Raw genomic sequence first — 72089 nt, forward strand, 5'->3', positions numbered from 1 at the left:
TGTGAAAGATATAGAAGACAACGCAGTCTGAGGGTGCGCCATTCTGTACGTCGTCTTTCTGCTGTAAGCGTGTGCTGTTCACAACGTGCAAGTGTGCTGTGGACAACATGGTTTATTCCTTAGAACAGAGGATTTTTCTGGTGTTGGAATTCCACCGCCTAGAACACAGTGTTGTTGCAACAAGATGAAGTTTTCAACGGAGGTTTAATGTAACCAAAGGACCGAAAAGCGATACAATAAAGGATCTGTTTGAAAAATTTCAACGGACTGGGAACGTGACGGATGAACGTGCTGGAAAGGTAGGGCGACCGCGTACGGCAACCACAGAGGGCAACGCGCAGCTAGTGCAGCAGGTGATCCAACAGCGGCCTCGGGTTTCCGTTCGCCGTGTTGCAGCTGCGGTCCAAATGACGCCAACGTCCACGTATCGTCTCATGTGCCAGAGCTTACACCTCTATCCATACAAAATTCAAACGCGGCAACCCCTCAGCGCCGCTACCATTGCTGCACGAGAGACATTCGCTAACGATATAGTGCACAGGATTGATGACGGCGATATGCATGTGGGCAGCATTTGTTTTACTGACGAAGCTTATTTTTACCTGGACGGCTTCGTCAATAAACAGAACTGGCGCATATGGGGAACCGAAAAGCCCCATGTTGCAGTCCCATCGTCCCTGCATCCTCAAAAAGTACTGGTCTGGGCCGCCATTTCTTCCAAAGGATTCATTGGCCCATTTTTCAGATCCGAAACGATTACTGCATCACGCTATCTGGACATTCTTCGTGAATTTGTGGCGGTAAAAACTGCCTTAGATGACACTGCGAGCACCTCGTGGTTTATGCAAGATGGTGCCCGGCCACATCGCACGGCCGACGTCTTTAATTTCCTGAATGAATATTTCGATGATCGTGTGATTGCTTTGGGCTATCCGAAACATACAGGAGGCGGCGTGGATTGGCCTCCCTATTCGCCAGACATGAACCCCTGTGACTTCTTTCTGTGGGGACACTTGAAAGACCAGGTGTACCGCCAGAATCCAGAAACAATTGAACAGCTGAAGCAGTACATCTCATCTGCATGTGAAACCATTCCGCCAGACACGTTGTCAAAGGTTTCGGGTAATTTCATTCAGAGACTACGCCATATTATTGCTACGCATGGTGGATATGTGGAAAATATCGTACTATAGAATTTCCCAGACCGCAGCGCCATCTGTTGTTGACAATTGTAACTAGTGTAATTTCGAAAGTTTGTCTGCCTGAAAATGTACTGTTGTCCCAAGAATATTGCAACAAACGGTGTATTTCTATCGCTGCTCGTTTAGTTTGTATTGCCGTTTCAAATATACCGGTCATTTTTGAAACACTCTGTACATATTTGATTGTGGATAATTACGTCCATATCATTTTGGTGTTTGAGTTCTCATGTACCGATTGGTGGCAAGCAAGTTCTTTTGTTGGTCGGTCCATGGCTGTCCCTTGGTTGAGTTACCGTAGGATCAAGTGTAGTTGGGCTCACCACCTGTCTCACCTAAGTGAACGAGGGCAGACCAACCCCCTGTAGGCTTCTGAGTGCTGTTGTTCAAAATTTTAAAATGTGTGTGAAATCTTAAGGGACTTAACTGCTGAGGTCATCAGTCCCTAAAATTACACACTACGTAACGTAAATTATCGTAAGGACGAACACAAACACCCATGCCCGAGGGAGGACTCGAACCTCCACCGGAACCAGCCGCACAATCCATGACTGCAGCGCCTTACACCGCTCGGCTGAGTGCTGTTGTCTTTACTGTCTTTCTCGTGGGTGTTTAATTCCCTGTTTATACTCTTAGCCAATGGTTTAAGAAATTCTTGGTTTTATTGTGTTTTATGTATATTAAAGGAATTCAGCCGCGTACAGTGTGTGATTTGCAGGGGGGGATGGGGGGGGATTTCCCCCCCTCTGCATCAGACCATCCCCTCCTCTGGCTTTAGTTTATGCATCCCAACCTGGGATGTTTATTTCCCACGCACTGGAGTAAACTTTACATATAATTTAAATTTGTGGAGCCGAACACTGAAAGTTTTTAATACAGTCTTACTATTAATACTATTAATATGTTTGCTTATTAATTTTGAAAAAGTGTTATGTAGTAGTTAAGCATTTCAAAACATTTAGAACTAAATCATCATTCTCATGCTGTCGTTGTTGCTTTCGTCTAAGGTCCGTTATCCGTTTACTTGCGAGCTTGCGAGGGAAGTAGTGTGGCAGTCATACCGCAGCAGTCGTACCGCAGAGTTGGGTGAGCTGGTGGCTGAAATTCCCACCCCGGGCCCTGAGACAGGGTGGTGACCGGCCCGGTGTCTGTACGAACATTTACCGTTAGGCCACCTTTTGGCTACGGTATGGCGCGGACTAACACGCCTGGGACGAAAGCACACATTACTAAATAACGCACCATCGTCTGCTTCTAGTTCCTAGGATACTATTTCGTGGACCTTCTCTAAATACTCTTCTCTTCCACCATCATTTTCTTTTCCTTTGGTTTTCATTTCCGTTGTTAGCTGCATGTGCAAGTACCAAGTAGGCCGCCGCTGCGATACTTTATCATCCTTTATACTGCAAGACAGACACACGTGTGGCACAAATTCTGTTGCTTTGGTATAAATTAAGTAGACAACATTCCATTAGAACTACTGATGGCCTTGGGAGAGCCAGTCATGACAAAACTCTACCATCTGGTGAGCAAGATGTATGAGACAGGCGAAATACCCACAGACTTCAAGAAGAATATAATAATTCCAATCCCAAAGAAGGCAGGTGTTGACAGATGTGAAAATTACCGAACTATCAGTTTAATAAGTCACAGCTGCAAAATACTAACGCGAATTCTTTACAGACGAATGGAAAAACTGGTAGAAGCGGACCTCGGGGAAGATCAGTTTGGATTCCGTAGAAATGTTGGAACACGAGAGGCAATACTAACCTTACGACTTATCTTAGAAGAAAGATTAAGAAAAAGCAAACCTACATTTCTAGCATTTGTAGACTTAGAGAAAGCTTTTGACAACGTTAACTGGAATACTCTCTTTCAAATTCTGACGGTGGCAGGGGTAAAATACAGGGAGCGAAAGGCTATTTACAATTTGTACAGAAACCAGATGGCAGTTATAAGAGTCGAGGGGCATGAAAGGGAGGCAGTGGTTGGGAAAGGAGTGAGACAGGGTTGTAGCCTCTCCCCGATGTTATTCAATCTGTATATTGAGCAAGCAGTAAAGGAAACAAAAGAAAAATTCGGAGTAGGTATTAAAATTCATGGAGAAGAAGTAAAAACTTTGAGGTTCGCCGATGACATTGTAATTCTGTCAGAGACAGCAAAGGACTTGGAAGAGCAGTTGAACGGAATGGACAGTGTCTTGAAAGGAGGATATAAGATGAATATCAACAAAAGCAAAACGAGGATAATGGAATGTAGTCAAATTAAATCGGGTGATGCTGAGGGGATTAGATTAGGAAATGAGACACTTAAAGTAGTAAAGGAGTTTTGCTATTTAGGGAGTAAAATAACTGATGATGGTCGAAGTAGAGAGGATATAAAATGTAGACTGGCAATGGCAAGGAAATCGTTTCTGAAGAAGAGAAATTTGTTAACATCGAGTATTGATTTAAGTGTGAGGAAGTCGTTTCTAAAAATATTTGTATGGAGTGTAGCCATGTATGGAAGTGAAACATGGACGATAACCAGTTTGGACAAGAAGAGAATAGAAGCTTTCGAAATGTGGTGCTACAGAAGAATGCTGAAGATAAGGTGGGTAGATCACGTAAGTAATGAAGAGGTATTGAATAGGATTGGGGAGAAGAGAAGTTTGTGGCACGACTAGAAGGGATCGGTTGGTAGGACATGTTTTAAGGCATCAAGGGATCACAAATTTAGCATTGGAGGGCAGCATGGAGGGTAAAAATCGTAGATGGAGACCAAGAGATCAATACACTAAGCAGATTCAGAAGGATGTAGGTTGCAGTAGGTACTGGGAGATGAAGAAGCTTGCACAGGATAGAGTAACATGGAGAGCTGCATCAAACCAGTCTCAGGACTGAAGACCACAACAAACAACAAATTAATCTGCCGCATGCAACATACGCCGCAATATGTTGCCTGTTGTAGCATACTACAAGACGACGCACGCTACATTTCCGTAGCATGCCACAATGTTGCAAGACGTCGCCCCAGCGTAAACGAGGCTTTAGAGCCAGGTCTGTATTGTATGGTGGATGTGATGTGTTGCGTACGAAACTAAAACCTGCAATCAGATCCAAACGTCGTGGAAAACTGTGAAGAGGTGTCATCCTGCAGCAAGATAACGCTCGCCCACACTCTGCCAAATGGACAGCCGACGCAATAAAGGAGTTGAGATTCGAGGTGCTGGAACATCCACCATACAGTACACACCTGGCTCCAAGCGATTTTCAGATGTTGGACCCGTAACGGAAGCACTACGGGGAAGAAGATTTGAAAGTGATGAAGACGTCATTGCTGCGGTGCAAAATTGGTTACAGATGCAACCGAAAAACGTATTTTCTGATGAAATAAAAAAAACTCGTAAAACGTCGGGAAAACTGTATTGAAGTCCAGGGAGGTTACGTAGAAAAATAACGCATCTTTCAGTTTTCTATCATCAGAATAAGTGCAGCTTTTCACAAATGTGCCTTTACTTTTTGAATTCTCATCGTATACCTGTATGTAGATGATTTTGCAAATAAGCTTTACCCATAATGTAGTTTTAAAGATATAAAAAGGGATGGCTTTTCTGATAGTGCATACGCGTGAATAGTGAGTTTCGGCCTTAACATATATTTATAAATAACTGTTTAACCATGAGTAACATATGTAATTATACTAACCCCCTAAGACATCCCCCCCTCCCCCCCCCCCCCCACGCCCCCCAATGGTAAAAGCACAAATCGCTCACTGGCCGCGTATGAGGAAGTTTGAATCCCGGCAAGTGGATATTTGCTGAAAGGTTATTGTCGTTGTGTTGCCTTTTCTTTCATTGCGCTTTTAGCCACTTAAAACTTAAGGCTTATGGTTACATTTTTTAAATTTTGGAAAGTTAACTGAAGGCCTTCAGCCGCTTGGAACCTTATTCTTAAAATTACCTTTCAAGCTTAAACAATGCGGCCTTATGTCTTGTTTGGAGGCCTTCAGCCGTGAAATAATTGGAGTTTCAAACTCGTGCCGCTTTGGTTGTGAATGTGTTATTAAATTACAATTAATTAAAAATTTTAGCCCTTTCCACAACCTAATCATCTGTTCTGCCCAGCGGGTTTAGCGGGCGTATAAAAACCGTATTGGAGTTGCGCTACACACATGATTGGAATTTTTCGCTATGTGAATGAATGCATCAAGATTCTTCTTTTATGTATGAATTGCAGTATCGTCTAAGACGGGTAAATAATTTAACTGAGTTTTTTCATTCAATAATAAGTGTAGGGATAGACATTTTTTTTTATTTTAATTTGTAAAATTTCTGAGTGAGTGAGCTTCGCACGCTGTGTGCAGTACTTCTGAATATATCATGTATTTGCGATTTTCGTTTATGTTAAGTTCGGAAAAGAATAATTCAAGCTTCCTTAATGTATAACTTGTACGATGTACTCTGAGGTTAGTGTAGATTTATTTCCCAAATCTGTCCCAAATAGCAAGAATGAAACTACCGCTAAATGATCTTATAGAGCCCCACTTTTCATGTTGGGTGGTTGATTATCGTAATTAGCAGCGAAAACTGAGCCGAGTTTAGAGGGCGTTTCAAGTGCACAAATGGCCGCTAAGCCAAGGGTATTCAAAGCACTTTACTTATCTCAGAGATAAACAGAAAACGATGTAAAACCCCTGAAAAATCGGATTTTCGCTCTAGGTTTTTTCGACCATATTTTCTACTTTTTCTTTTAGTTTCAATCTGTACTATCTCTTGTACGACACAGACACTTTATTTTAAATACCCTGTGTATATTGTAAACAGTGACGATCGTATCAAATATTTTCGGGGTACTCCTGAAGTTCCCTCCATATCTGTAAATAGCCCAGCCGTATCACTTTTCTCAGGCACGAGCTCAGACGTTGGTAAGAAAGCACATGTTTCTGGAATGTTCTGGAGGCGCCTCTGTCAGAGACTCGAAGGTCACGTGACCTTTACGGGCCAGTGCGCCCAGTCACGTGCCGTTAATGAATTCCTCCCGCCTCCTGAATATTCCCGGCATTCACGCTGATGCCAGGCGTCCCACCACAGAAAATCGCCTCTCTAGTGCGGCAGGCAAACAACTCTTATGTAAGCCGGGAAATCTCTTAACCAGATTAGGGACACCGACTGGTAGCAGCTCCTGGAAATGGGCAACTTGTCGGGATTAACTGCTGCCTATGTTGAAAAGGACCGTCTCTCGGAAAACGACGAGCCAGCTATACCTGCCGCCAGCCGCCACAGTGGAGCATGTAGTCTCACCATAATACACTACTGGCCATTAAAATTGCTACACCAAGAAGAAATGCAGATGATAAACGGGTATTCATTGCACAAATATGTTACACAACAACTGACATGTGATTACATTTTCACGCAATTTGGGTGCATAGATCCTGAGAAATCAGTACGCAGAACAACCACCTCTGCCCGTAATAACGGCCTTGATACGCCTGGGCATTGAGTCAAACAGAGCCTGAATGGCGCGTACAGGTACAGCTGCCCAAGCAACTTCAACACGATACCACAGTTCATCAAGAGTAGTGACTGGCGTATTGTAACGAGCCAGCTGCTCGGCCACCAGTGCTCAGACGTTTTCAGTTGGTGAGAGATCTGGAGAATGTGTTGGCCAAGACAGCAGTCGAACATTTTCTGTATCCAGAAAGGCCCGTACAGGATCTGCAACATGCGGTAGTGCATTATCCTGCTGAAATGTACGGTTTCCCAGGGATCGAATGAAGGGTAGAGCCACAGGTCGTAACACATCTGAAATGTAGCGTCCACTGTTCAAAGTGCCGTCAATGTGAACACGAGGTGACCGAGACGTGTAACCAACAGACCCCATACCATCACGCCGGGTGATACGCCAGTATGGCGAAGACGAACACAGGGTTCGAATGTGCGTTCACCGTGATGTCGCCAAAGACGTATGCGAGCATTATGATGCTGTAAACTCGCATTCATCCGAAAAAATAACGTTTTGCCATTCATGCATCCAGGTTCGTCGTTGAGTACACCATCGCAGGCGCTCCTGTCTGTGATGCAGCGTCAAGGGTAACCGCAGCCACGGTCTCCGAGGTGATAGTCCATGCTGCTGCAAACGTCGTCGAAATGTTCGTGCAGATGGTTGTCGTCTTGCAAACGTCCCCATCTGTTGACTCAGGGATCGAGACGTGGCTGCCAGATACGTTACAGCCATGCGGATAAGATGCCTGTCATCTCGACTGCTAGTGATACGAGGCCGTTGGGATCCAGCACGGCGTTCCGTATTACCCTCCTGAACCCAGCGATTCCATATTCTGCGATACGATAAACCGGAATTGCGATAGGCTGCAATCCGACCTTTATCAAAGTCGTAAACGTGATGGAACGCATCTCTCCTCCTTACACGAGGCATCACAACAACGTTTCACCAGGCAACGCCGGTCAACTGCTGTTTGTGTATGAGAAATCGGTTGGAAACTTTCCTCATGTCAGCACGTTGTAGGTGTTGCCACTGGCGCCAACCTTATGTGAATGCTCTGAAAAGCTAATCATTTGCATATCACAGCATCTTCTTCCTGTCGGTTAAATTTCGAGTCTGTAGAACGTCATCTTTGTGGTGTAGCAATTTTAGTGGCCAGTAGTGTAGTTCTTAAGTGTGTGATTCAAATGGACCGTACTGTCGTTGCTAAGCCGTGCACCAGTAGTTACGAGCAAAGTTTAAATGAGAAATGTCGCTCGCTTTATGGCACCTGATAATCGGATCTCATGCATGACACCTCCAAACAATCCTGTTGGAAGAACATCCGCAACTGAGTATTATAGCAGAGGTTGAAAATACCGCTTCAGTTTTAAAATACATTATTTTCGCACGACCAGTTTCGGACTGTTATAAGGTCATCCTCAGGTGTCGTAACTGTGCTGTGGTCCCCGAGCGCATAGGCAGCACGCCGCGCCTGGTACACGCGGCGCTGGGGGCCACAGCACAGTTACGACACCTGAGGATGACCTTATAACAGTCCGAAACTGGTCGTGTGGAAATAAAATAATTTACAACTGAAACGGTATTTTCGCTATTAACCTCCAGTTACACAATTTGTTCAATATGAGGGCCGGAGGGGTCGACGAGATGCTCGAGCCAGAAAACGACGTGATCAACAGTTGCTCGTAGCAGTTTTAATAAAATCTGGGCAAGTGTTTCTTTATACTGGCCTTCAGCTGAGGTAGAAATCGAACCTGTCACCCCATTAAACGCGTTCTTCAGATATCCCCAGAGCCAAAAGTCACGTGGATTCAGATCAGGTGACCATGCAGACTATGAATGTGGAAGACTTCTCGAGATAACACGTCCGTCGAAGGCTAAATTAAGAAGATCTTTCATCGGGTGAACGGCACGAAGTGTTGGCCCATCTTCAATTAAAATAGTAGTTTCGACACAGTTTCGCTCTTCCAAAGCAGGAACCACATGCTGTACAAGGAGGTCTCGATAACGTGCATACGTCGTGGCACACCTGGGTGTATTCTCTTCAAAGAAGAACGGACCGACAATAGAGCCTGTTTATGCACACCACACAGCCACATACAGCGAGCGCAATGGTTCTTCGTGCACAATACGCGGTTTAACACTGCCCCAGATTTGGCTTTTCTGTGTATTCACTGCAACCCATAGTGTAAAATGTTCCCGGCCACATGTCATCAACTTCGATCCATAGTCACTTCATGTAGGACTGCACATGTTCTCGAAGGCTAGATGCATACTTAAGTTGATCCACTATGGTTTCCAGATTGATGAGAATACCTTAGCAGTAAAGAAAGAAGAACAGCGAGAAACTTAACGTCATAATTGGTGATCACGAAGCAGACGAATGTAAGGAATTCTGATACCTAGGCAGCTAATTAACCCATGAAGGACGGAGCTAGGAGGACAATAAAAGTACACTAGCACTGGCAAAAAGGGCACTCCTGGCCAAGAGAAGTCTATTAGTATCAAATGTTTCGTCACCTCTAAGGCTGGCTTCATCAGAAGTCACCCTTAGAGGTGACGAAACCTGGTCAAGGTATATAAAAAACCTATGCAATCGGTTGGCTGATTGTTACATATTTTTCAAATTTGTGTATACGGTTGCTACAAACGTGGTAGTGAAATATGGACTGTGGGAAAATCGGAAAAGAAGAGTATAAATGCAGTTGATATGTGGGGCTCCAGAAGAATGTTGAAAGTTTGGTGGACTGATAAGGCAAGGGATGACGAGGTTCTCTGTAGCATCGGTGAGGAAATATAGAAAACACTGAAAAGAACAAGCGACAGGATGATAGAATGTCTGCTAAGACATGAGGGAATAACTTCCATGGTACTAGAGGCAGCGGTAGAGGGTAAAAACTGTAGAGGAGAGATTGGAATACATCCAGCAAATAATTGAGGACATAGGTTGCAAGTACTACTCTGAGAGGGAGAGGTTGGCAGAGGGGAAGAATTTGTGGTGGGAAACATCAATCCAGTCAGAAGACTGACGACAAAAGTAGCCGGCCCCTGTAACCGAGCGGTTCTAGGCGCTTCAGTCCGGAACCGCAGTGCTGCTACGATCGCAGCTTCGGGCATGGATGTGTGCGCTGTCCTTAGGTTAGTTAGGTGTAAGTAGTTCTACGTTCTAGGGGACTGATGACCTCAGATGTTAAGTGCCAAAGTGCTTAGAGTCATTTTTTGAATTTGAATTCGAACAAAAGTTGTACAACAGCGAACAACGATAACAGAGCACTCTGTGAGTCAGGCAAGAACCGATGTCGACTTGATAGGTACGACCGTTATTTTTTTGAAATTTTCTGACCGACTAACTCCTTGTTCTGTAGCGGGATTCGAACGTAGACATTCACGTTTTTCCGGGTTAGTGCTATAAACTATGCGTTTCTTTGGAAGTCAGGTCTAGAAGCTGGAGAGATCTGGAGAGATTGAATGAGAGTCACTGATCACTCTTTACACCAACCTGTCGTCGTTTTTGAAAAATATATAACAATCAGCCAACCGGTTGCATAGGTTTTCTACAGGGTGTTTCAAAAATGACCGGTATATTTGAAACGGCAATAAAAACTAAACGAGCAGCGATAGAAATACACCGTTTGTTGCAATATGCTTGAGACAACAGTACATTTTCAGGCAGACAAACTTTCGAAATTACAGTAGTTACAATTTTCAACAACAGATGGCACTGCGGTCTGGGAAACTCTATAGTACGATATTTTCCACATGTCCACCATGCGGAGCAATAATATGGCGTAGTCTCTGAATGAAATTACCCGAAACCTTTGACAACGTGTCTGGCGGACTGGCTTCACATGCAGATGAGATGTACTGCTTCAGCTGTTCAATTGTTTCTGGATTCTGGCGGTACACCTGGTCTTTCAAGTGTCCCCACAGAAAGAAGTCACAGGGGTTCATGTCTGGCGAATAGGGAGGCCAATCCACGCCGCCTCCTGTATGTTTCGGATAGCCCAAAGCAATCACACGATCATCGAAATATTCATTCAGGAAATTAAAGACGTCGGCCGTGCGATGTGGCTGGGCACCATCTTGCATAAACCACGAGGTGTTCGCAGTGTCGTCTAAGGCAGTTTGTACCGCCACAAATTCACGAAGAATGTCCAGATAGCGTGATGCAGTAATCGTTTCGGATCTGAAAAATGGGCCAATGATTCCTTTGGAAGAAATGGCGGCCCAGACCAGTACTTTTTGAGGATGCAGGGACGATGGGACTGCAACATGGGGCTTTTCGGTTCCCCATATGCGCCAGTTCTGTTTATTGACGAAGCCGTCCAGGTAAAAATAAGCTTCGTCAGTAAACCAAATGCTGCCCACACGCATATCGCCGTCATCAATCCTGTGCACTATATCGTTAGCGAATGTCTCTCGTGCAGCAATGGTAGCGGCGCTGAGGGGGTGCCGCGTTTGAATTTTGTATGGATAGAGGTGTAAACTCTGGCGCACGAGACGATACGTGGACGTTGGCGTCATTTGGACCGCAGCTGCAACACGGCGAACGGAAACCCGAGGCCGCTGTCGGATCACCTGCTGCACTAGCTGCGCGTTGCCCTCTGTGGTTGCCATACGCGGTCGCCCTACCTTTCCAGCACGTTCATCCGTCACGTTCCCAGTCCGTTGAAATTTTTCAAACAGATCCTTTATTGTATCGCTTTTCGGTCCTTTGGTTACATTAAACCTCCGTTGAAAACTTCGTCTTGTTGAAACAACACTGTGTTCTAGGCGGTGGAATTCCAACACCAGAAAAATCCTCTGTTCTAAGGAATAAACCATGTTGTCGACAGCACACTTGCACGTTGTGAACAGCACACGCTTACAGCAGAAAGACGACGTACAGAATGGCGCACCCACAGACTGCGTTGTCGTCTATATCTTTCACATCACTTGCAGCGCCATCTGTTGTTGAACATTGTAACTACTGTAATTTCGAAAGTTTGTCCGCCTGAAAATGTACTGTTGTCCCAAGCATATTGCAACAAACGGTGTATTTCTATCGCTGCTCGTTTAGTTTTTATTGCCGTTTCAAATATACCGGTCATTTTTGAAACACCCTGTATATACCTTGACCAGGTTTCGTCACCTCTAAGGCTGGCTTCATCAGAAGTCACCCTTAGAGGTGACGAAACCTGGTCAAGGTATATAAAAAACCTATGCAATCGGCTGGCTGATTGTTACATATTTTTCAAATTTGTGTATACGGTTGCTACAAACGTCAGTCATGTTCAAAATTGAACCTGTCGTCTTCTGAAGCTGTGTCTCCAGTTCGTCGGTCGTGGAATCTTCTTCAGCAGAGGCTGCTATGTTGTCAATTCGAACCTGTCATTTTGCTCTTTGTGGGATGCCTCTTGCCCAGGTTAGTCTCTGTATCTACAGAGGGCAAGATCTGTAGTACTGACAATGATGGTAGGCGGCACTTCTCATTAATGAATCCTCTTTGGTTATTATTTAAATATTCACACATTTGTACTGTCTTTTTACAACACTCTACATAGCTTTCTTAATTGTTTGGTAACTTTTCCATCCAACTTCCGAAATATGATACATACGAGGTGCGGCTGGAAAAAAACCGGACTGATGCTGGAAAAAACATTTATTTACAATTATTTACAATTTCATGTTATCTCCTTCAATGTACTCTCCTCCTCGGTCTCTACACCGCTCCATACGAATCTTCCACTGTTCATAGCAATGCTGCAGATCATTTTCGGTAAGTCCATACATTACTTCCGTCGCTTTTTCTTTTACTGCTTCAACAGTCTCAAATCTAGTTCCTTTCAAAGCTGACTTGACTCTAGGGAAAAGAAAAAAGTCACAGGGGGCCAAATCAGGTGAGTAGGGTGGATGATCTAAGATGGGAATGTTGTGTTTTGCCAAAAACGTCTTCACTGACAACGCACTGTGAGCTGGGGCATTGTCTTGGTGAAGGATCCATGACTTTTTTCTCCACAAATCGTTCCGTTTTCTCCGTACTCGCTCACGTAAGGGTAGCCAGGACGCTAATGTAGTAATGCTGATTCACTATTTGTCCCTCTGGTACCCAATCAATGTGCACAATCCCTTTGATGTCAAAAAAAAAAAAAAACAATCATCATTGCCTTGAATTTCGATTTTGACATTCGTGCTTTTTTTGTCGTGGAGAACCAGGAGTTTTCCAATGCATCGACTGGCGTTTAGTTTCGGGATCGTAAGTAAAAAACCACGATTCATCGCAAGTAATAACATTTTGTAAGAAGGTGGGATCACTTTCAATGTTTTCCAGGATGTCAGAACAAATCATTCTTCGGCGTTCCTTCTGTTCAATTGTGAGACACTTTGGAACCATTTTTGAACACACTTTGTTCATGTTGAAACTTTCATGAAGAATCTGCCTAACACTTTCCATGTCAACTCCTGTTAACTCAGACACTGCTCTGATTGTTAAACGGCGATCTTGTCGAACAAGTTTACCGATTTTTTCAATGTTTGCATCAGCTTTTGCTGACAATGGTCTGCCAGGGCGAGTGTCATCACTGGTGTCTTCGCGGCCATCTTTAAATCGTTTAAACCACTCAAACACTTGTGTTCGCGATAAACAATCATCGCCGTACACTTGTTGTAACATTACAAACGTTTCACTTGCAGATTTTCCTAGTTTGAAACAAAATTTGATGTTAACACGCTGTTCTTTCTGTACACTCAACATTTTCCGACGCACAGACAAAACGTCAACTACTTAAAACAGACGCCACGGGCAGACTGAGTGCAGGAGGCAGATGAAACTCGAGCAGTAGGCGGAGCGAGAGTCACGTGACAGGCCACGCGACTTTCAGCCTTATTGCATTCGTTTTATTGTTTCACCAGTACTAGTCCGGTTTTTTTCTAGCCACACCTCGTATGTACGGCTCTACGGTGCGCACTAGAGGGAGTGATTATTATACAGGGTGATTCAAAAAGAATACCACAACTTTAAAAATGTGTAATGAAATAAACATAATATAACCTTCTGTTATAAATCATTACAAAGAGTATTTAAAAAGGTTTTTTTTCACTCAAAAACAAGTTCAGAGATGTTCAATATGGCCCCCTCCAGACACTCGAGCAATATCAACCCGATACTCCAACTCGTTCCACACTGTCTGTATCATATCAGGCATAACAGTTTGGATAGCTGCTGTTATTTCTCGTTTCAAATCATCAATGGTGGCTGGGAGAGGTGGCCAAAACACCATATCCTTAACATACCCCCATAAGAAAAAATCGCAGGGGGTAAGATCAGGGCTTCTGGGAGGCCAGTGATGAAGTGCTCTGTCACGGGCTGCCTGGCGGCCGATCCATCGCCTCGAGTAGTTGACGTTCAGGTAGTTACGGACAGATAAGTGCCAATGTGGTGGAATTTGCAGCTCTCTGCTAGCTCTGCTAGTCGATTTTCCTGGGCTGCGAACAAATGCTTGCTGGATGTGTGCTACATTTTCATCACTCGTTCTCGGCCGTCCAGAACTTTTCCCTTTGCACAAACACCCATTCTCTGTAAACTGTTTATACCAACGTTTAATACACCACCTATCAGGAGGTTGAACACCATACTTCGTTCGAAATGCACGCTGAACAACTGTCGTCGATTCTCTTCTGCCGTACTCAATAACACAAAAAGCTTTCTGTTGAGCGGTCGCCATCTTAGCATCAACTGACGCTGACACCTAGTCAACAGCGCCTCAAGCGAACAAATGTACAACTAAATGAAACTTTATAGCTCCCTTAATTCGCCGACAGATATTGCTTAGCTCTGCCTTTTTCGTTGCAGAGTTTTAAATTCCTAAAGTTGTGGTATTCTTTTTGAATCACCCTGTATATTCACAACTAAGTCCGATATAGAGTACAACATGTCCGGCTCTGAAGAACACGCGAAACAGAGATGCGTGTCTGGCCCTCCAGAAGGCCCAAAACAGTGACTAACGCAGCCGAAGTACTTCCCGAAGTTATCCGAAGCACCTCGGTTGCAATATCGTTACTCTTATGTTTCTCAAAACTACTGCCGCGCGGAGTGGCCGCGCGGTTAGAGGCACCATGTCACGAATCGCGCGGCCACGCCCGCCGGAGGTTCGAATCCCTCGGGCTTGGGCGTGCGTGAGTTGTCCTTAGCGTAAGTTAGTTTAAGTTAGTTTCCGTAGTGTGTACGTCTAGGGACCGATGACCTCAACAGTTTGGTTTCTTAGGAATTCACACACATTTAAACATTTTCAAAACTAGTGAAATTTAATAAACAAAAACGATAGACTCGTAGGGTAAGCATGAGAGATTGACATACTAAAAACTGGGTTAAATTCAATAAAAAGTATATAAATAATTAATAAGGGAGCTTTGGCGTTTTGGTGCCTGACACCCGAACGTGACGACCAATCAGAAGTAAGTTCAACTGGCGGACTCTCTCACTGAAGTGGTACATACTGTACTACCTGTCGCTTGTACCTCATTCCACTTTTGCTTCACGTGTATCAAGATGTATCAAGGCGAGCTTCTAGTAAAATAAAATATTGTCGGCCACAGCTAGGAATATCACTGTACTCTCACTATTATGCCTTCAGTTTCGCCAGTAAGAGTCTCTTGTCTTCGAACCTCCATAAAAGCTCCCTTGAGAAACTTTTTCTTTAGTACCTTTGAAAGAGGATGTAGATGAAGATGAAATGGGAGATACGATACTGCGTGAAGAGTTTGACAGAGCACTGAAAGACCTGAGTCGAAACGAGGCCCCCGCAGTAGACAACATTCCATTGGAACTACTGACGGCCTTGGGAGAGCCAGTCCTGACAAAACTCTACCATCTGGTGAGCAAGATGTATGAAACAGGCGAAATACCCTCAGACTTCAAGAAGCATATAATAATTCCAATCACAAAGAAAGCAGGTGTTGACAGATGTGAGAATTACCGAACTATCAGTTTAATAAGTCACAGCTGCAAAATACTAACGCGAATTCTTTACAGACGAATGGAAAAACTAGTAGAAGCCGACCTCGCGGAAGATCAGTTTGGATTCCGTAGAAATACTGGAACACGTGAGGCAATACTGACCTTACGACTTATCTTAGAAGAAAGATTAAGGAAAGGCAAACCTACGTTTCTAGCATTTGTAGATTTAGAGAAAGCTTTTCACAATGTTGACTGGAATACTCTCTTTCAAATTCTAAAGGTGGCTTGGGTAAAATGCAGGGAGCGAAAGGCTATTTGGCCGGCTGAAGTGGCCGTGCGGTTAAAGGCGCTGCAGTCTGGAACCGCAAGACCGCTACGGTCGCAGGTTCGAATCCTGCCTCGGGCATGGATGTTTGTGATGTCCTTAGGTTAGTTAGGTTTAACTAGTTCTAAGTTCTAGGGGACTAATGACCTCAGCAGTTGAGTCCCATAGTGCTCAGAGCCATTTTCGAAAGGCTATTTACAATTTGTACAGAAACCAGATGGCAGTTATAAGAGTCGAGGGACATGAAAGGGAAGCAGTGATTGGGAAGGGAGTAAGACAGGGTTGTAGACTCTCCCCGATGTTATTCAATCTGTATATTGAGCAAGCAGTAAAGGAAACAAAAGAAAAATTCAGAATAGGTATTAAAATCCATGGAGAAGAAATAAAAACCTTGAGGTTCGCCGATGACATTGTAATTCTGTCATAGACAGCAAAGGACCTGGAAGAGCAGTTGAACGGAACGGACAGTGTCTTGAAAGGAGGATATAAGATGAACATCAACAAAAGCAAAACAAGGATAATGGAATGTAGTCGAATTAAGTCGGGTGATGCTGAGGGAATTAGATTAGGAAATGAGACAAAGTAGTAAAGGAGTTTTGCTATTTGGGGAGCAAAATAACTGATGATGGTCGAAGTAGAGAGGATATAAAATGTAGACTGGCAATGGCAAAGAAAGCGTTTCTGAAGAAGAGAAATTTGTTAACATCGAATATAGAGTTAAGTGTCAGGAAGTCATTTCTGAAAGTATTTGTATGGAGTGTAGCCATGTATGGAAGTGAAACATGGACGGTAAATAGTTTGGACAAGAAGAGAATAGAAGCTTTCGAAATGTGGTGCTACAGAAGAATGCTGAAGATTAGATGGGTAGATCACATAACTAATGAGGAGGTACTGAATAGGATTGGGTAGAAGAGGAGTTTGTGGCACAACTTGACCAGAAGAAGGGATCGGTTGGTAGGACATGTTCTGAGGCATCAAGGGATCACCAATTTAGTATTGGAGGGCAGCGTGGAGGGTAAAAATCGTAGGGGCAGACCAAGAGATCAATACACTAAGCAGATTCAGAAGGATGTAGGTTGCAGTAGGTAGTGGGAGATGAAGAAGCTTGCACAGGATAGAGTAGCATGGAGAGCTGCATCAAACCAGTCTCAGGACTGAAGACCACAACAACAACAACCTCTGCAAGAAACGAAATTGCCTAGAAATTGGCTAATCTTGGGGCTGCTTCGCGAGCGAATTCTTTACAATGCATCGTGCTCCATCGTTGGCCAGTCGGAGCCTGCGCTTTTTAAAAAAAGACCAAAACTTCTTAAGAGTTTTTAGTAACTGCGATTGACAAATTTCCTCAACCAAAGGATTACGTTCTACGAATCGGGGCATGGAATGTCAGAAGCTTGAACGTGGTAGGGAAACAAGAAAATCTGAAAAGGGAAATACAAAACCTCAATCTAAATATAGTGGGTGTCAATGAAGTGAACTGGAAATAAGACAGATGAGTATAAGGTAATATCAACAACGGCAGAAAATGGTGTAACTGGAGCAGGACTCGTTATCAATGGGAAGGTAGGGCAGAGAATGTGTTACTGTGAACAGTTCAAAAATGGTTCAAATGGCTCTGAGCACTATGGGACTCAACTGCTGAGGTCATTAGTCCCCTAGAACTCAGAACTAGTTAAACCTAACTAACCTAAGGTCATCACAAACAACCATGCCCGAGGCAGGATTCGAACGTGCGACCGTAGCGGTCTTGCGGTTCCAGACTGCAGCGCCTTTAACCGCACGGCCACTTCGGCCGGCCTGTGAACAGTTCACTGATAGGTTTATTCTCATAAGAATCGATAGCTAACCGACAACGATAGTACAGGTATATATATATATATATATATATATACCGACGTCTCAAGCTGAAGATGAAGAGACAGAAAAAGTATGAGGATATTGAAAGGGTAATACAGTACGTAAAGGGAGACGAAAATCTAATAATCTTAGGAGACTGAAATGCAGTTGTAGGGGAAGGAGTAGAAGCAGTGCAAATCCTCTAGATACCGTACGTAGCAGACTACATCTATCACTCTAGTATCTGGCGGAAGCACGGATTGAAAAATTGGAATATCCTTAGAGTAAGGAGCGGAGTAAGAGCGCAGGTATCTATGATGAGAGGGAACCTCGTTGGGGACCAAGCAGATCTGTGATTATTATGCAGAGAGTCACAACTACCCAGCACTTGTTTCCCTGCCTGTTAGTGTCTGCCAACATGTTGACTCGAAGATCTACATTTCGGCAAATATACTGATGTCGATCTTGCAAATTTATGGACTGAAAGTACAGTCCCGGAAAGGATGAAAAAAACAGACCACTAGAAGCGTAACACAGATTTATTGGAACCCTTGACCAATCTTTTGCACAACGAAATTATAACGCTTGTTACATACTGTGCTGAAAAGGTTTCACTATGTGTAACAACCGTTACAATTTTCTTCTGAAGAAGATATCTTAATGATTACGTAAACCTAGGTCAAGGATTCTAATGAACTGGTTGGCGAATTTTTGATCCTTCCCGAGACTATTGCTTTACAGCTGCTGTTTACAGTCATGTTCAAGATTTTAGTACCAACTGGAAGAATTTAATAATTTTTGACAGATTAATTAATATCACTGTTTGCTAAGCACTTTCCTTAACGTTTTCTCGATGTTTAAGAACTCTGTCACAATTATAATTTATTCCTGCAGTTGCAATTATTTTGTACTATTATAAAGATATAATTTGTTTGTTTACTCTTTCAAAATGAAATAAATAAATGTATGCAAAAGAACGTACTGCGGAAGTCTTGTAATTTCGATTGGTCGAATCTTCTTAGTAGCAATATTTTTTGTTTACTTTTATTTCAAATGGCTCTGAGCACTATGGGACAACATCTGAGGTCATCAGTCCCCTAGAACATAGAACTATCTAAACCTAACTAACCTAAGTACATCACACACAACTACCTGTATGCCCGATGCAGGATTCGAACCTGCGACCGTAGCGGTCGCGCGGCTCCAGACTTAAGCGCCTAGAACCGCTCGGCCACAACGGCCGGCGTTTGGTTTTATTTCAGTTCCATATTTTCACAAGTGGAAGGATGAATGAACATTATTACTCGTATACTGAATCCCAACAAGTTTTATTTTAATTACTGATGGCATGAAAATTGGAGTAATAGAAATAAACGAAAATTTGACACGAAGATGCGAAACGTCAAATTGAAAATGAAATACTTTTCTGCTTCTTGAGACTGACAGTATTACTTATTGATTTAGATAGTTGATTCATCTCGCAAAGTGCCATTTCACACGTATGTATCGAACTCTAAATTACTTTCGTATGACTAGAAATTATGTTAGTTTTATTAAAGAAATATGATTCACTATTTCTTACCCAATATTTTCATTTGATAACAAATGTGGAATTTTTAATAAGGGAAAAATATGGTTGTAACTGGTCAGCTTCTAACGTATGGCATAACCACACGTACATTTTTGTATTCCTTAAAAGACGACCACTGCCTCCGTTGGAGAAAGGTTAACGCCGCTGCGTTCGGTACGGGATGATCAGATTCCTGCTGCGGGTTCCACTCACCCTGGTAAGGCCAAAAGGCGACCTTCTTGAATAAAGAAATAGCAGCCTCATCACGATTCATCTACACGCACTCCGCAAGTCACCTTACGGCGCGTGGCGAAGGGTACTTTGTACTACTAGGAGTCACCTCCTTCCCTAATCCCACCCGCAAATACAGCGAAGGAAGAAACGTCTATTTATATGCGTACGAGCGCTAATTTCTCCTCTTTTATCTTCGTGGTCCTTAGGCGAAATGTACATTGCCGGCAACAGAATCGTTGTACAGCAAGTCTCAAATGCCGGCTGTACAAATTTTTCTAATAATGTTCCCTCCAAGAGCACCTCGTCTTTGCTCCAGCCATTCCAGTTTGTGTTCCTGACGCATCTCCATAATTCTTGCGTGTTGATCGAACCTACCGAAACAAGTTTGGCAGCGGCCTCTGAGCTGCTTCCATGTCTTCCTTTAAACTTGCCTGGTGGAGATCCCAAACACTCAACCAGCACTCAAGAACAGGTCGCACTAGTGTCCCTTACAGATGAACGACACTTTCCTAAAAATTCCCTCAATAAACCGAATTCGACCGTTCGGCTTCCCTACCACAATCCTTAAGTGCTCGTTTCATTTCGTATCGCACTGCAACGTTACGCCCAGACATTTAATGTACGTGATTCTGTCGGGTAGCACACTAGTAGAGCTGAATACGAACATTACGGGTTGGTTTTTCTTACTGTACATCTACATCGACATCATACTCCGCAAGTCACCTAATGGCGTGTGGCGGAGGGTACTTTCGGTATCACTCCCTGATCGCTCCAACCCTGTTCCACTCGCGAATAGTGCGTGGGAAGAATGATTGTCGGTAAGCCTCTCTAACGGCTCTAACTTCTCGAATTTTCTCCTCAGTGTCAATACGCGGGATGTATAAGGGGGGATGTCGTCCGACTCCTTCTGAAAAGTTAAAAAAATGGGTCAAATGGCTCTGAGCACTGTGGGACTCTGAGATCATCAGTCCCATAGAACTTAGAACTACTTAAACCTAACTAACCTAAGGACATCACACGCATCCATGCCCGAGGCAGGATTCGAACCTACGACCGTAGCAGTCGCGCGGTTCCGGACTGAAGCGCCTAGAACGGCTCGGCCGCCGCGGACGGCCTCCCGAAAAGTGCTGTCCCTAAATTTCAGTTGAAACCTCTCCGTGATGCACAACGCCTCTCTTGTAACGTCTGCCGGTGGAGTTTGTTTAGCATCTCCGAAATGCTCTCGCCATTTAAACTATCCCAACACGAAACTTCCTGGCACATTAAAAATGTGTGCCCGACCGAGACTCGAACTCGGGACCTTTGCCTTTCGCGGGCAAGTGCTCTACCAACTGAGCTACCGAAGCACAACTCACGCCCGGTCTCACAGCTTCACTTCTGCCAGTATCTCGTCTCCTACCTTCCAAACTTTACAGAAGCTCTCCTGCGAACCTTGCAGAACTAGCACTCCTGAAAGAAAGGATACTGCGGAGACATGGCTTAGCCACAGCCTGGGGGATGTTTCCAGAATGAGATTTTCACTCTGCAGCGGAGTGTGCGCTGATATGAAACTTCCTGGCAGATTAAAACTGTGTGCCCGACCGAGACTCGAACTCGGGACCTTTGCGTTTCGCGGGCAAGTGCTCTACCAACTGAGTTTTAATCTGCCAGGAAGTTTCATATCAGCGCACACTCCGCTGCAGAGTGAAAATCTCATTCTGGTATCCCAACACGAAACGCGCCACTCTTCATAGGATCTTATCTCCTCTATCAGTCCTCCCTGATAGGGATCCCAGATAGATGAACAATTCTCAAGAATCGGGAGAACAAGCACCTTAAAAGCCATTTCTTTCGTGGATGCGTTACATTTCCTTAAGATTCTTCCAATGAATCTGAATCTGGTATCTGCTTTTCCCACTATCTGTTTTATCTGGTCATTCCACTTAAGGCCGCTCTGGATAGTTACGCCTAGTTTTTCCGTCGTTCTGTTTGGGAGTGGAACAGGGAGAGAAGATGCTAGTTGTACCCTCCGCCACGCACCGTATGGCGGATTGCGGAGTATGTATGTAGATGTAGATGCAGATATACTCATGAGGATTAACTTACATTTTTCCACATTTAGTGTTAGCTGCCATTTATCACACCATCGAGGAAGTTTGTCTCAATCATCTCGTATCTTCCCACAGCCGTATACCACAGCATCATCAGCAGACTGTTGCTTACCCTGTCCGCCAAATCATTTACTTATATACGAGGTAACAGCGTTCCTATCACACTTCAGTGGCGCGCTCCTGACGTTACCCTGGTCTCCGATGAACGCTCGCCATCGAGGACAACGTACCGCCTTCTGTTACTTAAGAAAACTTTGAGCTACTCGCATGTCTGAGAACCTACTCCATATGTACCTTCGTGAACAGTGTTCAGCGTGGCACCGTGTCAAAAGGCTATCTGGAAATCTGCTTGTTGCCCTTGATCAATGGTACGCAGTTTACTCCATGAAAAACGGACATGCTGAGTTTCGAACGAGCGACGCTTGCTAAAATTGTGCCGGTTCCCGGGCACTACGCTTGCCTGTCCTCTTTCAGAATACTGCTGCGTGGTGTGGGATCCTTACCAGATAGGACTGATTGACTACATCGAGAAAGTTCAGAGAAGGGCAGCACGTTTTGTATTATTGCGAAATACACCAGTGTTACTGAGATGATACGGGATTTGGGATGGATATACACTCCTGGAAATGGAAAAAAGAACACATTGACCCCGGTGTGTCAGACCCACCATACTTGCTCCGGACACTGCGAGAGGGCTGTACAAGCAATGATCACACGCACGGCACAGCGGACACACCAGGAACCGCGGTGTTGGCCGTCGAATGGCGCTAGCTGCGCAGCATTTGTGCACCGCCGCCGTCAGTGTCAGCCAGTTTGCCGTGGCATACGGAGCTCCATCGCAGTCTTTAACACTGGTAGCATGCCGCGACAGCGTGGACGTGAACCGTATGTGCAGTTGACGGACTTTGAGCGAGGGCGTATAGTGGGCATGCGGGAGGCCGGGTGGACGTACCGCCGAATTGCTCAACACGTGGGGCGTGAGGTCTCCACAGTACATCGATGTTGTCGCCAGTGGTCGGCGGAAGGTGCACGTGCCCGTCGACCTGGGACCGGACCGCAGCGACGCACGGATGCACGCCAAGACCGTAGGATCCTACGCAGTGCCGTAGGGGACCGCACCGCCACTTCCCAGCAAATTAGGGACACTGTTGCTCCTGGGGTATCGGCGAGGACCATTCGCAACCGTCTCCATGAAGCTGGGCTACGGTCCCGCACACCGTTAGGCCGTCTTCCGCTCACGCCCCAACATCGTGCAGCCCGCCTCCAGTGGTGTCGCGACAGGCGTGAATGGAGGGACGAATGGAGACGTGTCGTCTTCAGCGATGAGAGTCGCTTCTGCCTTGGTGCCAATGATGGTCGTATGCGTGTTTGGCGCCGTGCAGGTGAGCGCCACAATCAGGACTGCATACGACCGAGGCACACAGGGCCAACACCCGGCATCATGGTGTGGGGAGCGATCTCCTACACTGGCCGTACACCACTGGTGATCGTCGAGGGGACACTGAATAGTGCACGGTACATCCAAACCGTCATCGAACCCATCGTTCTACCATTCCTAGACCGGCAAGGGAACTTGCTGTTCCAACAGGACAATGCACGTCCGCATGTATCCCGTGCCACCCAACGTGCTCTAGAAGGTCAACTACCCTGGCCAGCAAGATCTCCGGATCTGTCCCCCATTGAGCATGTTTGGGACTGGATGAAGCGTCGTCTCACGCGGTCTGCACGTCCAGCACGAACGCTGGTCCAACTGAGGCGCCAGGTGGAAATGGCATGGCAAGCAGTTCCACAGGACTACATCCAGCATCTCTACGATCGTCTCCATGGGAGAATAGCAGCCTGCATTGCTGCGAAAGGTGGATATACACTGTACTAGTGCCGACATTGTGCATGCGCTGTTGCCTGTGTCTATGTGCCTGTGGTTCTGTCAGTGTGATCATGTGATGTATCTGACCCCAGGAATGTGTCAATAAAGTTTCCCCTTCCTGGGACAATGAATTCACGGTGTTCTTATTTCAATTTCCAGGAGTGTAATTAAAACAAAGGCGTTTTTCTGTGCGACGGAATCTTCTCACGAAATTCCAATCACCAACTTTCTCCTCCGAATGCGAAAATATTCTGTTGACGCCAACCTCCTTAGGAAGAAACGATCATCATTAAAAAAATAAGGGAAATCAGAGCTAGCACGAAAATATATATGTGTTCGTCTTTCCAGCTCGCTGTTCGAACTGGAATAATATATTTCTGTCCTCATCCTACGGTGGTTTTTTTTTTTTTTTTTCGATGTACGTTTCGTGACCCGCTAAATATTTCAGAGCTTTGTGCTTCAGGTTGGAGTTAGCTCTCCGTCCAGAGAATAATTTGGGAGCGTGAACTTTCCTGGAGGGCAGTAAATTCGGGAACTGAGCGACGAATATTTCGATAGTTTACTGATGAAATTTTGACAGTAGAAGTGTCTTTACTGGGAGCTCTGTCTCATTTCACTATCTGCCTGTCGGCTGGCGAGTTTTCGTCAGACTACCCGTAATCACGTTTACGTTTTTAAATGACAAGTAATTCAGATTATTGTATTTTAGCCTTCCTTTGTAGATGCAAGTATACTGAAATAGAAAAACAACCAGGAGCAATTCATTTAATTTATCACTCTCTTATACAAACAACTACATAATTTAGCCGTTAATATTATCTACTTAATTACGTTCAGAAGTCCAATATTCAGTCTTTATGTTTTTTTTATTCTTTTATTTATTTTTTTTTTTTACTTGCTCCTGTGTAGAAAGTAATGAAGAGCCCACCCATATGATCTCCTAGTGGAGCGAACGTGAAGCCTGAGACGGTCAGGAATGAGGCGACAGTCTTAACGTAATTCATGAAATAAAAATTTTTTACTCTAAAACATTTTTAATGCCTAGACCGCAGTTCTTTCCCTTATACAAATAAAGCCCGACAACTCGTTTCGATTGCTTTCTACAACCATCTTGAGCGTAAAAAGCGATGAATACGCAGTGAAAACTATTGTTATGAGCCATAGTTATGCGGTTACGGTACAGTGAGGCTATTCCACTCACGGGGTTAATCCGCCTGAAATGTGAACAGACTAAACGTTGTTTTGCCTTCTGTGTGTTTCAGTATTTCTGTCCTACCGCCTGTGATGTATAACGATATGTTTACGTAATGTGTATACATAAACATACAGTTATAAATGTCCCCGTTCGTACTCGCTAATTGTAACAATATGTTTATTTTTGTGCTGTAACATATAGCTACAATCAGCGGTGGAAATATGTTTGCGAACGCCGACCGTGTGCGGCTGTTTCTTGTTCGATCGTCTGATCGGTCGGAAGTTGCATTGCAGAGGAGAGTAAATGCCTATTCGAAATATAATTATTTTTGGATAGCTCAACATGAATTTCCTAAGGGACCGTAGTTTATCATGCATTTACCAGTAGAATATGGCACGGAGAAAATATTTCGCTGCATGCAACTTCCGTCCGATTTCGACGAAAGAAATCGTGACTGTGAACTCTCTATTTGGCAGGAACATAAAGAAAAGAAAATATCTTCATAAAGGAGTGAGACATAGATTCTATACTAAATAAATAGTCCATACACCTGTTCCATTTTGAATTTATGGCAATTAATAGATGAACTTACTGCAATGAAGGATTCAACATGTATGCCGTTTTGACTGGCACTTCTCTTCTCGTAATGAAAATAATTCCTTTGACGTTTTCACATACACGTCGCACAATAAATCTACTGCTATGCAGTATTGCACTTTTAGTATTGCACTTTTACTTTACACTAAAATAGTTACAAGAGACAAAAGAAAAAAATGAGTAACTGAGTAACTGTTAATCGAGAATATCTCGTACATCAAAAGAATGTGTAAAAGTGTTCTTCTTGTGTCCGTTTTTGGCGCCGCGGTTTTCAAAGTTATTAACTCACTGCATCACTGACGGCGCTTCGACAATAAATACGTTACGTCACAGGACGTTCACCTTTTACATTCTCGCAACATTATTTGCTAACTGTAGCTGTTGCCGAGCGACTGCTCGATTAGTGAATGATTTAAAATGATAAGGCGATCACACAATGTTACAGATTATAGTAAAGGTGTTTTGTGTTACATTATAGACAGGGCAGAAGAACAAATTCCAGAGGTAAGCGAATTGTAATGGATTATTGCCATAGTTATAGGATAAAACCTAAGAATTAAGGTGTTCACTCACAACAACGTGGAGTTTTAAACTCTTATTCTTACTTGTGTAAGAACACAAGTTATACAGTGTGTATATCAACAAACAAAGCTCGCTCTTTCCACAAAGGTCTGATATGCCGCATCTTTAGAAGTCTCTGCACTTGGGGCTATTTCGCCCCGCACACGGGGGCCGTTCCTGTTCAGTCAGATTACGCGTTTCCTTGGTTTCTCTTCAGATGATCCGTACATAAGGAAGGAAAAAGCCAAGTGTTTCGCTGTCCGAAGAAAATATGAAACAAGCAGTTACAATGTGCAAACGGTTTCATGAAGTGTTTGTGAGTACAAAAGGACGAAAAAAATTTACTTTTGGTAAAAGCCTGAGATTTTGAACTGAAATGCAGTGGCAGGAATAGCCTCTTGACGTGGTGGAATAGCTCCGCCGTTTTTATGTATTGTGATTTCTGACTTTTTCAGATGTTTATTAAATATTTTGTTCATGTAAACGAATTTCGATAGCTTTGTACTGGAATGTATTTAATATTAACATACCAGAATTTTATCAGATTGACAGATGTTTTAAAAAGTTTAATGTTGTGTTATGTAGGGCTTACGCTTGAAACGAGACGAGTAGTTATGCCCATTCGAATTGTGGGCCAGCAAGACTGTGACATTATGTATTTACAAACGTCATCCCGAGCGAGTCAAGTTGTAAACCACAATCCCACAAGATGGCGGCAATAAAAAAGGCGGATGGCCAGTTGTATTAGTAAAAATTGTACGAAAAGCGCATTATTTGCAATCGAACAACAGGTATTACAGTGAGAACAGTATGTGCAACGGTTACAAGAATTGTCTGCTGTTCCAAAGGCTGGCTTGCACGGGACTGACCCAGCTTGGCGTATACAATAATCATCGAATAAAATGTTCTCGGGTTTCCAACCGCGTCAATCGCTTAAAACTACACGAGCTTTCGGCCAAGCACTCCTTGGCCATTGTCAAGTAATATGACTCATACCACTTGACAATGGCCAAGCAGTCCTTTGCCGAAAGCTCGTATAGTTTTAAGAACTCGATTGGAAACCCGAGAACATTTTATTCAATGTTATCGCCGCGAGACTGCATTTATACATTATAATAACCATGTTTATAAAATTTACGCAACTTGAAGAATAAAATTGAAATGGCAGAAGCCCAACCACCTGGGCGCGGCACGTCAGAATTAACTGGATTGCTTCTGGCATTTCACTTTTATTCTTCAGCTTATGCAAGTTTTACAAACATGATTATTGTATACGCCAAACTGGGTCAGTCCTGTGAAAGCCAGACTATGAGGCAACTGTCGACCTGGGATAAGGTTTCGACAGTGTAAAATGGTGCAAGATGTTCGAAATTATGAGAAAAACAGGGGTAACCTATACGGAGAGACGGATGATATACAATATGTACAAGGGCCAAGAGGGAGTAATAAGAGTGAACGACCAAGGACGATGTCCTCGAAATAGAAAGACTGTTAACAGGAATGTTTTCTTTCGCCCCTACTGTCGGAAGAAGCAATTACGGAAATAAAAGTAAGTTTCAAGGGAGCAGTTAAAATTCAAGGTAAAAGAATATCAATGACTTTCGCTGATCACATTGCTATCGTCAGTCAAAACGAAAAAAAATTATAGGATCTGCTGAATGGAATGAACAGTCTAACGAGTACGGAATGTGTACTGAGAGTAAATCGAAGAAAGATGAAAGTAATGAGAAGTAGCAGAAATGAGAACAGCGAGAAACTTAACAGCAGAATTGGGGATCACGAAACAGGTAAGCTTGCCGGGGTGGCCGAGCGGTTCTAGGCGCTTCAGTTTGGAACCGCGCGACCCCTACGGTCGCAGGTTCTAATCCTGCCTCGGGCACGGATGTGCGTGATATCCTTAAGTTAGTTAGGTTTAAGAAGTTCTGAGTCTAGGGGACTGATGGCCTCAGATGTTAAGTCCCATAGTGCTCAGAGCCATTTGAACCATTTGAACAAAACAAGTAAGTCAAGGAATTGTGCAGTCTAGGCAACAAAATAATCCATGATGGGTGGAGCAAGGGGGACATTAGAATCAAACTATTACTGACAAAAAAAGGTATCTCTCGCCAAGAGAAATCCACTAGTATCAAACATAGGCCTTAATTTGAGGAAGAAATTTCCAAGACTGTATCTCTGGAGTACAGCATTGTACAGTAGCGAAAGGTGGACTGTGGGAAAACCAAAAAAGATGAGAATCGAAGTATTTCAAATGTGGTGCTACAGAAGAATTTTGAGAATTAGGTGGACCAATAAGGAATGATGAGGTTCTCTAGAGAAATGGCGAGGTAAGGAATATATGGAAAAGACTGCCAAGATCAAAGGACAGAATGGTAGGACAGCTGTTAAGACATCGGGGAAAAGCTTCATCATCACCTTCTTCGATTCCCCTCTATCCAACATCTCGTCAGGTTGGGGTATCAATGGTACTTCGCCACTTTACTCTGTCTTTCCACCATTCTTCTTCCACAATTTGGTTCCACAGCAGGTTTCTCCTCCTTAGTCTCATTTTTATTGTATCAATCCATCTTGTTCTCATGGAATAGCTTCCATGGTACTATAGGGGCGTGTAGAGCGAGACAGGTATTTGAATACATGTAGCAAATAATTGAGGACGCAAGTTGCAGGTGCTACTGACAAGGGGAGGCCGCCAATTGTGAAATTCAGATTCGATTCATACTGCGCATAATAAAAGCTAATGGCCAGAGGTGTAATGTGGCAAAGCACCAAGATGCACTTCTCAGCCGTTGTCGGGAAAAGCGACAGTTAAAAGAAACCGTTGCGGTGAAATACTCTCTACGATTAATGATTTTCCACAGCGTCGTGGCGCAGCGGTAAGCGCTCTGGTTTGTAATCCGAAGGTCGCCGATTCGAATCTCGCGCCATGCAACTTTTTTTTTTAGTTTTTGTTTTTTGTAATTCAAATGTGTGTATACACACACACATATATATATATATATATATAATTCCCGGCAATCAGTTGCAACAATTATGCATATAATAAGTTGTTGAAAGTCGTTTGTCGTGGAAAAACTGGCGACTTCGAACATCATTATGTTTTCCGCAAACAAAGTTGTATTTCACAAATGTTATTAATTGTCTTCATAATGTTAGCCACGTATAGTTAACGGAAGACATAGAAACGATATTGCGAAACGAATACGTATAGCGTAAGTCAAACGTTCAAATTAGAATAGAGACCCCACGAACACAAATTCGCTGTGGCAGGTATGAAATATAAACTCCGTTACTCGCTCGTTACACTTGAAGGACAGATGTTGAATGGGCCGAAACGAGCCGCCGCATAACAGCGTAGTTGCCTGCTAACTTCGAAAGAAGGTAGATGCAGTCCCTAGCGCAACTTATAACATCATCGAAAATCAGTGCGGACGGGAGAGCTTTGGTACACCCTGTTAAAAAAAACAGAAAAATGGAGGCGGTACAATTGGAGAGCGATCCGTCTTCACCTCTCATCGTAGAGAGTATTTCACCGCAACGGTTTCTTTTAGCTGTCGATTTTCTCGACAACGGCTGAGAAGTGCATCTTGGTGCATTGCCACATTACACCTCTGGCCATGAGCTTTTATTATGCGCAGTGTGAATCGAATCCGAGGCATGTTCCCTTTTTAAATAAATGAAAGGTGCAGAAAAGCAGGGCAGTTCTACAAATGCATTAGGGGGCTTATTTGGAGCAAGGAGGTGCCACAGAAATCCAAGGGAAGTGCACTTTCGCCTTTATTGTTTGTTATTGTTATGGATGAAATCCTACAGCAAGTATCAGATGCAATTGGAGATCATAAAATGAAAGCAGTGCTTTTTGCCGACGACCTGATGTTATGGGGAAATTGCGAGAAGTAGGTGCAAGAGCAGTTAGATGCATGGGAGGCAACGGCAGCACAATATGGAATGCATTTCTCTGCAAAGAAAAGTGAACTAATTGTCACAACAAGGAAGAAGAATAGGCCAAATGTGGATATAACTTGTGGAGGGGAAAAACTACAAGTGGTAGAGAACTTCAAGTACCTGGGAAGCATGATTGAAAGTAAGGGGGGAAACGCAATGGAAATAAATGAAAGGTGCAGAAAAGCAGGGCAGTTCTACAAATGCATTAGGGGGCTTATTTGGAGCAAGGAGGTGCCACAGAAATCCAAGGGAATTATATACCGAACCTACTTTGTCCCCATATTGGCATACGGAAGTGAGACATGGGTAATGCACAAAAGCGACAAAAGTAGAATACAGGCTAGTGAAATGAAGTTCCAGGGGAGCAGGTTGAGTGTAACAAGACGAGACAGATTGCGAAATGTGTATGTGAGGGAAAGACTAAAGGAGGAACCAGTACAGGGCAGGATAGAAAAAACAAGACTGCAGTGGTATGGACACATGAAGAGAATGGATGAGGGAAGAATTCCAAAGAGGATGTTTGATCTGTAACTGGAGGGGAAGAGGCCCAGAGGAAGACCAAGAGATAGATGGGTGAAGGGAGTGAAGGAATGTGTGACGAGAAGAGGAGAGAACTGGACGAAGGTGGAAGAGGGGGAATGGTGGAAAGACAGAACACGATGGAGAGGCTTGTGTTCCCGACAGACCCAGCCAGTGGCTGGAAACTGTCCAAGATGATGATGAGTATGAATCGAATCTGAATTTCACAATTGGCGGCCTCCCCTTGAGAGAGGTAAAGAGGTTGGCACAAGTGAGGAACTCGTGGTGGGCCGCATCGAAGCAGTCGGAAGACTGGTGCCAAAACGAAAGTATTTTCTTGCAATTTTTATTAATACAACTAGCCATTCGCTTTCCTTATTACCGTAATCTTGTGAGATTATGGTTTCCAACCTGGCTCGTTCAAGGTGACCTTTGTAACTATATAATGTCGCAGTCCTCCTGGCCTACAATACGAATGCATGTAACTGCAAGACTACAGCTAATTATGAAAGCTTTTACTTCATATTAATCGCTTTCCTCGGTTTTGGTGATCTGAGGATGGTTGTAGAAAGTGATTGAAACTATTAGGTCTACAACTTTGCTTCCACCGTTTTGCAATAGACGGCAGTAGCGGCAAGTGGGGTTCGGGTAGATGGTCATACATGTAATACAATGAGCTGCAGCATCTGTAAACATGTTGTTGTTGTTATCGTCTTCAGTCCAGAGACTGGTTTGATGCAGCTCTCCTTGCTACTCTATCCTGTGCAAGCTTTTTCACCGCCCAGTACCTACTGCAAACTACATCCTTCTAAATCTGCTTAGTGTATTCATCTCTTGGTCTCCCTCTATGATTTTTCCCCCCCACGCTGCCGTCCAATACTAAATTGGTGATCCCTTGATGCCTCAGAATATGCCCTACCGACCGATCCCTTCTTCTTCTAGTCAAATTGTGCCACAAATTTCTCTTCTCTCCAATTCTATTCAGTACCTCCTCATTAGTTATATCTACCCATCTAATCTTCTGCATTCTTCTGTATTACCACATTTCTAACGCTTCTATTCTTGTCTAACTATTATCGTATACGTTTCAATTCCATACAAGATTACAATCCATACAAATACTTTCAGAAACGACTTCCTGACACTTAAATCTATAATCGATGTTAACAAGTTTCTCTTATTCAGAAACGCTTTCCTTGCCATTGCCAGTCTACATTTAATATCCTCTCTACTTCGACCATTATCGTTATTTTGCTCCCCAAATAGCAAAACTCATTTACTACTTTAAGCGTCTCATTTCCTAATCTAATTCCCGCAGCATCACCTGATTTAATTCGACTACATTCCATTACTCTCGTTTTGCTTTTGTGGATGTTCATCTTATATCCTCCTTTCGAGACACTGTCGAATCCGTTCCGCTGCTCTTCCAGGTCCTTTGCAGTCTCTGACAGAATTACAATGTCATCGTCGAACCTCAAAGTTTCTATTTCTTCTCCATGGATTCTAATTCCTACTCCGAATTGGTCTTTTGTTTCCTTTACTGTATGCTCAATATACAGATTGAATAACATCGGGGAGAGGCTACAACCCTGTCTCACTCCCTTCCCAACCACTGCTTCCCTTTCATGTCCCTCGACTCTTATAAATGCCATCTGATTTCTGTACAAATTGAAAGTAGCCTATCGCTCCCTGCATTTTACCCCTGCCACCTTCAGAATTTGAAAGAGAGTATTCCAGTCAACATTGTCAAAAGCTTTCTCTAAGTCTAAAAATGCTAGAAACGTAGGTTTGCCTTTCCTTAATCTTTCTTCTAAGATAAGTCGTAAGGTTAGTATTGCCTCACGTGTTCCAACAGTTCTACGGAATGCAAAATGCTCTTCCCCGAGATCGGTTTCTACCAGTTTTTCCATTCGTCTGTCAAGAATTCGCGTTAGTATTTTGCAGCCGTCACTTATTAAACTGATAGTTCGGTAATTTTCACATCTGTCAACACCTACTTTCATTGGGATTGGAATAATTATATTCTTCTTGAAGTCTGAGGGTATCTCGCCTGTCTCATACATCTTGCTCACTAGATGGTAGAGTTTAGTTAGGCCTGTCTCTCCCAAGGCTGTCAGTAGTTCTAATAGAATGTTGTCTACTTGTTTCGACTTAGGTCTTTCAGTGCTCTGTCAAATCTCCTATTTCATCTTAATCTACATTCTCTTCCGTTCCTATAATATTCTCCTCAAGAACATCGCCCTTGTATAAACCCTCTATGTATTCCTTCCACCTTTCTGTAAACATAATGCCATAAAACTTCTCGTCGATTTGTGATTGCATCGTAAGATTATTCTCGATTAAATACGTCAACTTACGTATCCATTTCTCGCCATTTGCGGGAAGTTTTAATTTTTTGGTTTAACATGAAGAAATCTGCGGCTGTGGCTCTTAAAATTCTGGGCAAGACCAATGGTGAGGGAACTATTAGTGGAAGAACGTGCACAGAAGTTTTCAACGCCTTAGGAACGGTGATTTTGATATGGAAGACCGTCATGGCGGTGGAAGGCAGAACCTTTTCGTTGCTACTGAAACAGACAAAGACAGTCACAGGACATCATTATGGAAAGCAATTTATGCGTTCGAGCCCAGCACTGAAACACAAACAGCCACAATACAGCGATAGACACGTAGAGGTAATTTTGCAGCTGATCAGTGCTCGACCCCATGTCTCCAAAATATACACGGAAACGTTGAAATGAGAAGTCCTGTCCCTCCCGCCGTATTCTTCATACGTTGCTCTTCTGACTACCACCTTTTCGATCAGTGGCATACAGTCTGGCTGACCAGCAAATGGTTCAAATGGCTCTGAGCACTATGAGACTTAACTTCTGAGGTCATCAGTACCCTAGAACTTAGAACTACTTAAACCTAACTAACCTAAGGACATCACACACATCCATGCCCGGAGCATGATTCGAACATGCGACCGTAGCGGTCGCGCGGTTCCAGACTGTAGCGCCTAGAACCGCTCGGCCACCCCGGCCGGCTGCTGACCAGCACTTCCGATCGTACGAACAAGTGAAAAATTGAATCGATTCATGGATCGCCACAAAAGGCGCCCAGTTCTTCCGTCACGGGATTCGTATGCTATCCGAAACATGGGAGAATGTAGTGGCCAGCGATGGGCAATACTATGAGTCATAATTTTTTCTAAGATTTTCACAATAAAGCCCCGAACTTCGAGAAAAAGTTGTAGGCCTAGTAGTTATCGTGTTTACGTTACGAAAGTGAAAGAAAAGCGATCTATTTATTGAAAAATTTTTAAATTAAATATTTTTTTTTCGTAAACTGGGTGAATAAGAAGTGGGAGATGTAATACTCGAGCACTCTTAGACTCGCTTTAATATCAATGAGTTGGAAGGAATTATAGGGGATTACTTCTCCACAAATATTACCAGGTGTTTTTTATCACGATCTACATCCACATGACTACTCTGCAATTCACACGTAAGTGCCAGGCAGAGCGTTCATCGAACCAATTGTATCGTTCCACTCTCGAATATCGCGCGGGAAAAACGGACAGTTAAATATTTCCGTGTGTGCTCTGATTCCTATTGTTTTATTACGATGACGATTTATCGTCATATAGGTGGGCGTTGACAAAATATTTTCCCACTTCAAAGGAGAAACCGCTGACTGAAATTTCATGTAAAGATCTTGCCTCAACGAGAAACGCCTTTGTTTTAATGATTGCCACCTCAACTTGCGTATCATGTCCGCGACACTCTATCCCATATTTCGCGAGAACACAGAATCGGGGGCTCGAGAAACACCTCGCCGCAACAGAGAAACCCTTTGCCAGTGTCCCGGCGGTAAGAAACCTTCGCTACTGGAGAACGTTAATAAATCTCCTGCCCCTGTCACTCCGCCATGGTAATATTTTACAGATGCCTTCCACAAAGACTCTGGGTTTTGTGTATCTCATTTGGTCAGTGTTTGCAAGCCTTTTCTACGTCTTCTTGTGAATGGTTGGTAACGAGAATGGGAATTCCAGCGCGGCACTGAAATTCCTCCTCTAGAACAAGAGGGCCGCCGGCGCAACTCCCCCAGCTTCCAGACGCCTCACAATACACAATGTCAACATCTGGGCACTCTAGACGCCACGGACTGGGGCGTGTTAGCGCAGAGGGGCCTGAAAACAGAAAGCGCGGGGTTCCATCCGGCCATATGGTGTCGTTCTATACCTGCACCCGCCAACGGTTGACAAGTCAGGTAGCTTCTTCACAGGCTCATCAGCTTGGCCGTGAAAAAACCGTCACATCTTCAAGAAGCTTCCTTTCACAACTTCAGTCGCCTTTTTATCGCTGCGCCGTTATATTTATTTACAAAACACACTCGTTCCGCCTCTTTCATTAAACGAGTCTTCAGTGGACTTTTTTGGGAAGACTAACGCGCGAAGTTTGGCACGGACTTCAATGCGAGATGCCATTAATAGGTCCCACAACGAAACATTGTCTCGAAATTTGGTAGAAAATCCGAAGAAATTCTGGTCGTATGTAAAGTACACAAGCGGCAAGACGCAGTCAATACCTTTGCTGCGCAGTGCCGATGGAACTGTTACCGACGACTGTGCCGCTAAAGCGGAGTTATTGAACGCAGTTTTCCGAAAGTCCTTCACCAGGGAAGACGAATGGAATATCCCAGAATTTGAAACACGAACAGCTGCTAGCATGAGTTTCTTAGAAGTAGATACCTTAGGGGTTGCGAAGCAACTCAAATCGCTTGATACGGGCAAGTCTTCAGGTCCAGATTGTATACCGGTTAAGTTTCTTTTCAGATTACTGTGATACAATAGCTCCCTACTTAGCAATCATATACAACCGCTCGCTCACCGATAGATCTGTACCTACAGATTGGAAAATTGCGCAGGTCGCACCAATGTTTAAGAAGGGTAGCAGGAGTAATCCATCGAACTACAGACCTATATCATTGACGTCGGTTTGCAGTAGGGTTTTGGAGCATATACCGTATTCAAACATTATGAATCACCTCGAAGGGAACGATCTATTGATACGTAATCAGCATGGTTTCAGAAAACATCGTTCTTGTGCAACGCAGCTAGGTCTTTATTCGCACGAGGTAATGGCCGCTATCGACAGGGGATCTGAGGTTGATTCAGTATTTCTAGATTTCCGGAAAGCTTTTGACACCGTTCCTCACAAGCGACTTCTAATCAAGCTGCGGGCCTACGGGGTATCGTCTCAGTTGTGCGACTAGATTCGTGATTTCCTGTCAGGAAGGTCGCAGTTCGTAGTAATAGACGGCAAATCATCGAGTAAAACTGAAGTGACATCAGGTGTTCCCCAGGGAAGCTTCCTGGGACCTCTGCTGTTCCTGATCTATATAAATGACCTGGGTGACAATCTGAGCAGTTCTCTTAGGTTGTTCGCAGATGATGCTGTAATTTACCGTCTAGTAAGGTCATCCGAAGACCAGTATCAATTGCAAAGCGATTTAGAAAAGATTGCTGTATGGTGTGGCAGGTGGCAGTTGACGCTAAATAACGAAAAGTGCGAGGTGATCCACATGAGTTCCAAAAGAAATCCGTTGGAATTTGATTACTCGATAAATAGTAAAATTCTCAAGGCTGTCAATTCAACTAAGTACCTGGGTGTTAAAATTACGAACAACTTCAGTTGGAAAGACCACATAGATATTATTGTGGGGAAGGCGAGCCAAAGGTTGCGTTTCACTGGCAGGACACTTAGAAGATGCAACAAGTCCACTAAAGAGACAGCTTACACTACACTCGTTCGTCCTCTGTTAGAATATTGCTGCACGGTGTGGGGGATCCTTACCAGGTGGGATTGACGGAGGACATCGAAAGGGTGCAAAAAATGGCAGCTCGTTTTGTATTATCACGTAATAGGGGAGAGAGCGTGGCAGATATGATACGCGACTTGGGATGGAAGTCATTAACGCAAAGACGTTTTCCGTCGCGGTGAGATCTATTTACGAAATTTCAGTCACCAACTTTCTCTTCCGTATGCGAAAATATTTTGTTGAGCGCAACCTACATAGGTAGGAACGATCATCAAAATAAAATAAGAGAAATCAGAGCTCGAACAGAAAGGTTTAGGTGTTCCTTTTTCCCGCGCGCTGTTCGGGAGCGGAATGGTAGAGAGATAGTATGATTGTGGTTCGATGAATCCTCTGCCAAGCACTTAAATGTGAATTGCAGAGTAATCATGTAGATGTAGATGTAAATTTCTTTAATGATGTTGCTGCCATAAGTTCAAGTATAGTAAACTTTCTTGAGGCTGAGAAGCTTATGCCCCCGAATCAACATGGTTTTAGAAAGCATCGCTCGAGCGATACCCAGCTTGCCCTTTTCTCACATGATATACTGACAAGGGAACCTCCCCATCGCACCCCCCTCAGATTTAGTTATACGTTGGCACAGTGGATAGGCCATGAAAAACTGAACACAGATCAATCGAGAAAACAGGAAGAAGTTGTGTGGAACTATGAAAAAAATAAGCAAAATATACAAACTGAGTAGTCCATGTGCAAGGTAGGCAACATCAAGGCTGTTGTTAGTTCACGAGCGCTGTGGTCCCGTGGTTAGCGTGAGCAGCTGAGCAACGAGAGGTCCTTGGTTCAAGTCTTCCCTCAAGTCAAATATTTATTTTCTTTATTTTCGCAAAGTTATGATCCGTCCGTTCGTTCATTGACGTCTCTGTTCACTGTAATAAGTTTAGTGTCTGTGTTTTGCGACCGCACCGCAAAACCGTGCTATTAGTAGACGAAAGGGCGTGCCTCTCCAATGGGAACCGAAAACATTTGATCGCAAGGTCATAGGTCAACCGATTCCTCCACAGGAAAACACGTCTGATATATTCTATACCACACTGGTGACGGCTGTGCGTCACATGACAGAAATATGTTGTCGACCCACCTAACCTGTACACTTGGCGAATGGGTAAAAAGATTCTTCTACCTTGTCCGATTTAGGTTTTCTTGTGGGTGTGATAATCACTCCCAAAAAAGTGATGAAAACATAAGAGTCTGTCACATAAACTGCAACAAATGAATGCAACAGTTTCACAGTGCACAGTTTTCCCTGTGGTCTGTCAAAACATATGTTTTTAACGGTTTCAAATTTTTCCGTGTGTAGACCGTCAAATCCTGCATATGTCCAAGGAAATCTGAACATGTCCTGGAACTTTGCAGAGCGAAGTTGATTATACAAAAGTTAAAGTTTTCACACAATGGAGGACTTGAACCATGGACCTGTCACTCCGCAGTCGCTCACGCTAACCACGGGACCACTGCGTTCCCCTACTCCAACCTTCCATGGTGTTTACATATCTTGCGCATGGACTACTCAGTTTGTATATTTTGCTTATTTTTTTCATAGTTCCACACAACTTCTTCCTGTTTTCTCGATTGATCTGTATTCAGTTTCTCAAGGCCTATCCACTGTGCCAACTTATAACTAAATCTGAGGGGGGGTGCGATGGGGAGGTTCCCTTGTGAGCACTATGGGACTTAACATCTGAGGTCATCAGTCCCCTAAACTTACAACTACTTAAACCTAACTAACCTAAGGACAGCACACACATCCGTGCCCGAGGCAGGATTCGAACTTGCGACCGTAGCGGTCGGACGGTTCCATACTGGAGCGGCTAGAACCGCTCGGCCAACACTGCCGGCTGGTGGGCAGTAATCTGCGGGTGTTTGCTGTGATGCTGTGGTGTACTATAAGGAGCGACTGTTAGACAAAATTTATAGTTGCTGTGATGAGTGGCAGCTGGCTCTAAATGTGGAAAAATGTAAGTCAATGCGAATGGGTAGGAACGTCAAACCCGCAACGTTCGTATACAGTATTAGTAATGTCCTGCTTAATACAGTGAAGCCGTTTAAATATCTGTACGTAAAGTCGCAAAGGGAAACGAAGGGGAACGAACATGAGAGAAGTGTGTTAGCGAAGGCGAATGGTCGACTACGGTTTATTGCGAGAATTTTAGGAAAGAGTGATTCAGCTGTAAAGGTGACCGTATATATGACGGCGGTACCACCTGATCTTGACTACTGCTCGGATGTTGATCATCAGTGCCTGCTCGGACTAAAGGAAAACTCTAAGAAATTCAGAGTAGAGATACTATATTTGTTACCGGTAGGTTAGAACAACAAAGTCTCACGGAGATGCTTGGGAAACTTACATGGGAATTCCTGGAGGCAAAACGACGTTCTTTTTGAGGAGCAGTGTTGAGTAAATTTATTGAACTGTCATTCGATGCTGACTGTCAAACCAAGCTGCTGCCGCCAATATACATTGCGCGTAAAGAGCGCGAAGATAAAATAGAGAAACTAGTGCTCATACAGAGGCACATACAGGATGGTCCATTGTTTGTGACCGGGCCAAATGTCTCACGAAATAAGCATCAAACGAAAAAACTACAAAGATCGAAACTTGTCTAGCTTGAAGAGGGAAACCAGATAGCGCTATGGTTGGCCCGCTAGATGGCGCTGCCTTAGGTCAAACGGATATCAACTGTGTTTTTTAAAATAGGAACCCCCATTTTTTATTACATATTCGTGTAGTAAGTAAAGAAATATGAATCTTTTACTTGGACCACTGTTTTCGCTTTGTGATAGATGGCACTGCAATAGTCACAAACGTATAAGTACGTGGTATCACGTAACATTCCGCCAGTGCGGACGGTATTTGCTTCGTGATACATTATCCGTGTTAAAATTGACCGTTTACCAATTGCGCAAATGGTCGATATTGTGTTGATGTATGGCTATTGTGATCAAAATGCCCAACGGGCGTGTGCTATGTATGCTGTTCGGTATCCTGGACGACATCATCCAAGTGTCCGGACCGTTCGCCGAATAATTACGTTATTTAAGGAAACAGGAAGTGTTGAGCCACATGTGAAACGTCAACCACGATCTGCAACAAATGATGATGCCCAAGTAGGTGTTTTAGCTGCTGTCGCGGTTAATCCGCACATCAGTAGCAGACAAATTGCGTGAGTATCGGGAATCTCTATAACGTCGGTATTGAGAATGCTACATCAATATCGATTGCACCCGTACCATATTTCTATGCACCAGAAATTGCATGGCGACGACTTTGAACGTCGTGTACAGTTCTGCCACTGGGCACAAGTGAAATTACGGGGCGATGACAAATTTTTCGGACGCGTTCTACGAGGCCTGTTCAGAAAGTAAGCTCCGATTGATTGCCAAATTGAAACCACAGTGAACATCAGAAATGTTTTACTTGTAACAATTAGCTACACCTTTCAGCTACTTCTCTACGTAGTCGCCGTTCTGACTTAGACTTTTGTCATAGCTTTGTACCAACTTTTCAATAGCCTCATCATAGAAGGCAGCCGCCAGTCCTTTCCGCCAATCCTCCACGCTGGCCTACACCTCGTTGTCTGTGTCAAAATGTTGTCTTCAAAGACAGCGGTTCATGTGACCAGAGATGAAACTCAGGGGGAGACAATTGCGGACTGTATTGTGGGTAATCTCACATTTCCATTTGAAAACGATGCAGGAGCATCTTCATTGCCCCTGCAGAATGCGGCTGAGAATTGTCTTGAAGAAGAAACAGCACGACAGTTATGTAATGTTAGCTGCATAGCTTCAGGCGAAATTTCTCACCAGGCCCTCGTACTTGGCGGCAGACACTATTTTCTAGACATCTTTACGCACTCACTGCGAGCTCAGAAATGAGAAGAGCGACGTGATGCTAACTGGGGTTATACTAGAGACACTACCCAACACATCTGTGCAAAGCTTTATCGGATTTTCATAGTCGTTTCCATTTCGCGACCGATCGGAGCTTACTTTCTGAACGCCCCTCGTATTTAGCGACGAAGCGTCATTCACCAACAGCGGTAGCGTAAACCGGCATAATATGCACTATTGGGCAACGGAAAATCCACGATGGCTGCGACAAGTGGAACATCAGCGACCTTGGCGGGTTAATGTATGGTGCGGCATTATGGGAGAAAGAATAATTGGCCCCCATTTTATCGATGGCAATCTAAATGGTTTCCTACGTGATGTTCTAGTGATGTTACTACAAGATGTTTCACTGCTTCCCTTTCATGCTCCTCGACAGCCATCTGGTTTCTATACAAATTGTAAATAGCCTTTCGCTCCCTGTATTTTACCCCAGCCACCTCCATAATTTGAAAGAGAGTATTCCAGTCAATATTTTCAGAAGCTTTCTCTAACTCTACAAATGGTAGAAACTTAGCTTTGCCTTTCCTTAACTTATCTTCTAAGATAAGTCGTAGGGTCAGTATTGCCTCGCGTGTTCCAACAATTCTACAAAATCCAAACTGATCTTCCCTGAGCTCGGCTTCTGCCAGTTTTTCTATTTATCTGTAAGGATTTCGTGTTAGTATGGTTCTATGTAGAGCAAATTAATTTTGATTCTGAAATTTTTCTTTGTGTTTTAGCTCTGAAGATGACTATTTACAGGCGAAATCAAAATTTGCATGAATGATAAAACCTAATGTAATTGCGACTGGATGGTGTGTGGATCTCCTTCCTTACAGTGTACGGTCGCTGTGAGCGATGGTTCCTGATGGAATTAAAGCTGGTTGGTGAGTGAAGCTGCCATTTGCAGAAAGACGCAGAGACTTATGGAAGTGAAGCTATAAAAAAACTTTATGTGTTTCGCGAGAATTTGCCCTAAACCGCATAGCTGTAACTAGTGTAGTTCAATAGAAATAAATTTCTGTAATCAGTGAAGGCTTTACGCTCATCCTCTCCTTATAGTTTCTAAATAGTTCACGTCATAATTTTTATACGAGTAAAACTGTCATCTACAGACTGTCTTAGCAAAATGTGTGTTTCCTCTCAGCTACTTGCAGGGTTAGACACATCTCCGTTACTCCTGTAGAAAATCTGCTAGCTTGCTACTCGAAAACGTTCGGTTTTTGCTGTTTTCATAGTTCATTTTTCGTTACTTAAAAGCTGTAGAACACTTCACTGCTCCTGTCGCAAGTGTTCGTAATAAAAATCTACAGTTCTTGCCGGAACAACAGCGAAGCATTTCACAACATTTAGCTAACGAGACACGAAATGCCGAAATCACGACAACAAAAGAAATCGACGTGGAGTAGGAAGGACGAATAAGTGTATCAGTGTAATTCGTGAAAACTTTAGCGTGTACATTGTTTCGACTTTATAAGCGAAAACAAAACCATACTACTCCAGAAAAGGATTCAGTAAAGATGCCTTTAATATAAAAGACGGAACGTGTCTGCAAAGTTTCGTTTTCCACATCCGACTCGTTGCATGCCGGGATGTAGCTTCCTGCCTCAGAGAATTCGACAGTATGGGACACACGACTTCCGAGTTTTGAGAGGTAGGGGTGTACAGAAAGTGCATCTGGTCACCCTCAGTCACTCACATCGTCAAGTCCACAATAATTAAGAACCCGACACCATATAGGTATAGCACAAAGGTCAGGTAAAAGACAAAGACGCGCCTGAAAAAAAAAAAACCTACCTTGCAAGGAAAAATGATGTGCGAAGTTACACTACTGGCCATGAAAACCGCTACACCAAGAAGAAATGCAGATAATAAACGGGTATTCATTGGACAAATATATTATACTAGAACTGACATGTGATAACGTTTTCACGCAATTTGGGTGCATAGATCCTGAGAAATCAGTACCCAGAACAACCACCTCTGGCTTTAATAACGGCCTTGATACGCCTGGGCATTGAGTAAAACAGAGCTTGGATGGCGTGTACAGGTACAGCTGCCCATGCAGCTTCAACACGGTACCACAGTTCATCAAGAGTAGTGACTGCCATATTCTGACGAGCCAGTTGCTCGGCCACCATTGACCAGACGTTTTCAGTTGGTGAGAGATCTGGAGAATGTGCTGGCCAGGGCAGCAGTCGAACATTTTCTGTATCCAGAAAGGCCCGTACACGATCTGCAACACGCGGTCAGGCATTATCCTGCTGAAATGTAGGGTTTCGCAGGGATCGAGTGAAGGGTAGAGCCACGGGTCGTAACACATCTGAAATGTAACGACCACTGTTCAAAGTGCCGTCGATACGAACAAGAGGTGACCGAGACGTGTAACCAATGGCACCCCGTACCATCACGATGACGAATACGCGCTTCCAATGTGGGTTCACCGCGATGTCACCAAGCACGGATGCGACCATCATGATGCTGTAAACACAACCTGGATTCATCCGAAAAAATGACGTTTAGCCATTGTAGCTAGGGTACATGATCAACCAGTATCTCAAATGTAATGGCTAAAATGCAGTATGCGTAGTTATTAATTAAAATTACCTCACATGGCAAAACGAGCATCTGACAATAGAACATGTACTAGCGTACTATACGTGGAATACGAATGTACGATCGACTATCCTATTTTTTGATTAATAGTTACTTTTTCGTTAATCACGTTACATTTACGGTTGCAGTAATTGTTTTGTTATGCTGGAAGATTTTATACATGTGATTTCATTCTTAAAATAATGGTTCAAATGGCTCTGAGCACTATGGGACTTAACATCTATGGTTATCAGTCCCCTAGAACTTAGAACTACTTAAACCTAACTAACCTAAGGACAACACACAACACCCAGTCATCACGAGGCAGAGAAAATCCCTGACCCCGCCGGGAATCGAACCCGGGAACCCGGAAGTGGGAAGCGAGAACGCTACCGCACGACCACGAGCTGCGGACTTCATTCTTAAAGCCGGCCGCAGTGGCCGAGCGGTTGTAAGCGCTTCGTCCGGAACCACGCGGCTGCTACGGTTGCAGGTTCGAGTCCTGCCTCGGGCATGGGTAATGTCCTAAGGTTAGTTAGGTTTAAGTAGTTCTAAGTCTAGGAGACTGATGACTTCAGATATTAAGTGGTTCAAATGGGTCTGAGCACTACGGGACTTTAGATCTGTGGTCATCAGTCCCCTAGAACTTAAAACTACTTGAACCTAACTAACCTAAGGACAGCACACACAACCATGCCCGAGGCAGGATCCGAACCTGCGACCGTAGCGGTCACGCGGTTCCAGACTGAAGCGCCTAGAACCGCGTGGCCACACCGGCCGGCCAGATATTAAGTCCCATAGTGCTTAGAGCCATTTGATTTGAACATCATTCTTAAACTTTTTGTTCTGGCTTTTACACAGTTGTATGTTTTACTTTGCCAGGCTAGGAGTTTCGCTTTATTGGTACTTGCACATTTTATGTGGGTTTTAAATATGGATCTAACTCCACGTATAGTATATCAGTACCTATTTTATTGTGAGACGCTCGTTTTGCCATGTGAGTTAATTTTAATTAATGACTAGGCATAATGCATTACATTTGCGATACTGGTTAATCATTACAGCGCCCTCTGCTAGCCTCTTACTATGAACCTACATGTTTAGTTCGACTACATCAGAATATTTTACGGTTTCTATGGCTCGTACACATGACTGTTAATCCCGTAAGCACTCTTTATCTACCTTATGTAGCACCAGGCATTTTATAGACTTAGGTTCAGCAAAACAAAGTTCGTCACACCTTGTTTTTGTTTGTAACAGGTCTGAAGACGGCAGTAACCGAAACCGGTAGCAGTGAAGTGTAAAAGATTGTGTGACCAAGACGGACCTGTAACATAAAGTAGGGCGTAACATTCCTCGTCCAGCGAGGTTCACAATTGCTGGATGCTTGTTAGTGCGTGTACACGAGCTGCGGTACACATCCCATACGCACGCAACGTGCGCTCGCTGGGATTTAATTGAAGCATACTGTCAGGTCACTCCATTCACCGAATACCCTTTCATTCCAAGAGCTACTCCGTCAGGTCGATTCGATGCGGTCGCGCAATGTCATTCAAAAAATTGCAGTCAGGGAGTAATCCCCCCCTGAGAAGACGAATAGCGGGAAGGAATGCAATGTCACAATAGCGTCAATGAGAGAGTGATTGTTCGAAGATTTGAGGTTCAGTAGGGTCATACAACATAGTGCCTTCCACACGATAACCCAATGGCCATCAAAACGATCATGTTCGACAATGTTCCTAGGTGGACTACGTCCCCCAACTGACGACTTGTACCCTGATCACTCGAGGAGGTTGCTACGTTCGCCGGACTTGGATACGATGTGACGTCATTATGACGTATACACGCTACGTCGAAAACGATAGAAACCGTATATCGACTATTCGACCTTTGTGAACTTACGGGAGATTGTGACAGGGTAGCGCTGTGCTCTGCGCCATTCTTTTAAATGTGTTTTTTCCTTGCGTTTAAATCGTGTATTGTACTGTGTTTGTGACCTGTGCGTTGTTTTTCGTTTGCTCGTCTCTAATTATGTGTTCAGCATTCGAGAGACTAATGAGAGGAAAGCTTACCACCATGGAATGCTTTGACACTATCATACCACCATGGAATACTTTGACACTGCATTCAATCATTTCATACGTCAATCAGTACTAGACACTAACCTTTGGTTAAGATTACATGGAGAAATCCACTTCCCCTCGTATTTCATCTCCGGTCGACGATTTTTCTTCAACAATGTCTCATATTTTTCTTTTTAAGTTCGAAATTCAATCATTCTACACATCAGTCATTACTGGACACTAAGGTACCTGTCTCTGCGGTCCGAGTGTAAAATTACTTGGAATTATGGTTGATAAAAGACTATCTTGGGATGGACATATAAATTACTTAGCTAACAAACTTGCAAGAGTTCTCTTTCAGCTATATAAATTAAGAAAAAAAAGTCAGCAAGAGTATGCTGCTACAATCTAATATGTACTGACAAGACCAATCGTATGAAACCATGCTAAAATGTTGATAGTAAATAAATATTATTTTCGGCGTAAGCATTCAATACAACAATCACACAATCTAATCTGGTCGGGACATAAGAAGACTTCACTTTTTTACGTGGTGTTTTCAAGGCCACGGTCAGGAATATTTCTATTAGTATCCAGCTCTTTTATTTTGGCGAAATACATATACGCTGCCACACTGAGCTGTTTTCAGAATCGCACGTGTCAAAACAAACCACTAGCTGACGACAGTTTAGAATCTCGAACGTTCGTAAAAGTCGATAGGTGTGTTAATCGACTAAAGCTTATATACGTGATAATGACGTCACATCATATCCAGGTTGGGTGAACTTAGCATTCTTCATCACTAGATAGCTGCAGGCAGATGAGATACAAAAACTACCTTGATTAAGGGTTTAGCACATTTAGTGGCAAATAAACGTGCGATTTTTGATGCTTTACGGTGTGCCAGAGTTTCATTCACGCTAAAATAACAACAAAATAACTAATATTTAATAAGGCAGCTTGGAAATAAGAAAACGGATTATGAAAACGTTTGTTTAGAACGTTGTCTTATACGGCTGTGAAACTTGGATAACAGAAAACAAGAGAGAAGACGGCTGGAAATCCTGGTGATACGGGAGGATGCTGAAGGTCAACTGGAAAGACAGATTTACCATGAAGAGACGCTGAGAAATTGTCAGAAAACCAGGACTTGCTGCAAAGAAATGAGGGCCACAGTTTCAGAAGCAATAATATCATTGAGACAATAGCATAAGATTCTGAAAACCGTCGAGCCATCTTTTCGGCTTGCAACCGTCTAGCCATCTTCGCGTGAGTGCCACCTGTAGATGGCTAGACGGGTGCCAGCCCAAATATTGCGGCAAGATCCGGTTCAAAGTGGTTCAAATGGCTGTAAGCACTGTGGGACTTAACATCTGAGGTCATCAGTCCTCTAGACTTAGAACTACTTAAACCTAAGGACATCACATACATCCATGCCCAAAGCAGGATTCGAACCTGCGACCGTAGCAGCAGCAGCGCGGTTCCGGAATGAAGCGGCCAGAACCGCTCGGCCACAGCGGCCGGCTCAACACGATCCGGCTGCAATCCCCAAACCTCAGAGTATTCAGTACACCGGGAAAACTTCAGTAATCTCAATAGCAGAAGCTATTGAAGGTAGGCATAGAAGCGAAAAAGACAACTCGTGCAATTGTTGTCGTTTTCCGTTCTGTGGCACAAATATTCGGACATTAGCGCGGTATAGCGGAGCGGCGGGAGATTTCACAATGCTTGGCTCCTTGACAGACCACATTCCTCGCAGCCGCTTAGCGAGGCCCGCTTGCCTACCTGGGGATGAATCACGCATCCCCACGTGTCTACACACGTGACTCCGTAGCAACAGTGGCAAGCGAGCCTGTCCGAGGCAGGACTCCGCAAGAGGGGCCACTAACTTTCTGCAATAGTCCGGGACACAGGCATTTAATTCGTCACAGACATCTCAGGATTTCTGGAAATAAATGCCGGCGATCCTATAAAACCACTGATCTAGCGCGGCAGTGAGCTACGGGAAATACTACGGATCTATAATCCGATTAAAATTACTTGTTAGTTGACTTTTCACGAGTTATAGCCGTTTTCCTCAAATTTGCGTCACGCCCGAACCATTCGCCGTTGCTAAAATGCCGCAATACTTGCTCAATTTATTTCCTTGTCCGGTTTTCTTTCTTGATTTGTTTGGTTTCCGAATCCTTGGTCTGGCTCTTTTATATCGTATTTTATCGCACATGATAACCACGCCAGAACACCACGGATAACAACGTTGACTTTCGAAAGGCGTTCGACTCAGCTCCGCGCTGTCGCTTGTTCCAAAAAGTGCGCGCTTACGGCTTAACCGATGACATATGCGGTTGAATAGAGAGTTTTCTGACAGGGAGCAGTATGTCGTCCTGAACGGGGTGACTTCAACAGAAAAAAGCGTAACTTCAGGTTTCCCCAGGGCAGGCGTAATAGGCCCTCTGCTTTTTACGATGTACATAAACGATCTGGTTGACGGTATTGACAGCGGCATTAGACTGTTCGCCGATGATGCTGTAGTCTACAGGAAACTAGTATCACAAGAAAGTTGTGAAAGAATCAACGAGGATTTGCAAAAAATAAATGCGTGGTGTAATGACTGGCAGTTATCTCTCAATATTAGTAAGTATGACTTTTCCTTTAGGAGTGGTCGGTTTCCTGATCGATTAAAATACTCGGTAGTGAAGCCACTTTATAAAAAGGGAGACATTGATAATGTTGACAATTTTAGACCTATTTCTATGCCATCGGTGTTTGCTAAAGTTATCGAGAAGGTTGTATATACAAGGTTACTGGAGCATTTAAATTCACATAATTTGCTGTCAAATGTTCAGTTTGGTTTTAGAAATGGTTTAACAACTGAAAATGCTATATTCTCTTTTCTCTGTGAGGTTTTCGACGGATTAAATAAAAGGTTGCGAACGCTAGGTGTTTTCTTTGATTTAACGAAGGCTTTTGACTGTGTTGACCACAAAATATTACTGCAGAAGTTGGACCATTATGGAGTAAGGGGAGTAGCTTACAATTGGTTCGCCTCTTACTTTAAGAACAGAAAGCAGAACGTAATTCTCCGCAATATTGAGAGTGGTAGTGATGTTCAGTCCCAATGGGGCACTGTTAAGTGGGGCGTTCCCCAAGGGTCGGTGCTGGGGCCACTGCTGTTTCTTATTTATATAAATGATATGCCTTCTAGTATTACAGGTGATTCAAAAATATTTCTGTTTGCTGATGACACCAGCTTGATAGTGAAGGATCTTGTGTGTAATATTGAAACAGTAACAAATAATTTAGTTCATGAAATAAGTTCGTGGCTTGTGGAAAATAATTTGATGCTAAATCACAGTAAGACTCAGTTTTTACAGTTTCTAACTCACAATTCAACAAGAACTGACATTTTAATCAGACAGAATGGGCATGTTATAAACGAGACGGAACAGTTCAAGTTCCTAGGCGTACGGATAGATAGTAAGCTGTTGTGGAAAGCCCATGTTCAGGATCTTGTTCAGAAACTAAATGCTGCTTTATTTACCATTAGAACAGTATCTGAAATAAGTGACACTTCAACACGAAAAGTAGTCTACTTCGCATATTTTCATACGCTTATGCCGTATGGTATTATTTTTTGGGGTAATTCTTCTGATTCAAAAAGGGTATTTTTGGCTCAAAAACGGGCTGTTCGAGCTATATGTGGTGTAAGTTCGAGAACCTCTTGTCGACCCCTATTCAAAAATCTGGGAATTCTGACATTGCCCTCACAGTATATATTTTCTTTAATGTCGTTTGTTGTTAGGAATATTAGCCTATTCCCAAGAGTTAGCAGCTTTCACTCAGTTAATACTAGGCAGAAATCAAATCTGCATGTAGAATGCAGTTCCTTGACTCTTGTGCAGAAAGGAGTGCAGTATTCTGCTGCATCCATTTTCAATAAGCTACCACAAGAACTCAAAAATCTTAGCAGCAGCCCAAACTCTTTTAAGACTAAACTGAAGAGTTTCCTCATGGCTCACTCCTTCTATTCTGTCGAGGAGCTCCTGGAAGAGCTAAAAAATTAAGCAAATTCCAGTGTTACATTGTTGATTGTCTTCATTTAAACTTATGACTTGTCACCTGAATATGTTTCTTTTTTCTATATTTCATTTTATCTGTTTCTAATATCGTGTTATAATTTCATGTATTGACTCGTTCCATGACCATGGAGATTTCTCCTTATTTTGGTCCCACGGAACAATAAATAAATAAATAAAAAAATAAAAATGACCTACTGCGTATAACAAGGCGAAAATCCCCTTTACGAGTACAAAATAAATGCCCAGTCTTTGGAAGCGGCAACATCCGTCAAGTATCTGGGTGTGACTATTCGAAATGATCTCAAATGGAATGATCAGATTACACAAGCATCGGGTAAGGCGAACTCTAGATTGCGGTTTATTGGTAGAATCCTGAAGCGATGCAGTTCTTCAACAAAGGAAATAGCTAACAATACGTTAGTTCGTCCAGTCTTGGAGTACTGTTCGTCTGCATGGGACCCTTACCAGTTGGATCTGATTCAAGAGATTGAGAAGGTCCAAAGAAGAGCGGCAAGATACGTGACTGGTACATTTAGCCATCGCGAGAGCGTTACAAATGTCATAGAAAGTATGAAGTGGAACACACTTGCAGATAGACAGCGCGCTAAACGGAAGGGGCTACTCACTAAATTCCGGAATCCGATCTTCGCCGACGATGTAGAGCATATATTATTGCCACCAACCTTCAAAGCGCGCAATCATCATCATTCAAAGATAAGGGAAATTAGAGCTCGTACAGAGGCATTCAGACAGTCCTTTTCCCTCGCGCGATCCGCGAGTGGAACAGAGGGGGGAAATATGACTTTGGCGCGAATTGTGCCCTCCGCCACACGCCGCTTGGAGGCTAGCGGAGTATATATGTAGATGAAAAACACACAAACAGAGACAGACACACACACACACACACACACACACACACACACACACACACACACACACAACGGTGTTAAAGAAATGCACTCGTTTCAAACACAGCACTAACATAACACTACTGGATTCTTCAGCCCGGCCGCGGTGGCCGTGCGGTTCTGGCGCTGCAGTCCGGAACCGCGAGGCTGCTACGGTAGCAGGTTCGAATCCTGCCTCGGGCATGGGTGTGTGTGATGTCCTTAGCTTAGTTAGGTTTAAGTAGTTCTAAGTTCTAGGGGACTTATGACCTAAGATGTTGAGTCCCATAGTGCTCAGAGCCATTTGATTCTTCGGCACAAGACACGATTCAGCGTCATTTAAACAGTTATACTCACAGCGATCGGCTTACGTTAGGTAAACTTAGCGTGATATTCCGTGAAGCTGAATTTTTGAAAGCTGTCAGTTAATCATTACTGCGACCTAGAGTCACAAATATAACAACAATTGGCAACCAATGCCTGTACAATCGCAATAAAGTAATGAGATGTTAGATTGACTCTTTTATTAGATCATGTTCCTTGGTTAGGAAGGAGTTGAAGTTTGTGATGTCTGAAGATGGGTGTAATCCCGAAACGCGTAACATATTATAATAAAAGAGTCAACTGATCGTTTTATGACTTTATTGCGATTGTACAGCATTGGTTACGAATTATTAACGTAAAAATGATCGCAGGCCTCAAACGGGATTTTATGTCCTGTATATCACAAATATAACATCTTTCTGCACTATGATGGCATAGCGTAGTGGCTAGCGAATAAACCTAAACGTATTTTTCTTTTTTTTCTAATACTTCACTGCATTATCTCCATCTACATATTGAGTATTTTATTTACTGTTATTTTTCTTCCTTACCCTCTTTTTTCGTTTAGAACCTGCTTGTGTAGCCTATAATCTGTCTGCTCAGAAGTTGGTAACGCGACGCCCAGGCAACAACTGAAAGCGAGAAATTACAACTTGCGTTTGCCGTTAAAACTAAAATTTTGCAGCGGAAGATGGCGATGCAGACAAACATATTATGATATCGCTATTTTGTCGAAAGACATGTTGAGAAACGTGGCTGTTGTACTTAAGGTTTATAATTTATATAAAAAAAACAGCTACCAGCCACATGTATGGTTTAAAAAGGTTTATTATCTTCAGACCATGACCGGTTTCGGATTTTCCTTTACAAATCCATCTTCAGATGGTAGATTACAAGCATTCTTAGTTGGACCTAGTTTTGTTTGTGTTATTCGCTTGCTGCACTGGGAAAGAAAAGAAATATTTTGTTGTCATATCGGTAACGGTATTTTTACGAAAGATTTACTTCTTTCACAAGATCTAATTCCTCATGAGATGGTTTTTATAAACATTAGTAAACTTGCAGGTTAGTGTACTTACGAGCTGTGTAGTTCTGCCTGACGAAATATTCGTGCGTTTATGTTTTCGAACGCAAGCTTCATACAATTTTCAATATGCACTATGTGAGTGCTATTCCAGTCAATGGGCGTCACTTTTAACCTCATCATTTTAATTACACACGCAGCACACACGAATAACGTTTACAAAACGTGGCCCAGCTTCACATTACAAACAAGAACAATGTTTGCAAAGAGCTTACAGTCATAACAATGTTAACTTACAGATGCTGTATAGTCGATATGGGTACAGTAAAATATCTCTTTGCTATTGTATGAAATTAATCTAAAATGGAATAAATAAAATTACATACAAATAAGATTAAAAACATTATATGTAGTACAGAATTACTGTGTGTTACTAATTAGTTGTTACAATAGTAGGAGATAAATTCGATATATGACATAATATGCAATGCACATGTTTTCATTATGTAATTTTTCAATGGCATATAAGCAGTTTTTGGGGCCTGTATACTGAATGTTTTTGATGGAATATTAGGCTTAAGTTATTTTAAAAAAGTGAAAGCTTCTTCAAAGTTATTTAGGAAGGGGGTGTTAACTGACTCTGTCTGTTCATTCAAAATGAGATCAGGGAACCTGTTTTTATGTGTATGAATCTCAATCTCCTCTAGGAGATTCATTGTGAAACCTTTGTCTTTGAGGTGTAAACGCACCAATATTTCGTCAGGCAGAACTACACAGCTCGTAAGTACACTAACCTGCAAGTTTACTAATGTTTATAAAAACCATCTCATGAGGAATTAGATCTTGTAAAAGAAGTAAATCTTTCGTAAAAATACCGTTACCGATATGACAACAAAATATTTCTTTTCTTTCCCAGTGCAGCAAGCGAATAACACAAACAAAACTAGGTCCAACTAAGAATGCTTGTAATCTACCATCTGAAGATGGATTTGTAAAGGAAAATCCGAAACCGGTCATGATCTGAAGATAATAAACCTTTTTAAACCATACATGTGGCTGGTAGCTGTTTTTTATATATAAATTATATTATGATATTTCCCGTCTTGAGTTTGCTCGTAGAGGTTAGCCTTGAATGCGTTGAACAAACCGACCGTGATGATTTTAGTTCTGCCGCAGATTGTTGATCGACGTTTTCTCGGATACATTGCACATCACGACTCTATGGCTGGCTTAGGGCACAACTTTAATTTCAGGGCTGGAAAACCCGTTGTCTGCCGCAGTTCAGACATTGGTCACTTAAAATCAACTGAGCTGTCCTGCATTGCCGTCCTACCCCGCGGCTGCCGCTTTCACAACTGCTCCGTGTAATGTGAAGCGCGGTATTTGTGTGGCGCCCATAACACAGCGGCAGCCAACAGCTCTTGCGGCAGAATTATAGCGGAAAATGACAAGCGTCAGTTATCGAGTAATTTTAATCGAACTTTATTGTATAGTCAACACTGTAGCTACGTTTGATTCTCTGCCACCCTGTTCTCTTCGGAGAAATTGTGACATTTCGTTGCCGCAGCGGCAGTGCATATGCTGCCGTCAACATCGACATACTGCACAACCCATCATACGGTGCATGGCGGAGAGTACTTTACACAAGTCGCAAATTTCACGAGGGAAAGACGACTGCGCCGGCCGGAGTGCCCGAGCGGTTCTAGGCGCTTCAGTCTGGAACCGCTCCGGTCGGAGGTCCGAATCCTGCCCTGCATGGATGTGTGTGATGTCCTTAGGTTAGTTAGGTTTAAGTAGTTCTAAGTTCTAGGGGACTGATGACCTCAGCTGTTAAGTCCCATAGCGCTTAGAGCCATTTGAACTATTTGAAAGAAGACTGTCTATATCCCTTTCGGTCCCATGGTTACACATACGTGGACCTCGAGGTTTCACTTCGTAAAACTGGCGAACAGTTTTTACCAACATAGGACCGGCGGCACACGTTCGTGTCGGTTGCGTAGGTTCAGCTTCTGCCGCTAGAACATAGCACACGAGTTGGTAAAAACGAAGTGGAACCTCGAAGTGCACATATGTGTACTCACAGACTGAAAAGGATATGCCACCATACGACAACCAACAATTCTTACTTCCGCATCCTTACGCGGCAATATATACTGGCCATTAAAATAGCTAACGGCCTTGATACGCCTGGGCATTGAGTCAAACAGAGCTTGGATGGTGTGTACAGGTACAGCTGCTCATGCAGCTTGAACACGATACCACAGGTCATCAAGAGTAGTGACTGGCATATTGTGACGAGCCAGTTGCTCGGCCACCATTGACCAGACGTTTTCAATTGGTGAGAGATCTGGAGAATGTGATGGCCAGGGCAGCAGTCGAACATTTTCTGTATCCAGAAAGGTCCGTATAGGACCTGCGACATGCGGTCGTGCATTATCCTGCTTAAATGTAGGGTTTCGCAGGGAATAAATGATGGGTAGGTGGGTCGTAACACATCTGAAATGTAACGTCCACTGTCCAAACTGCCGTCAATGCCAAGAAGAGGTGACCGAGACGTGCAACCAATGGCACCCCATGCCATCACGCCGGGTGATACTCCAGTATGGCGATGACCAATACACGCTTCCAGTGTGCGTTCACCGCGATGTAGCCAAACACGGATGCGACCATCATGATGCTGTAAACAGAACCTGGATTCATCCGAAAAAATGACGTTTTGCCATTCGTGCTCTCAGGTTCGTCGTTGAGTACACCATCGCCGGCGCTCCTGTCTGTGATGCAGCGTCAAGGGTAACTGCAGCCACGGTCTCCGAGCTGATAGTCCATGATGCTGCAAACGTCGTCGAACTGTTCGTGCAGATGGTTTTGTCTTGCAATCGTCCCCATCTATATACTCAGGGATCGAGACGTGGCTGCACGATCCGTTACAGCCATGCGGATAAGACGCCTGTCATCTCGACTGCTAGTGATACGAGGCCGTTGGGGTCTAGAACGGCGTTCCGTATTACCCTCCTGAACCCACCGATTCCATATTCTGCTAACAGTCATTGGATCTCGACCAACGCGAGCAGCAATGTCGCGATACGATAAACCGCAATCGCGATAGGATGCAATCCGACCTTTATCAAAGTCGCAAACTTGATTGTACGCATTTCTGCTCCTTACACGAGGCTTCACAACAACGTTCCACCAGGTAACGCCGGTCAACTGCTGTTTGTGTATGAGAAATTGGGTGGAAACTTTCTACATGTGCGCACGTTGTAGGTGTCGCCACCCTTGTGTGAATGCTCTGAAAAGCTAATCATCTGCATATCACAGCATCTTCCTGTCGGTTGAATTTCGCGTCTGTAGCACGTCACCTTCGTGGTGTAGCAATTTTATTGCCCAGTAGTGTACTTCCCGAAGCATCGCCATAATACTCGTGTGTTGGTAAAACCTACCTCTCAATTGCTCCGATGTCTTTCTCCAACCCGACTTGTTTGGGATCCTAGATACTCGCACAGTACCCAAGAAAGTGTAGCACTGGTATACTACACGCAGTCGCCTTCACAGACAAGCTACAGTTTCGCAGAATCCTCCCAATAAATCGAAATCGACGATTTTCTTTCCCTACCAGCAACCTTACGTGCTCGATCTATTGCATAGCGCTCATCAAACCAACTAGGTACGAGGGCAAGTCACTTATTATCCGCAAAGTAGCTATAAAATTTTATTGTAATCAAATAGGAAAAGAACATCATTTTTCGACATAGTCTCCTTGCGTTTCAACGCACCTCCTCCATTGTTGTACAAGGTTCCTGATGGCCTCATAAAAGAAGGTTCTTGGTTGAACTGTGAGCCAGGAATGCAGCGCTTCTTTCACTGCTTCGTCCGAGGCAAATCGACGGCCCCTTAAAGCCTGTTTGAGTGGACCATACAAGTAATAGGCAGAAGGGGCAAAATCGGGACTATGTGGAGGATGGTCCAGTACTTCAAATTTGAGTTTCTGCAGCGTTTCAGCAGTGTGGGCCGCAGTATGCGGACGGGCATTGTCGTGCAGCAACACAACACCTTTTGACAGCAATCCTCGGCGTTTGCTTCGAATTGCAGGCTTCAGCCTGGCAGTAAGCATCTCACTGTAACGTACACTGTTTATTGTTGTGCCCCTTTCCCCACAATGTTCCAGTACTGGACCTTGCGCGTCCCAAAAAACCGTAAGCATAAGTTTTCCTGCGGACGGTTGGGTCTTGAACTTTTTATTGCACGGCGACGTTGGATGTTTCCATTCCGTACTCTGCCGTTTACTTTCCGGCTCGTAACGATGGATCAATGTTTCGTCACCAGTAACGATCCTTCGTCACCATAGTGATCCAAATGTTTTTTTTGCAGACGTCCAAGCGCGTTTGTTTATGCAACTGTGTGAGATGTTTTGGGACCCATCTTGCAGAAACTTTATGAAACCCAAGTCTGTTGTGGATGATTTCGTAGGCAGAACTATGACTAATCTGCAGACGATGTGCCACTTCGCCAATAGTTAATCGTCTGTCTAAGAGAATAATTCCACGTGAACGCTGAATGGTTTCTTCATTTGTGGCGCTAAACGGTCGTCCGGCTCCTTCATCGTGCGTAACACTTGTGCGACCATTTCGGAATTTTTTAATCCATTCGTAGACACTCCGTTGTGGCAGGACACTTTTCCAGTACTGTACCGGAAGTCTTGCACTCATTGCAACGTTTGTATCTGGCAGACAAAATTGTCCAGACCATCCAGGATGCCCTCCTCCGACTACAGCGGCTGGGGAAGGTTGTAGCTTTATGCTGGATTCCAAGGCATGTCGGCATTGCTGGGAATGAAAGGGCAGATCTCGCAGCCAAGGAGGCGTGTCTCGATCCACAAGTATCTCAGTGTGCTATACCCCTGCACGCACTCACCTCGCTGTTGAGCTCACGGGTCATGCGTCGGTGTGAGAATGAGTGGCTGGAAGTGACTGACAATAAGCTCCGTATAGTCGAGCCCACAACGCGTGTGTGGTGTACTTCCTTTCAGCCCCATCGACGGGACGAGGTTCTCCTCACTCGGCTTCGAATAGGCCACAGCCCTATGACGCACGGCTTCCTGCTCCGGCGAGAGGACCCTCCAATGTGTGGTGCTTGCGGCGTCCAGGTCACTGTGCGCCACGTTTTATTGGATTGCGTTTTATTTTCTGACCAGCGGGTCGCGGCTGACTTGCCAGCGGACCTGCCATCTCTTTTAGGCAACACTCGGACGAATGTGGCTAAAGTTTTAAAGTTCTGTGCCCTGTCAAATGTTTTTACAAAGATTTTAGGGAGAGGATTTTAATTTGCTCACTGTGTGACAAGCTCGCCCATATTTTATGTAAGTGGCCAGCCAATAACAATTTCCTGTGACATTCTTGTTGCTATGTTTCCCCTTTCCTTAGGTTTTACTTTCTTATGTAGCATTTTCCTTCTTTTCCTGCTTTCTTTGACAATAGTATGCAGTCCTGATTGTTCGATGACGGTTTGGATGTACCGTGCACTATTCAGTGTCCCCTCGACGATCACCAGTGGTATACGGCTAGTGTAGGAGATCGCTCCCCACACCATTATGCCAGGTGTTGGCCCTGTGTGCCTCGGTCGTATGCAGTCCTGATTGTGGCGCTCACCTGCACGGCGCCAAACACGCATACGACCATCATTGGCACCAAGGCAGAAGCGACTCTCATCGCTGAAGACGACACGTCTCCATTCGTCCCTCCATTCACGCCTGTCGCGACACCACTGGAGGCGGGCTGCACGATGTTGGGGCGTGAGCGGAAGACGGCCTAACGGTGTGCGGGACCGTAGCCCAGCTTCATGGAGACGGTTGCGAATGGTCCTCGCCGATACCCCAGGAGCAACAGTGTCCCTAATTTGCTGGGAAGTGGCGGTGCGGTCCCCTACGGCACTGCGTAGGATCCTACGGTCTTGGCGTGCATCCGTGCGTCGCTGCGGTCCGGTCCCAGGTCGACGGGCACGTGCACCTTCCGCCGAGCACTGGCGACAACATCGATGTACTGTGGAGACCTCACGCCCCACGTGTTGAGCAATTCGGCGGTACGTCCACCCGGCCTCTCGCATGCCCACTATACGCCCTCGCTCAAAGTCCGTCAACTGCACATACGGTTCACGTCCACGCTGTCGCGGCATGCTACCAGTGTTAAAGACTGCGATGGAGCTCCGTATGCCACGGCAAACTGGCTGACACTGACGGCGGCGGTGCACAAATGCTGCGCAGCTAGCGCCATTCGACGGCCAACACCGCGGTTCCTGGTGTGTCCGCTGTGCCGTGCGTGTGATCATTGCTTGTACAGCCCTCTCGCAGTGTCCGGAGCAAGTATGGTGGGTCTGACACACCGGTGTCAATGTGTTCTTTTTTCCATTTCCAGGAGTGTATGTTCAATAATGTTCATGTCTGGGGAGTTTGGTGTCCAGAACAAGTTTTTAAACTCAGAAGAGTGATCCTGGAGCCACTATGTAGCAATTCTGGACGTGCGAGGTGTCGCATTGTCCTGCTGGAATTGCCCAAGGCCGTCGCAATGCACAATGGACGTGGATGGATGCAGGTGATCAGACAGGATGATTACGTACGAGTCACCAGTCCGAGTCGTATCTAGATGTATCAGGGGTGCCATATCATTCATCTGCACACGTCCCACACCATTACAGAGCCTCCACCATCTTGAACAGTCCCCTGCTGACTTGCAGGGTCCATGGATTCATGAGGTTGTCTCCATACCCGTACACGTCCATCCGCTTGATTTTGAAACGAGACTCGTTCGGCCAGGCAACGTTTCCAGTCATCAAAAGCCCAATGTCGGTGTTGACGGGCCCAAGCGAGGCGTAAAGCTTTGTGTCATGCAGTCATGAAGGGCACACGAGTGGGCCTTCGGCTCCGAAACCGCATATCGATGATGTTTCATTGACTGGATCGCACTCTGACACTTGTTGATGTGGTAGTACGGGAAAATCTCCACTTCATCGCTAACTCGGAGATGCTGTGTCTCATCGCTCGTGCGCCGACTATAACATCGCGTTCTAACTGACTTAAATATCGATAGCCTGTCATTGTAGGAGCAATAACTGATCTAACAACTGCGCCAGACTCTTGTCTGAATGCAACATTCTATTACTTGTTGTCTTATATAGGTGTTGCCGGCAGCAGCGCCGTATTCTGCCCGTTTGCATACCTCTGTGTTTGAATACGCATGCCTATACCAGTTCGTTTGGCGCATCAGTGTGGGCTTCCTGTAGAAGTGTCGAGCATTTTCTAAGTTCAAATATAAAAAGATTCTAGTATGAAGGCTTTCACGACCGGATGACATATCTTCTGGTAAACCTTCCGGGATGTAAGGTCGTGGTCCATGAAACTCTTCAGCTCCTAACGTTTCGTCCAGAGCTGCGCTGGACATCTTCAGAGGGGGGTTTCTCCCCCGGTGGAAAGACCCACCGGAGGAGAAACCCCCCTCTGAAGATGTCCAGCGCAGCTCTGGACGAAACGTTAGGAGCTGAAGAGTTTCATGGACCACGACCTTAGCCGGCCGGTTGTGGCCGAGCGGCTAAAGGCGCTACAGTCTGGAACTGCACGACCGCTACGGTCGCAGGTTCGAATCCTGCCTCGGGCATGGATGTGTGTGATGTCCTTAGGTTATTTAGGTTTAAGTAGTTCTAAGTTCTAGGGGACTTATGACCACAGCAGTTGAGTCCCATGGTCCCTGAGCCATTTTGAGCCACGACCTTACATCCTGGAAGGTTTACCAGAAGATATATCAAAAGATTCCTTGAGAAAGAAATGCTCCTGTCCATTAGGTACGGATTTGGGAAGTATCGCTTGTGGGAAGCTCAGCTTGCCCTGTTCTCACGCAATATCTTGGCAAGTATGAATGAAGCGCATCAGGTCGATTCCATATTAGACGATAGTCGGAACACGTTTGACGCTGTGGCCCACTGCGTACGAAGGTACGAGCATACAGAATATGTTCCCTGGTAAGTGAGAATCTCGAACAGCTCTTACGTAATAGAAACCAGTACATTATCTGCGACGGCGAGTATTCATCTGGCACCATGGTATCATCAGGTGTGTGATACGACCGCTCCTGCTCTCTGTATACATAAATGATGTGGGGGACAGGGTGAGCAACAACCTTCTGCTGTCTGCTGATGGTGTTGTAGTGTACGGCAAAGTGCTGTCGCTGAGTCACTGTAGGAGGATACAAGATGAGACTGGGACAAAATTTAGTTATATTTTTGTTTATTTCGGTAATGCTGTCGTTTTACGTTGATGATGCATGATTTGTTTATTTGTCACATCTTTGCAATTTTAAAGCTGCTAGGTTAGTTTCGTTATCGCTGCCGTGCTGTTAATCATGGCCGCTCCGCTATTTGCACCAAAGAAGAGCAACGTTCAGTGATTCGTTTTCTGTGGTCGGAAGGCGTATATAATGGGACGAAATTCATCGAAGACTGGTGGTGGTGTGTTGGGGCTTATGGGCGCTCAACATCGAGGTCATCAGCGCCCTGACACACATTAAAAGGAACGAATGTGGACAGACCTAATCAGAGTAGAAAGGAGATTGCTTACAGACCACTCAAGCGCCACATCCTTGATTATTGCCCAAGTGAGTGGAACATGTACCGAACAGAAGTAACGGGGAAACCGAATGTATTCAGAGAAGGGCAGCACAAATGGTGCCATGTTCCTTTCATTCACGCCACGGAGATGCTGGAAGAACTGAAACGCAAACGGTTGAAGATAAACGCAAACTATATCATAAAAGCGTGCTTGTTAGATTTCAAGAACTGACTTTAAGTAACGAATCTAGAAATATACTACACCCCCTACTTATCGCTCCCAAAAGGATCACGAATACTAGACTTCATGCGCTCCGCATTTGAACGGAACGGAAAAAACTGACTAAATAGCGCTCTGGAGAACTGTATGCCCCGTACGTGTACTAAGAATGAGAAGGATTCATCATGGTATACAGGGTGTTACAAAAAGGTACGGCCAAACTTTCAGGAAACATTCCTCACACACAAATAAAGAAAAGATGTTATGTGGACATGTGTCCGGAAACGCTTAATTTCCATGTTAGAGCTCATTTTAGTTTCGTTCTTCCACCTACGCTCAATGGAGCACGTTATCATGATTTCATGCGGGATACTCTACCTGTGCTGCTAGAACATGTGCCTTTACAAGTACGACACAACATGTGGTTCATGCACGATGGAGCTCCTGCACATTTTAGTCGAAGTGTTCGTACGCTTCTCAACAACAGATTCGGTTACCGATGGATTGGTAGAGGCGGACCAATTCCATGGCCTCCACGCTCTCATGACCTCAACCCTCTTGACTTTCATTTATGGGGGCATTTGAAAGCTCTTGTCTACGCAACCCCGGTACCAAATGTAGAGACTCTTCGTGCTCGTATTGTGGACGGCTGTGATACAATACGCTATTCTCCAGGGCTGCATCAGCGCATCAGGGATTCCATGCGACTGATGGTGGATGCATGTATCTTCGCTAACGGAGGACATTTTGAACATTCCCTGTAACAAAGTGTTTGAAGTCACGCTGGTATGTTCTGTTGCTGTGTGTTTCCATTCCATGATTAATGTGATTTGAAGAGTAGTAATAAAATGAGCTCTAACATGGAAAGTAAGCGTTTCCGGACACATGTCCACATAACATATTTTCTTTCTTTGTGTGTGAGGAATGTTTCCTGAACGTTTGGCCGTACCTTTTTGTAACACCCTGTATAACAAAATTCGGAAATGTTGAGTAAGCAGAAATTATATGCCAATTTAAATATTCTCGGCGAATCTTGATGATGAAGTGTTCTCGGGTTATCAGCCGAGTCTAGGCGTCGATCTGCGGCAACGTTTCAACAAGTTTCCTAATTATTATATTCAGGCTTCAGTCTGTGCCTGAAGATGACAAGTAGGAAACTTGTTGAAATGTTGCCACAGAACGACGCTTTGACTCGGCTGATAACCTGAGAAAGCTTCATTATTAAGCATAAATTGTTGCATTCTGTTGTCAAAAACCAATGTGGAAATATCGATGGACGAAACTTGGTAGACATGCGTGTCTAAGAAGATCGACGTACGAAGCATACATCAGCTTCCACCATCACACCTCGCCGAGAAGCTAACCTGGGCAAACACTTCCATCCAGTCACTCGCGGAGCGGCGTGGTGTTTCAGTAGAAAACAGCAAAATGTACACCGCAGTTTAAAATTTCGCGTTTAAAAAATTATTCGCGCAGGAGGATCATACAGAAATATTATCGTCCGACCAGAGACGCCCGAATGTCTGACGTAGGCATCCTTGGCGTTGAGCAGCAACTGAAAAATTGGTAAAGTCATAATGGATTCCGAATTTGGTTTTGCAAAGAATACTCTATGGTACTGGCCACTTACTTAGCTGGCATTTATCGCCGATCTGTCGCCCAGCGGAAAGTTCCAAGCGAATAGACGCATTCCCAAAAATAAGAAGGGTAAAAAAACGGGCCAGTAAACTCGCAGACCAATATCCTGAAATACCCTGAAGAGCCAAAGAAACTAATACACCTGCCTAACATCGTGTGGGCCCCACGCGAGCGAGCAGAAGGGCCACAACACGATGTGGCATGGACTCGACTACCTGTAAGGCGTAACATATACACTCCTGGAAATTGAAATAAGAACACCGTGAATTCATTGTCCCAGGAAGGAAAACTTTATTGACACATTCCTGGGGTCAGATACATCACATGATCACACTGACAGAACCACAGGCACGTAGAGACAGGCAACAGAGCATGCACAATGTCGGCACTAGTACAGTGTATATCCACCTTTCGCAGCAATGCAGGCTGCTATTCTCCCATGGAGACGATCGTAGAGATGCTGGATGTAGTCCTGTGGAACGGCTTGCCATGCCATTTCCACCTGGCGCCTCAGTTGGACCAGCGTTCGTGCTGGACGTGCAGACCGCGTGAGACGACGCTTCATCCAGTCCCAAACATGCTCAATGGGGGACAGATCCGGAGATCTTGCTGGCCAGGGTAGTTGACTTACACCTTCTAGAGCACGTTGGGTGGCACGGGATACATGCAGACGTGCATTGTCCTGTTGGAACAGCAAGTACCCTTTCCGGTCTAGGAATGGTAGAACGGGGCACACAGTTCTCCAGAGAGCTATTTAGTCAGTTTTTTCCGTTCCGTTCAAATGCGGAGCGCATGAAGTCTGGTATTCGTGATCCTTTTGGGAGCGATAAGTAGGGGGTGTAGTATATTTCTAGATTCGTTACTTAAAGTCAGTTCTTGGAATCTACTAAGCACACTTTTATGAAATAGTTTGCGTTTATCTTCAACCGTTTGCGTTTCAGTTCTTCCAGCATCTCCGTGGCGTGGATGAAACGAACATGACACCATTTGTGCTGCCCTTCTCTGAATACATTCAGTTCCCCCGTTACTTCTGTTCGGTACATGTTCCACACACTTGGGCAATAATCAAGGATGTGGCGCTTGAGTGGTCTGTAAGCAATCTCCTTTCTGCTCTGATGAATTTCCCTGTCATTCTACCAATGAAGAGATGTCTACCAACTGTTTTACCTACGCGAGAGTCAATGTGCTTGTTCCATTTAAAATCCATACCCTTTGTTACAACCAAACAGACAGATTCCAACAACAACGACTCATTCATATTGTAGTCAGGTAACTACGAACTTAGTTTTTGCGAAGTACGATACATTACATTTCTGCACACTTAAAGCGAGTTGCCAATCTTTGCACCACTTTGAAATTTTTTCATGACCCGACTGAAGATTTTTGCAGCTTTTTTCTGACAGTGCTTCTTTATAGCTATCTCATCGTTTTCGAGAGGTTACTACGCTAGCAGAAAAAAATCACATCACCAAGAAGGAGTTGTGCGACATAAACGAAAGTTGGTAGCCGTGATTCTACATCTAAAAGATGATGCCTCTTCAAATTTCGCGCCAGCCGCAAGACAATGGCAGTAGTAGTGCCACTGTGAGGATGCGAAACAGGTTTGCTTTAAGTACGCGCTGTCACTCATGTGAGCGTTAGTTACCTTTGAGATTGAACGAGGTTGGTTGTTGTCTTGCAGACGTCCCCACCTGTTGACTCAGGGATCGAGACGTGGCTGCACGATCTGTTACAACCACACGGATAGGATGCCTGTCATCTCGACTGCTAGTGATACGAGGCCGTTGGGATCCAGCACGGCGTTCCGTATTACCCTCCTGAACCCACCGATTCCATATTCTGCTAACATTGGATCTCGACCAACGCGAGCAGCAATGTCGCGGTACGATAAACCGCAATCGCGATAGGCTACAATCCGACGTTTATCAAAGTCGGAAGCGTGATGGTACGCATTCCTCCTCCTTACATGAGGCATCACAACAACGTTTCATCAGGCAACGCCGGTCAACTGCTGTTTGTGTATGAGAAATCGGTTGGAAACTTCCATGTCAGCCCGTAGTAGGTGTCGCCACTCGCGCCAACCTTGTGTGAATGCTCTGAAAAGGTAATCATTTGCATATCACAGCATCTTCTTCCTGTCGGTTAAATTTCGCGTCTGTAGCACGTCATCTTCGTGGTGTAGCAATTTTAATGGCCAGTAGTGTAGACACGTTATCTACGTTAACGTATTCCCGAAATTTTATTACTCTACATTAATTACTTTTTTGGTGTTTCGATCTTTTTCAGTCAGGTTATATCTAGATTACTTACGTTTTCTGCGGAAAGAAACAGTCAACAATTGTTTACGTTCACGAAGGCAAAACTCGCCCTGAACAAAATGCCCCCGACGGTAGAGAAGTCGCTTCGTCTGTAAACCTTCATTTGATAACGTAAGGCACTACTTTAACTGTGTGCCGACCGTTGTAGCCGAGCGGTTCTGGGCGCTTCAGTCCGGAACCGCGATGCTGCTACGGCCGCAGGTTCGAATCCTGCCTCGGGCATGGATTTGTGTGATGTCCTTAAGTTAGGTTTTAGAAGTTCTGTCTAGGGGACTAATGACCTCAGATGTTGAGTACCATATTTCTCCGAGCCATTTGAACCATTTGAACTTGGGCTGTGACGGCACAACTAACGCCGGCGTTAGCGGCAGACGGCGGTAGTTAGCTATCGTCGACGGCTCGGTTCATGTTTTTCGCTTGATGTGCAAGCTCTAATTTACTTTAGTGTACTATGCCGTCATATCACGCAAGTTAAGCGCTATTTGGCTTGGCTATCACTTGGATGGGTCACCGTCCGGATATGCCGAGTACTGTTGCCAAGCGGGGTGCACTCAGCCCTTGCGAGGCCAATTGAAGAGCTTGAAATGGTTCAAATGGCTCTGAGCACTATGGGACTCAATTGCTGTGGTCATAAGTCCCCTAGAACTTAGAACTACGTAAACCTAACTAACCTAAAGACATCACACACATCCATGCCCCAGGCAGGATTCGAACCTGCGACCGTAGTGGTCGCGCGGTTCCAGACTGGAGCGCCCAGAACCGCTCGGCCACTCCGGCCGGCAATTGAAGAGCTACTGGATTGGGAAGTAGCGGCACCGGTCACCAAAACTGACCACATGCCCGTCCGTATCCGCACCCGGTGACGTCCAAGAGCTGAGGTTGACATGGCGGCCGGTCGGTACCGTTGGAGGTTCAAGGCCTGTTCGGACGGTGTCTGTCCGTCTGTACTACTGTTAGAACGGTATCAGCGGTTAACTCCACCGCGGCGGAAAAGTCCACCGTGTGTGCAACCGGGCTCTCCGAGTTATGCCAGGACTTGTTTGAGTGCAGTGGAAAGGTAGACTGCTGTTGTGATTATGTTATGCAGCAGGAAGAAAGCGAGCGTCCTTGTAGATCCAGGGACAAATGTCGGCCAGGTGCGCTGCAGGCTGTTGCTGTTGTCGCCGTCAGTCCGAAGACTGGCTTCAAGCACCTCTACGCTGGTCTATTCTGTCCAAGCCTCTTCACTTCTGTATGACTGCCGGAACCTACTCCATTTGATGCTGCATACCGTCTCTCTCTACAGATTTTATCCCCCAACACTCCCAATATCACACTGACTTCATGTCTGTCGGCCGGGGTGGCCGAGCGGTTCTAGGCGGTACAGTCTGGAACCGCGCGACCGCTACGGTCGCAGGTTCGAATCCTGCTTCGGGCATGTATGTGTGTGATGTCCTTAGGTTAGTTAGGTTTAAGTAGTTCTAGGGGACTGATGACCATAGAAGTTGAGTCCCATAGTGCTCAGAGCCATTTGAACCATTTGAACCACTTCATGTCTCAGTAATGTCCTGTCAACCGGTCCCTTCACTTAGTCAAGTTAGGCCACTGATTTCTGTTTTTCCTTACTACGAATCAGTACCCTTTCATTAGCCACCCGATCTAGCCATCTAACGTTCAGCATCTTCCTGTACTTGTCGCTGCGGTTCTCGATTGACAGCGGTCCACATCCAGTTGTAGTGTCCCAATCTACCCGCCCTGAAGCGTACTACCTACAGTGCTACATGACAATGCCTCAACGGTTGATCTAGTTTTTAAGTTTTATTCGAGAGGGGGGGGGGGGTTTATCACTCGATCTACCTGACTAGTTTTTTCTGGTGCTGTTTGTTCGACTTGGTGTTCGTCTTTTCACAACTGTGTTTCTCATGCCTCGTGCGTTTAGGCCGGAGACTTATGTGTGTAGGAAAGTGGCTGGCTCATCCTTGCGATCGGCCAGCCCAGGCCGTCTGATATATAGGGCGAGTCAAAAGTCCTTGGACACCTTCATAAGTTGGAAGATTGAAGGGAAAATTGAAATGTGATGATGTTAACATAGGTTTGATGTGGGTCAGCAACTTTCGGAGTGAATGTCATTCATGGCCGCCAACTTGAAATTCGCCATTTTGGATTCAAGTCATTTTTTTTAAATGGGAAGGGGGTTGTAAAACACATCAAATAACACTCGTTTGAGTTGTTGAATTTAGTGGTGTAAATTGTTTTTGTCTATCTCGTACAGTTTAGAGGTTATTAATGTTGAAAGTTGGGAAATTACCTTCATACCGAATGCTACAACACATGTTCTACGTGTTGTCCATCCCGTGCAATGCACAACTGTAGTCGCCGCAACCACATTAATAAGTTCTCAACTGTACAGGACACACAAAAACAAATTACACCACTCAATTCCAAAGCTCAAGCGAGTGTTATTTATTGTGCCATACACCCCCTTCCCATTTAAAAAAAAGACTTGAATCCTAAATGGCGGATTTCAAGATGGCGGCCATGAATGACATTCACTCCAAAAGTTGCGGCCCCACGTCAAACCTATGTTCCCATCATCACATTTCAATTTTCCCTTTAATCTTCCAACTTATGAAGGTGTCCAAAGACTTTTGACTCACCCTGTATTGTTTTAACGGGGGGTTTACTATCTTTTGGTTCAAAAAAGAATTTTTTTTAAGTTGCATTTTTTGATCCATAAAAGTGTTTGGAATCCACCCTTGAAACTGTTTTCCGAATACGGAGCGGAAATGTTTGTTATTAATGGGTGAGCAAAAAAAAATGCACTTTGTAGCCGCGAAAGATTACTCTACGTGCTTGCCCAAGGGTCAAGTGAACAAGGAGCTTACGACATATTACGGCTTGGCAATCCGATGGCATTCCAATTCGGTGGAACAGATGAAGAAGGCAATTTGGGCAACGTATTTCCAGAAGTGTTCGACGGATGGCCACCCACAACACCAAAATTGTCCGGCTGAGGAAACTGGTTGGTGCAAGTGGCGCATTGCAGAGGCTACCGGACATCTGGACGAATATCAACACGACCAGCCGCTCTCCAAAGTAGTTCAAAAGTGATTCATCCGATCTACGAGGTCCTTTCGGAGGACGAGTTATTGCACTGGTGCTTGGTAGGAAACACACAAAATTCAAATGAAAGTTTGAACGCGTGTGTTTGGAAATTAGCCCCCAAGCATTTGCATTCTGGTGCGAAGACTGTGAAGAATGCGACTTTCCTGGCAGTGAGCAGCTTCAACGAAGGCTATTCTGCAATTCTGAAGACCATTACGTCACCCTGGGACTCTATTCGACGCAGTTCGCCAAGCATTCGGACGACCACCGGATATTAGCGGCCGAAAACCGCTTGTCTTCGGCCGTACGGGCGGCTCTGGAGCAGCGCAGGATGGACCAGATCGAGCAGAACGCCCTCTATGAGGAAGAGGAAGGACTAGTTTATGGACCCGGAATAGCAGACTGAACGTAAGTTGCATAATATTGCATTTATATGTAGTAAAAACTTCAAATGCGTTTTTCTCGAAATGACTTTTTTTATCGCGCAGTACGGTAACTTCAAATCTACTGAACCGATTGGCATGATTCTTTGTTTCCGACGAAGCTAACTAAATTGTCGAGGAGTTGTACCACTGTTATTCCGATCCATCAACTATAAATATTTTTTATTGGCCGACGAAGTCGAAAAATCGATGAAAAAACTCTATGTTTCAAACGGCCTCCATTTTGTTTCCTATGGTCAAAGTAACTTAAGCGAGGTACAACTCCTAAAGAATCTTACGTACTTCGCTAACGTCAACTCAATTTTGATTTCAGACGAACCGGCTGACCTGTGACACACCGCGCGTGGACGTCTACATCGAAATTTTGTTTCGTTCCTACGGCACTTCCACCTTTGCTCTTCGACATTTCCACTCGTAAAAATTCCAGTTTGTAGAGGAAATATCAATAAACACTTTGACCAAATTTGACATTGATATCTAGAACACATCCCAAGAAAAATATTCTCAAAGAGCATGCATTTTTCGGGCCGAAGATAGTAAACCTCCCTTTAACATGTTCTACTGCTTTTTTCTTTTAGTTCATCTTTGCAGTTTCGGCTTGATAGCTCCGCGTTTTTTCTTCTGTATGTCTACACATATACTTTTACGCATTTTGTTCCTTCCGCGGATTTCGGTTCAAATGGCTCTGAGCACTATGCGACTTAACATCTGAGGTCATCAGTCCCCTAGAACTCAGAACTACTTAAACCTAACTAACCTAAGGACATCACACACAACCATGCCCGAGGTAGGATTCGAACCTGCGACCGTAGCGGTCACGCGGTTCCAGACTGTAGCGCCTAGAACCGCTCGGCCACTCCGGCCGGCGCGGATTTCGGGTTATGGGAGTTTTTTGGGGGTATGGTTTTACTCTGATACCCGTGTCATTAAGGAAAAAGGGACTGATAACCTTCTAGTTTCGCTCTTTAATCTTCAAACCAACCATCTTTGTGCAGCACCCCATTTCGAAAGCAACTACCATTACAGAGCGGATGCGATGAAACATTTATGTTTGAAAACGCCGGTTTGAGGAGGGGCGTCTTGGTGCTTTGCTAGTATTTGAGGTAGCAACATGTGGTGAAAGATTTTTGGTTTAGCCCAGACCAGTGGCCATTTGTGTAACCACTCGAACATTTGTCTTAACCAAAAGGTTTAGATGGTGTTGAGCCACAGTCATGCAATATTTTTTGAAACACTAAACCGATATTTAATTGTGTGTTACTGCATTTATCTTTTGTCCTATCTAGATTTCGGCTTTTATGCCATTATCAAGTACAGTGCTGAAAGTTCTTAGATCTTTACTACGTCATGTCTGTTAAGGCTGTACAAAGCAGGTAACGAGACTAACTTTTAGCATTCTACTTCTTGACAGTAGCAAAAGAGCCGAAATCGGGCGCTCAGGCAAATCGTGCGAGTCGATTAATTCCTTCTGCAACAGATTTTAAATGAGTTGAAATTAAGGCTCAGGTAATAGAGCCGTTTGTATGTGTACCGTTCGGACTTTACGTGCAAATACGGACACCCTCGTTCGGATATTACGTGCCAAAACAGGGACCCTTAAATACCTGCGGACTGATGGTTCAAATTTGGTCCATCGGTATAACGGACGTTGGTATAAAATAAACTTTAGCCTTTAGAAAAAAAAATCTTGCTTCGTTTGGCTTTTACGTGCAAAAAGCTCTCTTTTTCGGTGGGATTTGAAGCGCAACACTTCTGTGCTTTAAACTCGTACGAATCTATTCAAACTTTGCACAAACGTAGATAAGTCAAAGCGAATTTCTTTTTTAATCCAGTAATCTTTATGTTGTGGAGATACGATGGTTTAAAAGTCGAGCTAAATGTAGTACGTAACATTTCGTCCTTAGATTAGATTAATACTTGTTCCATAGATCATGAATACGACACTTCGTAATGATGTGGAACGTGTCAGGTTAATAAAAGATGTCTGTACAAGATATTACATTACACAAAATATTACACGACACTAATATTTAAGTTAAGATGAAGACCGCTACGGTCGCAGGTTCGAATCCTGCCTCGGGCATGGATGTGTGTGATGTCCTTAGGTTAGTTAGGTTTAAGTAGTTCTAAGTTCTAGGGGACTGATGACCACAGATGTTAAGTCCCATAGTGCTCAGAGCCATTTGAACCATTTTTAGATGAACGGAACGCGCGGAAAATGTTCAAAGTGAATAAAATAAATAAGAAACATGGCATTGATTACAGATTCACTAGACAATGCCCAAAAACAAGCAGCCAAAGTAGGACTACAAATATCCTATGAAAAAACAAAGTTTATGACAAACATCTGTGATGCTCCTCAAAATATTGCAGTTGACAAAAACACAATACACAAAACAGATTACTTTAAATACCTAGGAGAGTGGATTACATACAATGCCAAAGAAAAGATAGCTATAGAAACTAGAGTGCACAAAATGGAAAGAGTGTTTCATATGACCAAAAACGTTTATAATAAAAAATCCTTGTCCTGGAACACGAAATTAAGACACTACCAAACAGTGGCCAGACCTGAAGCTCTCTATGCGGCAGAAACACTTAAACTAACAAGAAATGGAGATCTTGAGAAACTAGAGAAGGTCGAAAGAAGAATTTTAAGGAAAATACTGGGAGCTAAAAGAAACGATAATGCCGAATACAGGTTAAGACCAAACAGAGAGCTATATCAGAAAACGGAGAAACTAACTGATGTAATGAGGAAGAGGAGACTACAGTTTTTTGGACATATATTCAGAATGGATAACAACAGAGTAACCAAGCGGATATTCACATTACTCAACAGCTACAAATCCAAGCCAGCATGGTTCATAGAGACTGAAAAGGACATTGAAAATGCTGGAGTTACAATAGACACAATATAAAACAGAACACATTTCAGAAAGGCAGTTCAAAAGGCAGAATTTCAGGAGAGAAAGAAAATAACTAGACGAAAGTGGATTCAAGAAGAAAGGGAACAACACTCTAAAAGGATGAAGGAAATTTGGAAACTGAAGAAATCTAATACAATGAAGAGTAGCCAAAGTTGATTCATCGTACCCTCCAAATGGGCTATTCGAAAGAAAAAAAATAAAGAAAAAATGCATTCATACCATAATAATTGAAACCAGTTTCAAGAATCTAGCATCACTCGCATTTTACGTGCAAGAAACAGGTGTTTCGTGAGGGTTTTTAATTTAATTATGTTATTATTATTTTACGCATGCCATTTCCGTCTTTCAGAATTGTGCGAATCGGTTTATATGTTGTAAGAACGTGGAAAGTACACGTAATTAATATTCGTCCTGTTGTTTTATGAAAGCTTTCTCGTTACCATAGTATAAACAACAAGGCTCGAAAAAAGAAGACCTGTACCGCACCAGTTGTCACCTGGGTCAACAAAAATCTACACCGGTTCCCCCCACTGAATTTATAAATTCCAAAATAGTTTTGTCTATGACTCCCATCGTATCTGATCAAAAGTTTTCTAAAGCTCTGTTAAACTGTGACTCCAATACTTGATCCCCTACGTCTTGCACATGGTCTTCCATTTCGTTCATTTTATCACCTCGTCAGACGGTTCCACCCTCTTGTAGAGGCCTTCAACTGTTCTGCTTCTGTCTTTTAGCCGTCCTTTGGGCGCTCAACAGCGGCAACTTCTTTTGCAGTCTTTGTTTTATAATTTCACCGAAGATTATTCCGGCTTCGCGCTACCCCCCCCCCCCCCCCCCGCTCACCTCCAAAACGCTCGCCCCTACCCCTCCCCTACCCCCCACCCCTGCAACACACAACAGAAACACTAGACACAAGACACACACACATAAATTTTAATTTTTGTATAGAACGAAAACATTGGGCCAGAAATAAACTAAAATAGTCCAAATACCCGTTTCCGACCGTGAGTAGTGTGAGTTTTCCCGTGGCTATCGTACTGGAAGTTCTCACCCAACTATCCCCACTCCCGGACTGTCGGGACACTTGCCTGAAACGAACCACGATTCTATAATGAGCCTTATCTCAGACAAACCATTCCGCTCCTTGGAGCAGAGTCAGAAACTAGAAAAATACCTAATGCTTTGACTTTTCTACACTATTGGCCATTAAAATTGCTACACCAAGAAGAGCTGCAGATGATAAACGGGTATTCACTGGACAAATATGTTACACTAGAACTGACATGTGATTACACTTTCACGCAATTTGGGCGCATAGATCCTGAGAAACAGTACGCAGAACAACCAACTCTGGCCTTAATAACGGCCTTGATACGCCTGGGCATTGAGTCAAACAGAGCTTTGGCATTCGTGCACCCAGGTTCGTCGTTGAGTACACCATCACAGGCGCTCCAGTCTGTGATGCAGCGTCAAGGGTAACAGCAGCCATGGTCTCCCAGCTGATAGTCCATGCTCCTGCAAATGTCGTCGAGCTGTTCGTGCAGATGGTTATTGTCTTGCAAACGTCCCTATCTGTTGACTCAGGGATCGAGACGTGGCTGTACGATCCGTTACAGCCATACAGATAAGATGCCTGTCATCTCGACTGCTAGTGATACGAGGCCGTTGGGATCCAGAACGGCTTCCGTATTACCCTCCTGAACACACCGATTCCATATTCTGCTAACAGTCATTGGATCTCGACTAACGCGAGCAGCAATGTCGCGATACGATAAACCGCAATCGCGATAGGCTACAATCCGACCTTGATCAAAGT

This window comes from Schistocerca nitens, chromosome 12, assembly GCF_023898315.1.
Source record: "Schistocerca nitens isolate TAMUIC-IGC-003100 chromosome 12, iqSchNite1.1, whole genome shotgun sequence".
NCBI classification, from domain to species: domain Eukaryota; kingdom Metazoa; phylum Arthropoda; class Insecta; order Orthoptera; family Acrididae; genus Schistocerca; species Schistocerca nitens.